Raw genomic sequence first — 70,873 nt, 5'->3', positions numbered from 1 at the left:
TGTTTTGAACTAACTAGTACAATGAAATACCTGCATGTAAACATATCTTCCAATTAGGCTTTGCCTATTGGCAAATTTACCTTTTGCCTATTGGCAAAGTCTATAAAACATGTCAGGTTGCTCATTCTTTCACATACCACTAAGCTCCTATTACATTGAGGCCTGGTTAATAACTTTACAATGGGAACAACTTAGTTCTCCGTAGCAAAACAAATAAATCACATTTTATATTTTCCCACATACTCATTTCTTGCTGCAAGTTGCAAGCAAACAAGTAGTTACTTTCATTTACTTCTGCAGCCAGGGCTTAGGTAGCCCAGCACAGAGTAGAAGAAAAAAATTCTTGCTTAGTTAAAAAAAAATAAAAATACAAGTTCTCAATCTATTTCTAAACAGTCACAAATGCAAACCACCTGTAAGGCCTTAAGGAAGAGCTCTCTGAAGGTTTTCATTGTGCTAAATACATCTTCCAAAGACATTTTTTTTCTGTCTTCACAAAGATAATCAGCAAGTTCTTCCTTCTTCTTTTCAATGGTGGCAAACTCCTTCTGTAGGTCCTTTGAAGCATCAAGACTGCCCTGAGACACAGTTTGCAACACAATTTATGCATATTAAGTAGCAGCATACTCTGAGCTGCCCAGAAGACTCAAGCCAGTTAACAAAGAGCAGTCAGTTTTTAAAAAACTGACAATTAAGATGGTTCATAATGTATGATATTTTCTTCTTAATTGAACTATCTGCATTTTCCCTGGTTTCCTTTGGCCCAAAGCAGCTCATTGTATCTTGCCACTTTCATAAAATCATAGAATGGTTTGGGTTGGAAGGAACCTCAAAGATCATCTAGTTCCAACCCCCCTGCCATGGGCAGGGACACCTTCCACTAGATTATGTTGCCCAAAGCCTCATCCAGCCTGGCCTTGAACATCTCCAGGGATGGGGCACGCACAACTTCTCTGGACAACCTGTTCCAGTGCCTCACCACCCTCAGAGTGAAAAAATTCTTCCTTATATCTAGTCTAAATCTCCCCTCTTTCAGTTTAAAGCCATTGCCCCTTGTCCTGTCACTACACGCCCTTGTAAAAAGTCCCTCTCCAGCTTTCCTGTAGGCCCCCTTTAGGTACTGGAAAGCTGCTATAAGATCACCCTGGAGCCTTCTCTTCTCCAGGCTGAACAGCCCCAACTCTCTCAGCCTGTCTTCATAGGAGAGGTGCTAAGTTATAACTCCTTTCCCATAGAGCTCTTTGTCCATTTGCAACCTGAATTACAGTGCCTTTGAGAGGAGATTTAAAGTGTTTGGGAAGAAGGATGGAAAGTGTGTCACACCCACATTACCTACTTGAACAGATTTTGCATGCTGTGTTTTTAAGTCGTCTGTTGACAAAACTAAACGCTTCTCTGTTTCCAACAGTTTCTTCAGATTGGCACCTGCCTCAGCCCGAAGAACATCTAAGTGGATTCTGAAAGGTCCACAAAAGGGACAATGCATTGAAGGTGTGAGTCTTTTGTTTTCATTAAGTTAAAAGACTATTATAAACAGTGTCATCTCTGCAAATGAATGTAGAATTATTCATCCAACTTGGACCCTGCTTTTGCAGGTAATTGTCCTCTATAGAAATCCTTTTCTATGTGCTCATACCCTCGTCTAAGAAAGAATCTGTGCTTTTGTCCTCACTAGCTCCCTGGACAGATTGTGGAAGGACCTCACTGTTCTAGTATTCAAAAAACTTCTCCAAAATTTCCAACCTATTTTTATTCATAGGCAACACACGCTTATCTCCCTTGTGCCAATACTGTCCTTACTTAGCTGGTTCTTTTTCCTCCTTGCCTTTTCTCCCTCATCTATTTATAGTCCAAAACTGTATCTCTTCTCAGAGTTCGTTTAGGTCACGTGGAGTCCCAAACATATTACAAGGCCGAACCAACATCATCTGTGCTTAAGACCTACTCTCTGTTCCTGGCAAAAATGCTGAATCAGCAACACCTGACGTGATATTTCATGGTGCCTCCAGATGTGAGCAGCATTAGAAGAGTCCCTTGGAGGATTTGCATGGTAAACAGTTCTCCATAGCTTGATTAGCAAAAAAAATATTTTAAGTTTGAGAATTTGACTAAACTGGAGGGCAATTACCTTATAAAAAAGAGGACGTTTATATCATTGACCAGCAAGATTTAGTGTCAGGTAACAAAAGCATATCTATTATGACACAATCCAAAAATAAATTCATGTTTCAAAACAACATCCAACTTAAATTGTGCACATATAGCTCACAAAAGCTATAATATCTGCTGTAGCATTACTGAATAAAAATACTTCAAAAAAATTATTTAGCAGCTAATTAATAAATGTCAGTCCATTTCCATATTTTAAAGTTACCCGTGCTTCTAGTTATAAAGAAATGTAAAACACTGCAAGGTTCCTATGAATTCATAACAAGATTAAAAAAGATGTTAAACCTGGTGCTATAAATGTGGATTCTGATTAGTGTAGTTTAACATATCTCCATGTGATTCTTCTGAGCTAAACGGAAAGAGCTGGTGTTAGACTCTTGAGGCTTTCAGACACATGGAGGAAAGTCTGAAAAAACAGATTTTGTCTTTCTACCCACATATATTAGAAACTTGTGCTTATACTCAACTCAGGGACTCCTGAGGTCCCCCAATTGCCAGTAAATCATCCCAGTCGCTCCCTCCTTACACCAGCTCTGTGTGAGTACCTCCTGATGCCCTTGCACATGAATATGACTGAGAAACTTCAGAGAAGATATGTTTCTACTGCAGTATGTGGAAAAAGAATTTGGTCCTTGAAAACGAGGAAGTTCACTATTTACATAGTTTTACTTCTAAGGTAGCACTGGAGCATCTGAATGAAAAAATCACATTAATCTCCGCATAAAAAATCTTAACCAGGTTGATTTATAAATCTCAACATTGTTTGGTCTTAGAAGGGAACTTCTCTCTCCCACACCAGAGAAGTCCTGTGACCTTATTACACCACTATAAAATGACTCAGCTCCTTGTTGGCTTTAAAGAGGTTGGCAATTCATACATGACAAAAACAAACAATAACGTCCTACCCTGCTGCCTTGGAAACAATGTCAAGATCTCTGGGAAGCTGCAGCAGATCTGTGTGTTTTTTTTCAACCTCCTAGAATTGAAGTGAGAAACGGTTACCTTGCACAGTCAGTCACAGAGTATGAAAGTTTTTCAGCTGGACAACATCAGGACAGGAAAATAACACTTCAGTTTTCATTCTTATAAGCTCAGAGGTAAATGTAGTCTCCTTCCTTCTTTTTCTCATGTTGGCACCCATCAGTAGTTAAAAAGAAAGCAAAAGGCTCTTTTAATGGCTCAGGCTTACATCCCACATGCTGCCACAGTGTGCAAGCTGACCTGAGATTTTGTTTTCATATCACTAAAATTAATTTTGTTTGACAGATACCTTTGGGAGACATGTCAACACAACAGAGCAGTTGGAGAAGAAGAGAAAGAAAACAGCAAGCAGACACGTTAAGAGAACTTGAGAAAGGAAGCCTAGTGCTAACTCTCTAAACATTACTGAGTATGGATTTAATCCTGTCTGCACAGAGAGCAGTGGAAAAATTTTCATCGTATTCAGGCACAGAAGCTCACCCTCCTGATGCCTATGGTGGGGTGCTACTGAGGTCAAAGCTCCTTAGCTTCCGGGAATAAATATTTGAGAATAATGCATGTAGGAATAATTTCACAGTTTTGATGTACCTCCAAAATATGGTGAAGCAGAGTAATGTGGCTTTGGTTTGCTTTTGTTTCTGTTAGTCTGAGCAAGGCACTAATTTTAAAACCTCCAGCATCTCCAGTGTCATGCCCCTAGAAGACATAGAAGAAAGTTCCTTCCTTCAGTTTCCAAGTCTTGCATTTGTATTTTCTGTTATCTTTAGAAATATAGCAATTCAAGACACCAGGTTACTTACATAGTTCAGAAAGTTTCCAACTTTAAGAATCAATTGGCAGAAAACTGGCAGTCGGTGACTGGTAAGAAGTGCTGAAGAATAAAGAGAGAGACATTGTCAATAAATTAAATTAAATGATCTGAAACAGGATTTTCCTTAGGTTTGACAGTGGGGGTAACAAAATTCTCATCCAAGATTGTGTCAAGCCATTGTTATGGATTTGGAAACATACCAGTACAGAAATAAATCAGCTGACTGGGAGGGGAATGAGTAACTTTCTGTTGTGGTCTCTTCTTTACAAAGAGATGGAAAGCTAGTTTTCCCATCAAGGTTGGGGTATAGATGCATCATCTCTGCAGCTGCTTATGAGGGAGAACCACATATGAGGAAGTGTATAATCTTGTGAAACTCTATACCCCCTGTTTCCAGCCCATACTATTCTAGGTTAAGAAAAGCAAAAGGCTTTTTGCCTCGTTATCATCATTCATGAGAGCGATAACCAGAAGCTGTGCATTTTAGCAGGAGAATCTGGGGTAAGAATAAAGTTTTTAGCAGAACTACAACAGAAACACTGACCCACAATGGGATGGAGGGGGAATGGGAACAACAGGGCGGGACTGCAGAGAGCTGTTGATTGCAACACAGGAAAGAGTAACTGTAGTGCTGGCATCAGACAGCCAGGCGTAACCACGGTTTGTATGCAAACGTAAACAAAAATTTTGCAGTTTAACTGTTCAATAGGAGGTCGATGACTCTCAAACTATTGAGCTCAAGCTAGAATCCAAGAGCAACTTCAAGAAAGCAACTTCAGCCTACAAATACTTGAGAAAAGATGGTGGGGAGGTAGGGAAAGGGCTCTTTACATTAGTGATGGGTGACAGAACAAGAGGAAATGGGTATAAGCTTAGTCAGGGGAGGTTCAGGTTGGATGTTAGGAAGTATTTCTTCTCTGAAAGGGTTGTCAGCCACTGGAATAGGCTGCCCAGGGAGGTGGTTTAGTGCTCATCCCTGAATGTGTTTAAGAATAGGGTGGATGAACTACTTAGGGATATGGTTTAATGGGAATTAGGGACGGTTGGACTGGATGATCTCTAAGGTCTTTTCCAACCTAGAAATCTATGAAATCTATGAAATCTATGAATCTATGAAAGAGCTGACTTAAAACTAAAACCAAGGTTAATTTCGTATGGAGGGGGTTCCTGAAACACTGGTGGACATCATCTGGAATGTCTAGTTTGGAAGTCAGACCAGATTCTGATATGTCACTGTGACCTGCTCCACTGCAAAGCTAAGCTGGACTGTAACCAGTGTGCACTAGAGGACAAACTGGAACCAATTCCTTGTTATGGACAAAAGTCTCTGCTGCACATGGAAATTTAACCATATTCAAACAGAATCTGGCATTGACATAAAGGAAATTTCCTTCTTCTCTGCAGAACCACTGGTAAGAGAGGTTTGTGTTAATCCTGTCAACAGAAGCTCCACTTCAGAGAAGGACAGCACAAATTGCAATTCTGCAAAATGAATTCTAGAAGCAGGAATCTGCAGTCATTTTGATGTTCACTATGTATTCAGCATTCAAAGGTTAATTTGGATTAGATTATACCATATGCTACCACTGATGCTATTCAAGCGGAAGAGAGGCTTCCTAAGACTGATCCTGGGCGTAGGCACAGCACCAATGTACTTACTTTCACAGGCTGTCCTGATGGCTTGTGCTTTTGGCCACAGACACTCCAGCAGGGTTTTTGTTTCCTCACAAATCAGCATACATTCAATCCGTAATTGGTAGCTAAAAGAGATCGGTGGAAAAAAACCCAACAAACATCACAAAACCAAAACCCACAGGCCTGATTAATTGACTTGTGTTCAGCGAGAGAATCACCCGTTTTAGGCAAAGCGCAGTACCAGCATTGTTATGTTCTCTTTAATGCTCTGACACAAGAATTGGACTATAAATAAATCAGACACTTAGATATTTCCCAAGATATCCTAGAAACAATTATAATCTCTTCTTTCAGAAAGCAATGTTGCACTGACATCTGGCAGTGACTTCCTAGCATAACGAGGCCATAATTTTCAACAGTTCCTGGGCAGCACTAGCCAGGATTTTTGTTCTTCCTTCTAACTTCCCAAACAGAAATTCAAAATACTTTTGCAGTGATGTCCTTTAATGATATTTATGCCTCACCATGGATTAATGTTGTGGGAAAGCCATGAAAATATTTTCTAAAGTACGTTTAAAGCTGGCTTTAAGTTTGAGAAAATGAAAAGCCACCTTTTCACCACGACATTTTCACAAAAAGTGTCTCCAGCTGTGGTATGGCAACTGATCAGATTTGTTGAGGACTATTCCTCTGAATAGCGACATATCACCATGTTTTTATGAACAGCATAAAGATTTCTCTCCGTGTGTCTCATCTGACTTGGTAAAAACGAGGCAGGTGGTGAAAGCACAGGTGCTACGGTGATTCACTTAGGAGTTTGTGGGGTCTCTTTGGTAGACTGGAATCTCTAAACCAGGGGTGGAGTGAATCAGCAGACTGGTGGTGGGGTTCAGTCTGCAACTTCATGCCATATAGATGATAGTAGCTGTACAACAGTCAAGAGTTTTCTCACTAATTTATTGATACCAAGGTTAATTTAACTGTGGTTTGCCAAAGATGTCTGAAAACCTGTTTGGCATTTGGGAAGGAAAAGTTTCTCAAACCAGCTCTACAAATAGCAGTCAGATGATTTCTCCTGAAGACTGAATGTCAGGAACACCCCTCTAGGACAAGAAACAGAGGCCTTAATTTATGTGGACAAATCTTATAAGAACCACGCTCATGGGTTGAAGATAAGGAAAATTTTGCTTACCTAGGAACTTCCAAGAGATGGAGATAAAACTGATCTGCACTTGCTAGTTCTGACTTTTCTTCTCTGTAAGATTTGAGGCCGTGTATCTAACAGGGAATAAAACAGTAAAATACCTGCACAAAGATTTCTGGTTCTCAATCACTTCACTGGCTTTTCTGAACTTGCTGCCTGCACAGGCAATGGGACTGAGGCAGATGAACAATATATTGTGTAAATGATGTGCTTGCCCTTGCAAACCAGTTAAGTTTTGTTTTGAGTGGAAGGTCATCTGCATTTGTACAGCACCTTGTATGACAAATCCCTGATCCACAGGCAGGGCTTCAGCAAGCTACAATGCATACAAGTCTAGCAACCTCTTTGAAAAGACAGGTCCTTTCTCCTCATTGAAACCTGCTCTGAAAGGCTCTTTATTCACCTAAGTTCACACATGCTAATATACCTCATCCACCTAATTAAAATAACGTGAATAGAGAGCAGCAGTTGGTCTACACTCCTGTTGAGTCTCCCAGTGTGCTGTTGCCTAACCTTTGTCTGGAGAGGCCAGACCGTGTCCTGGGCAGACTTCCCACCACTCTGCCTTGGAAGGTCATAGACTGAGATGCTGCAGGAGGATGTGGGATCTGGTCATAGCTTGTTGCTTTAACAGTGTAAGTGTTTCAGGCTGAGCACAAAACACACTGAACTCCATCAAAATAACACAATAGATACCTCGTGGTGTTCAGGCAGCAGCTTAAGTAGCTGCTTCAATATCTCAGCATCCAACTTGGATCTATCCCCTTTCCGAATCATGGTAACAATCTCTTCATTGGAGCTGTAGGAAAGAGAGGTGCTGTGGAGCAACAGCGCAGGGAGAAGTAACATGACAAACAGAAGACCTCAGTCTCCCAGCTAGCACTGTCAGAGTTAATGAAATAATTCTTACTATAGTTGTCTCCCATTACATTTTAGATCTTAGTCCTCAGAAGCGTAGTGGAGCTATGAAAAAGGAAAGGATTTTTTTAAGCCTAAAGCAATATTCCTCCTAATTTAGACGTGCTTTCTGGGCTTTATTTGTCTTTACCCAACAAGCCCTGAAGGTTCTCCTTTTTCCGTGGGTGTCCAGTGTCACTGAGAAGAGATTTACTTCTGAATTCCTCCACTGCTTGCAGCAAAGCCAAGGCTAAAACCCATGGCTCTTCCCTTGCTGAGAAGTATTTATAAAAATTCCAGAAGATTTTACACCAAATCCTTCCCTGAAACTTTGGCAGACATGTCTTTGAAATGAGTCCAGACTGCTCTGGTTTGGACTCTGTAGAGCTCAGCTCCCTGCAGCCAGCAGAGCAGCCTCGTCCCTCACTAGTGCAAGTGAGGTTCAACTGGTTGATCCCATGGTGAGTAGCTGCTCTCAGGAGAGCTTAACCGCTGCCCAGGGAATCACACAGAGAGGAAATAGCAACTGGGTTAGGTTATGCACAGCTCTTCCCCACTGTGAAGCAGTTTGCAATGGAAAAGAAGAAAATAAAATTTAAAAAAAATCCCTCTGACTGATTTTGATTTATTCTTAACTTCTAGGCTGAGTTTCTTTTAGAAACCCTCATAACAGGCTATTGTACAAAGAGCAGGGAGACAGCAGAAAATCCGTCTTCATCTTGTAATGGTTTCAGGGAACCTAAGAGTAAAGATACTTTAACAAAAACTAGTACAGATTCCTTTCTTTTGCTTCCTCCTCTCCCTGTGAAGACTGTGATGTGACAAATTTCCATTTGTTTAATTACAGAAACTGTTTCCTATTTAGAGAAAAACTGTGAATAAAAACTATATACAATTTTGGATCCGAATTCCTAGAGATACTGCTTTAAAATTAAATAACTTCAAACTTTCAGTCAAGAATCTTCACTAACAAGTGCTGCCAGAAATAGATATTTATGTCAATAATACCAAAGAAAAATATGTTTACATATGATTTTTCTGTTATTGCTGAATATTGTATCTTTAGGAATCAGTAGTGTTCAGTTTTAGGTTTACCAGTTTAAGACTTGATATTAATTGCCTGGAAAGAGACTGCCACATCTCATCAGTTTAAAAAAAAAAAAGAAAAAGTTGACTTCTTACTAAAGAAATATAGTGGTTGTAAAGTATTTCTGCTAAATTTATTTCATGTATTGTCCGAATAAACACATATACACATCAAATAAATAATTCAGATGGTACTCTCAAAATCTTACCATTTAAATTGCTTCAGAAGTATACTCAAAAGGAGGCTTTTCTTTGGACCTATAAATGTGATCTGTCAAAAGAAAAAGAAAAAAAGGATGTAGCTAGAAACACCTTTACCTTGACTTTAACAGAAATTTTAGAGCTTTTTTTTGCTTGTTAGTCCAGATTCATTCTTCTCTAGTAGTAACATTATCAACAATTTTCACTGATCAAACTTAGAGCAAATTACAACAGTACAGGTCATTAGATCAGTTATAGACAGAGGGAGAGGCAAAGGCATAGAGAAGGGAACTGATTTGTCTAAAATATTCCAATGTAGAAGACTTAGTACTGAAATTCCCATGCCCTCTCTCTCGGAGACTAAGACCTGTCCCTCAGCAGCTATTTCCACATGTTTAATTCTAAACCTCTCATATGTTGTGTTTTGTTTTTTTTTTTAAAGGTAGTCTTAGGCAATGGATATAAAAAAAGCCCAAACTTGCTACCTTATTATAAAAGATTGACAACAGTAAAGAGTGGATAAGCTTTTCACTTCCAGTAATTTTGCCAGGCTCTACCAAAAAAAATTAGATTTCCAAGTACCTCTTTTGATTTCTTTGTTTTTGGCCCAGTTTTCTCCTTAGGTGCTGCTGGTGGGACACAGAAAAGTAGCTCTAAGCTTGCATAATCAGGCTCTATGAGCTCCTTGCTGCTGCTTGGCGTCACAGTCCACATGGAGCGGCTTTCTGGAAAAGAATGACACTTCAAGACGGATCACAGAGGTAGAGGAGCACTATCAAGGCAGTGTGATTTCTGGAAGGTAAAACAGAGGATGAATGAAATACAATGCTTGTTAGTCCTGGACAAATGTTAATTATTTAGGAGTGGCAGCTTCCACAGACAACATTCCAAAGGTCTGAAGGCTAATTAAACCTGGAAAACTCCCGCCACATTCAATTCACTGAACTGAACGCAGGAGATGAACTTAACAGGCTACTCCAAATTCTTTTTGCTTTTGCTGACCAGAATTGACAGAATTGTGGTACCCAAACAGCCAATGTTGCCTCCAATTAGGTAAATGTCTCTCTTTGCAAGAGATAAGGATTCCCAAGCCCAGCATTATTATCAGAATCATTAGGAGCCATCCAAATAACACATGGCACTTCACAACATGAACTTGTCTACAACACTGGAATCTAACAAAGAATCTCACCTCCTTTTTCTTTAGGAGAGATTGCAACAGTGGCACTGAAGACATTGGGGCTGAATCTGAATTTGTAACTCTGCCCAAGAAAGCAGACTGTGGCTCAAACTGTTTTTTTTCACTTGCATGTTTATGCATTTTATCATAGCAGCAATTTCTTGCTCCCTGACCGCCTGCCCCTGCTTCTGGGTGATAAGCACAATGGAGAACAAAGAGATCCATGTTGTGTGAACTCAGTATTAAACCTGCAGTATAAATGGAAACATGGTCACAGGCTCCTTGCTCAAGGTTGAACAGCTCTTGTAAATCCCTTTGACAAGCCGCATGTTAACCATAGACCTTAGTGTTATTTTGCCGGGGGGAAACCTGCACAAATCACGTGGCTGTGGTCAGTACGAAATGAAGTTGGAGGCTTCATCCCACTCTGAGGGTACATGTTCCCCAGCCCTATTTACAAGAGTTTTCAGCCTTGGATCTTGGCTGATACATCTTCTGGCTGTGCAATGAAAAAAAAGTAAAAGCTTCAGCTGAGAAGACACTCACCAGTGACGTGCCAGGAGCTCATTAGGAAGAATGGCATAGCATGACTGTTCAACAGATCTTCCCACTCAACACACTCAGAGCATTTTGCAAACCTTAATTAGTGCAGACTCACAACATCATTTTAACAAGTAACAGAGACTGAGAGGTTAAGAGAAGATAATTTTAGCAGCCACAGAGCCTCAGTTCAGTGCTTTTCCCAAACCACTGTTTCCTCCATTTATAAATTAAGGCCTGGCTTTCCATATTTAGTTGTGATTACTAATTTTTTGTAGGACTGAGAGCAAACAATGGCACCACCTGTGTGACCTGACTTATTGAGTCAAGGCCTAGCCCCCCAACATCACTATTTTTGCTTGGATGCAAGGTAAACGAACAAATCAGCCCAGTGTTACAAACAAGCACGTACGTCTCACCACATCGTGGGGGAGCTTCTGCCAGTGAAACATCTTCATTCTCAATGTCGGTGTCTTCTTAGGGTGAGGCTGCTCCCCATATTCACAAGTAAGACAATTGCACCCGAGATTATTGCATGGCTGGGGAGGTGAGAGTGATGAGGTGTTTATGCCAGGCATGGGAAGGGATGAAGGAGGCACCTTATGTCCAGGGGGTAGGGGTGGAGGGGCTGGCAGCAGTGGTAGCAGAGCTGGCATAGCAGACTGTCCTTGGGAGGATGAGGAAACACCTTGCTGGGAAGGCGATGTGTTCCCTGGAGATTGCTGCAGCTTCCTCGCAAGGCCAGTTGTTGGAGAAATGTTCAGGTCTGCACTGGGGCTCTCCTCTTCCAAGTCCATATCAACTTGAATGCATTTGTTCACCTTTTGAACAGATCTTCTAGACACCATTTCATGGTGATTTAGGCACTGCATCCTTGATAGCAGGTTCTCTGTGGCTTGCCCCGGTCTCATTTTGCTGCTCTACAAGACAAGGAGGTGCATGGATTAGCAAAGCTCGCCACAACAGCCAGCTACTCCCACAGAGAAACACAGAAGTAACAGTGACCTTCCCATTAAGGTTAATGGCAGAAACGTTTATATCTGCTTTACAGGTGACATTTCATGGTGGTTTCAGCTGTGTGAGTCAGGAGCAAGGCAGTACTGCTAGCCATAAGCTCCTCTTTGACTTCTCTTGATCTTTCTGCCTTCTTGTTGAAACACATGAAAAAAGGAGAAAAAAAACCAAAACACAACAAAACAATGCTACCAACATTGTAAATCTCTACCTGGTTGCTTTTTTCCCCTTGTTGCTCAGCCATTCTGTGGGATTTTTCTTTTGAAGGGGTAAATGGATGCCTGCTGTGGAAGCTGCTACAACTGCTCTCTACAGAGGGCTTCTCAGATGGGACAGACCATGTTACCACAATTTACCTTGGCTGCAGAAGGGTGGGGATTTTGAGAGAAACTCTCAAATAGCCTAACAAATTAAACAAGTTACAGCTGAGGATGATACCTGAAAAGGAAACTGAACTTTCCAAGACTTGTTTTGGAGTTTTAGAAAGTAGGCATTCTTTATTACAGCACTGGGTTATCTCCTCCTGACATGCGTACCTAGCTTCTGGACAGAAAATGAGTTATACACTACAACCATGCATGATTCATAACATATTCCCTGCCGGAATTACCTTTCCCCCAAGCCACTGCATGTTCACAGTTCAGAAAAACATGCTAACAAAGTTTATACGTTTTCTGGGATGTTCCCTCCAAGGGCAGACAGTTCTTGATAAAGAGTCTCTTTTTCAATCACTCTTAACAGCTTCAAGGATGGTCATCTTGTTAGTTTCTTTAAGTATGCGTAAATCACCTACTACCTACTAAACCCTTCATGAAACTCTTACACAAAACTTTAACCCCTTTATTGTTGGGTAAAAAGGAGGACTGGGCTGAACTGCTTTGTGATCTGTGTCCACACAGGGAAATGACCAGTAAGGATTAAAATGAATAAGATTGTCTGTCTTTGCCCTTTAACCAAATTTTCATCTTGGACAAATCTTTACATTTGCCCTGATACTATAAAGTTTCACTCAGAGCCTGATGCAAGAGACTATGCAAAAGTCCCCATCTTGTCCCTATGCCCAATTTTAAACATGGGAGTGGACCTACCAAAGTCAGCAGAGGACTTGCTGGCTCAGGACTTATTTTTGTTTCCTGGACTGAGTGAAGTTTTCTTCTGCAAACACTTGCATCTCTTGTGAATGAACAGTGTCCTGGGACACTTAATCTCAGTAGCTGTAGTTGCTTTGTGGTTTCTCTCTTTAGCTGACTTCCATAGCTATGTTCATCGACAACAGTAGAAACACCACATGTTGAGAGTTGTAGAACACTGGAACAGGTTGCCCAGAGAGGTGGTGGATGCTCCATCCCTGGAGACATTCAAGGCCAGGTTGGACGAGGCCCTGAGCAACCTGATCTAGTTGGAGATGTCCCTGTTCCTTGCAGGGGGGTTGGACTAGATGACCTTTGAAGGTCCCTTCCAGCCCTAACGATTCTATGATTCTATGTTAACTGAAGAGAGATGAGCAAACTCTCTGTGCTCCGGAAACGACACGGGGACTGCACGTAGACAGAAACAAAGACCCCTGTCATCCCAGCCCTTACACAAGTCTTTAACAAAACGTACATTAGTAGCATCAGCAGTTTTAATGGAGTTAACTGAATGGGTACTTTCATTTTTACATTTAGTGCAGCATCAGAGACTTATTTGGCATACATATACGTCAGGTTTATGTTCTCAAAGGACTAGATTAATACTTACGAATGATCATTTTCCTCCTGACACAGCAATTTTAAGTAATGACTTAGACAAAACTCTTTAAGAGAGCTGCATTAAAACCTACAACTGATGCATCTCTAGTCCATAGTGCTCCTCTAAAGCATCTACTAAAATTTGAAACAGTTTGTCTTTGAAACCTAACAGTTCATACTGCTGATAGCACCCAGCTCTCACAACAGCCTCAGTAAAACTGTGAACCAGTGGATCCAAGGCAAAAGAAAGCAATAAAACTTTCAATTTGTGTTTTTAATCTTAATTTAGTGAGAAATTATTTACATTAAAAACATTAAATGTTAAATCAGCCAGAAAATAACACTTGATTTACATACAAAATGAAAGCAGTTAAAATAGCTAAGCCAAAGGCCTATAGTAGAAAATGAGTATTAACTGAGTTTGCTGTTTACTTGAATTAATTTGTTGTTGGTTTCCATAAATATTTTTTGCACAAATAAGCACTAACACTTTCCCAAAGGTAAAGCAGGCTTACATTTAATTTATGTAAACAACTTCATGTATCTCCTTCAGAACTTGGCGATCTTTGTGCTAAACTTGTACAGATGTCTGTAATTACCGTAGCAGGACAAGTGAGGGATTCAGCACTATGAAAGAGCCTAATAAGAAATAAGCCACTTTCTGTAGAAATATTAGGAGTAAAGTGAGCTGATTAAAAAAATAAATCTTATTAGAAATAATCATGTTAAAATTCTGCTGCTTGTTTATTTTAATTAAACTATTGGAGGAATCAGTAAAAGACTATTAATTAGGAAGCTTTTTTTTTTTAATCAGTGCGCCCTTCTAAATTGCTGCAGGGTTTGTGTAAAGGAAAGTCTTGTTTTTAAAAATCCTAATAAACCAGGAATAATACACAAGAAACAGCTAATATGTTTTGAATGATAAATAGGCTTATAATAATGTACCTCTAAAGATTATACGTTGAGACCATGTAGAGAAATCCATGCCGTTAGGAAGATTAAGGCTTTGGTATAACTTCAAGGCAGCTGTAACTTATGTTTCTGATACTGTTGAGATGAGCTTGTGGGTATAATTAAAAAAAAAAACCTCTGCATGAAATTTCTCCTTAGAAAGTGCAAAAATCCCTCTCTGGCAAACACATACATAGATAAACACACATTTCAATGCAACCAAAGACTAGCATACTGCAGAAAGCTCTGAAAGCTCGGTAATTGACCGGCACCATTTAGGCAGGGCAGGGAACAGCGATTGACTCAACACACCAGCCCAATGCTGATGACCCAGTTGAAATCAATTAACTTGCAATTAACTGTGAAGCTGTTTTCAGTGCTCTGCTACTCTGTCTTTTGTTTTGTTGGGAGAGCTGCTGATGTTTGAGGACTGCCACAATACAGGCTTTGGTTTTCATCTGCTTACTGACATGCTAAAAATAGACACACTTCTCATTAGCCTAGAGAGATAAATTGTATTTAGATGGTACAGGGTTTAGATTTTTAAGTTAAAAAAAAAAAATCATCTTATTTCTGTGTCTTGGGCCATGTAAGCACTCTCATTTTTTCATTTCTAGTGTTGCTGATGGGCTGATAGGGGGCTGTGTTATTTTGTAAAACTTGGGTTTCTTTGTAGCTGGAAGTTCATTTATTGGTCGTTATTATGCTGGAAACAGGGATTTCAACGAATCTTAAGAAAACCTGCAATTTGTCCTTGTGTGCTACTACTAAAGGGGTTTTTCTGAGGAGAGAAGTTGTCTAAAAACTGTGCCCTATATGATTTCAAGGTAACCATTGAAAGTGTAAGCACAAGAGTCAACATTTGCAACACAAGATGGTTTTGAGGGTAAGGTGTATTGCTTACCAAATGGCTGGAAGTGAGCTACACGAAGTATAATCCAACCAGGGAGAGGGTTAGTGGTCCTTAACGGGTACAGAGCTGCCATTGGTTACCTCCCGACAGGCTACACTTGCTATGGTTTGGATTCAGGGTCCTGTTTGCATTAAGAGGCCATCAGTGTGATATTTTCACTGTTGACTTTCTAACAGGTGCAATTTATTCTTGATGTTTATGATTCTTGTAAGTTAAATATAAAAAGTTAGAGATCTTATTCCTTTCTTGCACAAGCAATCTTGTTGCTATAAGGGTCACCCTCTTCCTTTCCGATATATCCCTAAAGGTTTCCAAGGGTTTTCTGCAATCTGGGTTCAAAGAGATGTTAGGGGAACAGCAGTTCGTTGAAAGTTACCCTCTTCTTTCTGTTTTGACTCTAATATGGCTGCAAACGTGTTATGTCAGAAAAGATAAAAAGAGAAGTATGATCTTATTTTTACTTGTTGCTAACAATATTTCTTTTGTGGTGTTTTTCATTACCAATTGTCAAAGTGTTTCAAAGGATACTATTACCCTTATTTTACAGATAGGGAAACTGAGGCACAGAGAAATGACTTGCCCGCAGCCGCTCAGGAATCCAGTGGCAGAAAATGGGTGATCCCAGTAACCCGAGTCCCTGGCATTTCATTTCAATGCTCTGGCAGTCAAAAACCTGTTCAGTCTTTGCAATCTAGCTTTACCCTTCTCTCCCTTATTAAGACCCAGCTACTGCTGTGCCTCCATTTTCTCATATCAAAATGCTGGAAGCAGTGGAAACTAAGTAAAAGTGCTCACTTTTCACCCTGTAACTGCCTCTGCTGCTGGCTGGTTTGTGGCTTTGAAGTCTATGGACTTAATGCCTGCAGGCTCCCTCCTAGTGATGGAGTTAATGAAAAAGCCCTCTTAGGGAACTGGCTGCACTTTTTTGGCAGTTAAGGGGAGACTGTAGGTGGCCACCGCTGTAGGTGGCAGACGTTGGGGGAGACTGCTGCTAAGACCCCTTCGCTGGTCTATGTGCCCTGGGGCAGAGTGGTGAGGCAGTTCAGCCAAGGATCTGCTCAAAGGTGCATATGGAGTGTGGGGATGGGCTGTGAAAGGTAGGAGGCTGGGAGAAGCTGGGTTGTAGGACTAACTGAGGGCTTTGCAGAGAGCAGGGATGAACTAACTCTTCAAAATGGAAAGGAAATCCAGCAGTTACTTTAATCAGGGCTTGTATAGTGGAAGAGGTTAGTGACGGGATGTAATAGCTTTAATCTTTGGACGTTTGCTAGGTTTGAGATAGGTCATGGTTTGGAAGAGATTACCATCTTGGCTGTTGTTTGGTCTATGTGCAGTTATGCTGTGGTCTGCACCTAGACCTCTGCAGGGAGCCGTACACATCACAGAACTTACCTTGTGGAGGTCAGTGTCTCTCCTCTGTCTTCTAGACCTCTACAAGTGAAGTAGAGCAGTTGAAAGTACCTGGAGGGAGAGAAAACCCTTCTGTCCTGTTCTCTCCAACTAAGGAAGTATTTTAGAAAAGCAAATCATTTGTCTGTGATTCAGCATGGGTTTGTAGAGGGCTACTATGGTGAATGTAGTCACTACTCATGGGGCATACTCTTCTGAGAGAGGAGGCTGAGAGAGTTTGGGCTGTTCAGCCTGGAGAAGAGAAGGCTCCGGGGTGATCTTATAGCAGCTTTCCAGTACTTAAAGGGGGCCTACAAGAAAGCTGGAGAGAGACTTTTTACAAGGGCGCATAGTGATAGGACAAGGGGCAATGGCTTTAAACTGAAAGAGGGTAGATTTAGATTAGATATAAGGAACAAATTTTTTACAATGAGGGTAGTGAGGCACTGGAACAGGTTGCCCAGAGAAGTTGTGGATGCCCCATCCCTGGAAGTGTTCAAGGCTAGGTTGGATGAGGCTTTGAGCAACCTGGTGTAGTGGAAGGTGTCCCTGCCCATGGCAGAGGGGTTGGAACTAGATGATCTTTGAGGTCCCTTCCAACCCTAACCATTCTATGATTCAATGATTCTGACTGTATGATCCTGATTTCACCAAAGAAAAATAATGTATAGACCTGAAAGGGCTTCTGAACTCCTACTACTCCTGTCTTTTTGGAACTACTCTACTTCTCTTGTATCTGATTCTTGCCGAACAGAGAATCATAGATACATTGGTTGTGGAGGACCCTGGAAAGGGTCGTGTCCAGGTTCCCATTCAGAGGACTATCACCACCACTGTAGATCAGCTCAGCTATGGTTTTGTCTAGTTGAGCTGTGAAAACCTTGAAGAATGGAGACTACACCACCAAAGTGCACAGAAAAAGTCTGTTGGCCTCAAAGGATCATTCTGTGAAATTATGTGCTATTAGGGGTTTCACTTAGATTAGAAAATTGAGTTGTGGGTTTCAAAGGATCACAGCAGCAGGCATCACAGATCTGTTACGCTTTTTCCCTGTGCTGCCTCTTCTTCTTTGGGCAAAGCCTATCTCTCTCTGGTGACTCTCACTTCCTCCATCTCTTCTGACTGACGGATTTGGTAATTAATTGTCACCAATTCATGACTAAACTCACTGCAGATTATGTTGTATGAAGCTGCTTAAGTACTAAACAAACACATCAGGTTCTGCATGCCCAGAGCAGGGCAAATCAACCATAATCAAAATGTAGGTGACATCAGCAAAGACTGCTGATCCTAGAAAAAACCTACTTTGAGAGGCTGGGAGCGTATCTAAACTGGCTTGATAGGAGCTGACCGTCACAGAATGATTCTTGTCTTTTGACTGACTAATGGTTCTTGTCTTTTGGCTGAGTCTGCTTATAGTCTCCTATGGGGAAGAGCAGAGCTCCTGCTAATTCCTACTGACACCTGGGTCTGTATGAATTGTCACACAGAGTTCTTGAAAAGACTTGTTCATGCCACAGCACAGACAGCGTTAGAGAGTCCCTAATATGAATTAAGTGCTAGCACAGCACAGATGAGTGAGTTACCCTTCCTGTGCTGAATATGCTGATTAACTTGCAGTGATCAAATTCTCCACTGGTATGTAAGGGCTGGTACCCGCTCTACACTAAAGGAGTCGGAAACCTTTTTCTTTACTATGGACCTGCATTGCCACTGCAAATTCTGCAAACAATGCAGTTATTCTGCAAGATTTCACTGTGTAGTAATTGCCAACACCCAACGAGGTCCCATCACCATCACCATTTTTACACCTCCTGTCTTCTAGACAAGACAAAGGTGTTTTTCATATCCTGCCCACAGCTTGACTGTGAGATGACCACACAAAACGAGGTTCGTGATGGAGTTGGTTCATGACTGTATTTGCTTTCAGATACGTTAGGTGAACACAACCCCATGACTAACATGTTCACCCATATTTCATGGCTGTGACTATTACCACATAGATAGATAGAGTGAGCTAGGATTGGTACAGTGCTGACTTTTAGTATTGGTAAACTTGTATGTTGTACTCGACCACTGTGTACAGAAAACCAGAAATACAAAGCTGTAGATCCAAGGTTAATCTTTAGATAGAATGAAAACTTGTTAATTTTGCTGAAATGGGCTCATGCATTTTTCTTTTATTTCGATTTATCCTCTCTCTTTCTAACCAGAACAGAAGGTACTTCTCAGCCCCCTCTGCTCTACTGAATGTAGGAGAGGACCAAACGATACACTCAGACTGAAAGATATTGGCATGACTTTGGACACAGAGATTTCAGCCATGCTCTAAGTACAATGCAACGCTGTGGTGGTGCTTATGTACTAGATATAGCTCCATTTATACATCTCTGTTTCTTTGAGAGAGTACAAGGATAATTATTACTAAGCATATGGAACAGTGATATTCTTAGGTGCTTTATAAACTATGTGGAAAATATAGGACTTTGATGGACAAATTTTGGTGAATCATAGGCGCTCCCCATCCCTACAGAGAAAAGAAACTTGTTAAGTACTTATTTTATTCTAAACTTTAAAATATTTTCAGTATTGTAATAAAAAAACCCAAACCAACCCAACCCAAACCAAAACCCCAAACTGAATATCCATCTCATTAAACATATCTGAATTCTGATGTGAAATACTTGGAAAAGACTTCTGCTGATTTCTTTTGTAGCTTCCTTTTATCATACAGCCAATGTTTAATTAAGGAATATGCAATTATTTGGCAGCTAGAAACTTGTGGTGTTCACAGCCTGGATTACATACTGGACTCCACTTACAGTCACTGTAATATACCACAATGATTCTTTTTTGAGGTCCAAAATCACTGTTGGCTTAAATGACCACAGACCTGTTGAAGTAGCTGCAAGTGACATTGGTTTTACCAGCAATTAATTATTAATTTGGCCTTGCAACCACTGAAATATCTTTAGAATCATGAGCTTTACTTCAAGGTCACGAATGGAGCAAAACTGCACATCCAGTTGAATATCCTCCTTTGACCTGCTCTGATTCTGTCCCCTGTTGTTAAATAATCACTGTCATGGAAGCAGAGCTGCTCTGGAGTAATAGATTATAAATGCTGTGCTTCAGCCTGCTTATTGGGATGTGACTGAATAGATCATGTAAGGCGGTTTTCACAGATGACTATGGAACAAAGAATAGGTAGTGGCTCAGAGTAACCTGTTTCTCTGTAAGCTCTCGAGGGTAGTGGAAAGATAATGTCAAACACCCTCTCCTTGAAGGCCAAGGTAAGAATGCAGAGCAATAAAAACTCTGGCTGTGTGAAAAGAGCTGCTCTCTCGAGATGGAAATAGGGGTAGCTGAAAGACCCAGACGGAGAAGTGGACACTTGCTGCAGCATCTGAGGACAGCAGCCCATGGGGCATTAGCAGGTAGGGTTCCCTAGGTAACACCCAGAAAACCTGTTTGTTCTCTAGTCCTGAATCTCTGAACGGTGTTGTTCCTATTGCTAAAGCAGCGGGGTGGGGTGAGGAGGCTGGCTGCTCGCTGAGAGCCTTACCAGTGCTTGCTGGAAACAGGGAGGTTGTAAAGCTCTTGGGAAAACATGTTTGATACTCAGATTTTTGTAGCCTGGGGTCAAATCTGACAGCAGAGAAGCTGAATTAAAGAGAAAAAGGACTGATGCTTCGGTGATGTGCTCTCAGACTGCAACAGAGGGGAAAAAAAAGGGGAAAACTGTATGTGATAGAGAGAGTCTTGCAAGTCAAACCTGGGGTGGGTTACGGGGTTCTGCAGGAAATGGTGGAGCCCTGCCTGCTTCTGCCAGCCAGGAATGGGATTTCAGCTGCGACGGGGCTGTGCCGCTCCACGGAGTCTCCTGAACGGAAGCTGCCCACGCGTCTGCTCTCAGCTGATCTTTCCTTTTGTTAATCGATTTTCAATATGCTCATAGCAATGCTTTGGTTAAAATAAACCAGTGGTTTAATTCTTGGTTTAACTTCTAGCTTAGTCCAGCAAAGTTTTCAGTATTACAAGGACATTACAAGTCCTGTTAAGCAAAGTCAAATAAGCTTTAGTGGGAACATTAATCTAGCCACAGTGAGTGACCATATAAAGGCATAGTTCTTAAATGCACCCAGTTCTTCCACTTGATTCATGTTTCAGCACAGTATCACACCATAGATTCAACAAACATAGATCATTTTAAATGGACAGCTATGTACAAAACTATGATACAATGTTATTGCAATTAAGAAATAAAGCTCTGAATGTTGAAAACACAATACTGCACGTTCCCAGTTTTAAAGCAAGAGTAACATGGAGCTACACCTTCAACAGCTTGAACACAAAGACTTCTGAGTGCAAGCAACTGACAATGCCATTCAAACCCAGAGATTTACTAAAGGATGAGCTGAAAATGTGTCCAATAGAGCACTCCGAAAAACCTCTTCCTAGCACTTCAATAACAAGAACTGAGGCCCTGGTTCTCCAAGAGTTGGTGGATGCATCTGTGTGTGTGAGAAGACTACTGCAATGCTACTGATGAGCTTCAATTTTATTACACGTAAGCGCCATGTAGGAACCAGACACTGTTATATGGCCATCTCTTTACCAAAATACATAATTTCTTTTTTTTCTTCACTTTTTTCCCCCGTAACCGATTTCCCCTTCTTTAAACGATTGAGAGTAAAAATACATTTGTCTGATCTGAGTCTTGGACCTGGTCTGATATAAATCATCAGCGGGCGATGAGAAGAGGGAGTAACACACTTTCACTTGAGATGGTACAGCCACTGCTTAATTTATACCCTTAATTCAGTTGAGGCACTGCTATTTTTAAAATTTCTCTGAGGGCTAAAAGCTGCGGTCCTTTCTTGGGCCACACTCAGCTGTCGTTTCAAGATGAGTTTGGCCTAAGAGCAGGTTGAAAGACTTGGCTTTGAGGACAGTAGGCAAGAGGTCTGACCCTTTCACGCTGCCACACGCAGAACCAGCCCCCATCCCTGCGGGTGCCCAGCGAAAGGCACGGGCCAAGGGTGCCAAAATCTCCAAGGAGGCTCTTTGGGTCTTGGGGAGGGGAGCGAAAGGCTGTGCAAGGAGAAGCGGTGCGTGCTGGTGGGGCAGAGGTGACCACAGCGGTGTTTCGGCGATGCAGAACCCGGCAGCACTCCAGGGACGTGAGAGCGGTTTGCTGAGGCTCTGTTATTTCTTCTGCCTTGACATGACACCTGCGGGAGGAGAGGGAAATGCAAATTATTTGCAGCTATAAAACAAAAGTGGTATGTTTTTGCATGTGTGTGTATTTAATGGTCAGGGTGCTACTAGAGAAAGCAGTTTCAGATAACCTAAAAACAGGTAGAGCTAAATCTTTATGTACTGAATAAAAACCTAGTGTTTCCAGGACTGATCCCGATGTTCAAGAGTACGGGCAACTTTGCTTTTGAGCTGGGCACTAGTTCAGTCCAACAACATGAGTCTTGTGTTTTGCAAGTAGAATATTGGAATATGCTTCTAGGTGTTAAATTGCTGAACTTACTAAATCTAGAGGATTTAGCTGAACTCCCAGAAGGATGGGTGGCACACTGTCTTTTTCAAGAGCCTGTCCCGCTCAATAACCAAAACAAATACCATTTCTACATTTCTAATAACAGACGTGAAGGCAAAGGCCATACAGGAAGATGAGCATTAGTTTGATTAATTCTTGTGGTCCATTAGAAAACTGCCCACGGGCAACACTGAGTCTGCAGAAGGGGAGGTGAAGCATCTGGTCCTCTAGAACTGAAGGAAAACAATTAAAAAAAAAAAAGAGGAGGAAAACCTTGACTCTTAAACCTTGCTGTCTCTGCAGGGGGAGGCTGATGTGCCCCTGTGCCATGTGTGTGCCATAGCTGCTGGCAGGCAGTGCTGTGTCCCCCTCCAGCCCCTTCCTTTCCTCCTCACCAGGCTGTGGTCTTCTGAGCACTGACCTATGCTCCCAGTTTGGTTTGTTCTTTTATTTTCTAGGGAATAAATCAAGGAGATTTGTGAGCAGGGAAATTGCCAAAGCTTGGTTGCTTACAGTCTTGTGCTTTCAAGACTTGTGTTTCCCCGAACCTGCTCCTGTTTTCTGCTCTTGCTGTAAATCTTCCTTAGGATTTTTAAACCAACAGAGCTACTTCCCTTTCCCACTTGAGTTAATTCTGTGATACGGCATGGAAAGGGCCAAGATGAGGGCAGGAGCAGTCAGGACTGTAACTACTCAATTTATATCCCCTCCTCTTCTCTTGCTAGCAATGATGCTTCAGGTGCAGGAACAATAGCAACCCTGTGTAGAAATCCAGCAGATTCCCCTGTTCTACCACCCAAGGGGCTGGGAAGGGGTCGAGGCTTCTGGCTGGGCTCTCGGCCCTGGGCACTGGGGATGCTGGAGAATAAACACATTCCTTTCAGGAAATACAACAGAGAGAGATTTGACATTATTGATTCAGTTCATAAGAGATGCTCATCAGCATGGAAAGGGCAGCACGTAACTATGCAATTTCAGTACAGCGGGTGTTTTGGTTGTTTGTTTTTCTTGCTTTTCTTTCCACTTGCTGTAAAAACAGGCAAAGTTTTGCAAATGAAAGTCTCATCCTGAAACTCCTTTAGCGTTCTTTTGAGGGGCAGCGGTATGTTGCCAGCATCAGTGAAGGATGCAGGGAAGTTGGTACACAGTTTCACTAGAAATTGGGTTTACTTGTCTTTATTTTTTAGGGGGACAAAAGCCAATTACGCCCCTCCCCCTGCCTCATCCCAGAAAGCTGCACGAATGCACAGAAGAAGTATGCACGGCCTGTTTGCTCCAACGGACTGCTTTGTGTGCAACTCTGGAATTGAATTTGGCTTTGAGTTGGAGCTGGTATCTTGCCCCAACTAGTACTTCTCCCTGGCTCCAGTGTTTTATTCCCTTTTCCAGATATTCATATTTAAACAGTGCTGTAGAAAGTGGCTATCCACAAGCAAATCAAGTATTGTTCTTTGCAGGAGGTAGGTACTGAAATTGCATTTTTACAGTTTTTTAGAAAATAACGGGATCAAAGCAAGGACTTTGTTTGTCACATGAAGCTGGATTCACTTGGTTAGAATACTGACTTTTAATTATCTGCAGGGAAAGGTGGATTGGCTACTGCTGACACAGAGGACAGACATGTGGGTTGCGACCCTGTGTCGAAGGGAGATCAGCACTGACTCCACTCAACACAAAATCAACACTCTGGAGAGTCAAAATCAGAGTAACAAATTTATTTTACACGTATTTGTGATTAGACACAAAGACAAAAAGCTTAGCTGATATGCTGAATACTGATTAGGTCTGTGAAGTCCCAATGCTGTGGTTAGTTCACATAGAAACACCTGTGCGAGTTTACATACCTCATTGTACCACACAACCTTTTTTTGTTTTATTATCTCCAGTATCAGACTCAACTTCTGCTTTTAAACAAAAAAGAGACACTAAATATATCTGATCACAGCAAGGCAAACATAACAACAGGGAATTTTTTACGATTAAAACATTGTCTAGTAGCAGAGAGGTTCCTAAGATGCCATCCCTGGATTCCCAGGGAGTCCTGTGGCTTTTGGGGGGAGTCAACTCTAAGGCAGAAATACTAATTTTGGATGTCAGGAAAGCATCGCCCCAGCTGGGAGTGTGGGGTGCTCCCGTTGCTGCAGCTCCTCCTGCTGCCTCCTGGGAAGCAAGTTTGGGAACTGCTGCTCTGGGAAACCACTTCTGGTTTGTGGCTTGTTTTTTGTCTAGGGGAAGGTGGAAGGTGGCATGTTAAGAAACATAAATAACTACAGCCCCAGGGCATGCTGGCAGTCTAAGGGTAAGTCCCTCTGTGGGAGATGCTCAACCCATGCTGTCTTTCTCAGCAGTGGGTATTCAAACCCTCCTTTAATCCCTCCTCCATTTTCCTTGGAAGGAAAAACATTAAACATTGACAAAAAGAGACTTCCACCACATTCCTGCCCATTCGCTTGACCCCAGGATCTTGCAGAAAACAGGCTTCGGACAGTACATCGCATCTTTCTAAGGGCTGACAGCCCCATGTGTCTTCCCTTTGATTTGGGATTAAAGTACCCACCCAAAGGTGGCTTCAGCTCGGTAGAGTCTGAGGGACTCGGACGCATTTCCCAGGTTTGGGACTGGCTGCGGATGCTCGCCGTCAGGCAGAGAACGAGGTGGCTCCGTGCCTCCGGCAGCCGAGCTCTCTCCTGGCACCAGCGGGGTGACCAATTCGGCCAGCCAAATACAACCCTTCGTACAAGCACTCACACGTTGGCTTTCTCCCCTCACCCTGCAGCGATGGCTCAAGGGTCCGATGTTTGGGAGCCAACTGAAGTACCCCGGGGGCAGGTTTTCAAGTTTGTGCAGGCAAAGTGCTCTGCAAGGAGGCTCAGGAGCTGATGTTGCTGGGTTTATGTGTTTATAAGTAGCTGAGAGGGGGTGATCGCTGATTAAGTACCCAGTATTAACTGCTCTTAATCACTGCTCTGGAGTCTAATGGAGCTCTTGTTTGCATATAACTGTGCCTTGTAGCTGTCTTTAACACACTTGACAGATGTGCTTATTGCCATCTTTACTGCATATGTGTAATGGGCTTTTTAATTATTGATTCATCATTAACCCCTTTATAAAGTACTTATAAATGTCAAGAGAATGAACAATGCCTGTGTTTTTCTTTTTAAAGCACTTTCAGGTTTTAAAAACCAACAGCTCCATGAAACAGCATGGCTGTAGGGGCAGGGAGCATGGGACCTCGAAGTGGGGAGGAACAGATATATACAAGTACACGAGGAAGCTTCCCCAGTTTAACTCAGTCCCCGAGGGCTAGACATGAAATAGGCTACCTGAGTAGCTTTTGCTGTGCCTCTTCTTCTTCCTCCGTTTCCCAGATGACCTCTGCTTTTCCCTGTCGGTATGGGTTTGCCCTGGGGAGAGCGTGGCCGAACAAGAGGAGTCGGTGACTGGCTCCTCCGAGAAGGACTTCTCTTGAGAGGTGTCCAACAGTGAGTCTGTACCAGGGTCTTCATTTTCCTTCACCATCTCTTTCAACTCTGCCCGATGAGCCTCATCACAGGGAGTGGACTGAGAGCTGCCAGGGTCGACTCTGGTCTCACTCGGCTGGGTCTCTGGCTCCTGTGCCAGCCTGTAGCTCTCCGAGCCATCAGCTGGGCATTCATTGTCCTGGCCTTCTGAGATGGATCCATTGAGTTGGGCCCTCAAAGCTGTGCCTGAACTGCTGCTCGCAAACCTTATCCCCGTGCCTATGTTAGCAGGAGAGAAGGCAATGTAGCCACTCTTCGTGCTCGGCTGGAGGCTTGCCCAGCTGTCTACCTGCTCCATCCTGGCACCTGGCATGGGCTGACTGGTCCCATCAGCTTCCACGAAGTTTACTGAGGGGCTTTCCATCTGAGACTCTGGTGGCAAGTTTCCTCCAGCACTGTTTTTAGGTAATGCCTGGTTTGAAGCTGAGGCATTTGTAACATCTCCACTCATCTCCATCAGGGCAGTGGTTGAGGGGGGAGTGCTTTCTGAGGGATGACCATCGTCGTTTTGCTTGTTCTTATCATCGATGTGCTTTCCTGTTGCTTGCCGATCCTTAATGCTCTTTCCTTTAAACAAAAAAACACACAATCAGTCACAACCGCAGAGTTCCACCTGGGATCAACCAAGGTGTTTCTGCCAGTGGGAGAGGTTACAAGCAGGCAGCTGCCTGTGGAGTGTGCACTGACCCTAAAGCTGCTATGCAGAGGCAACACCGGTTTAACCTCCCTATAACTCCCCTCCCCATACCCACCAGTTGTACTCCAAGGCTCCAGCTCAGCAAAGCCCTTGTTCTGTTTTCAGCAGGTGGGTTTTCCAATCTTTTTTTAAGGGCTGCTTTAGACTCCCAAATGTGGACTAAGACAGCAGTCCCCAAGGCAGTGACAAGCTGTGCTACTGGGGCTCGATAGCATGGAGGGGACTTGTGTGGGGATGACACCAGTGCTCCATCAGCACGGTACTGTGGATGACCCATGGGCTGTGCCTCTCAGAGGATTGATCAGCGTGGGTACAAGGCCATGCTGCTCCAAATTACTACTAATTCTGGGGCAGATCTGGATGGTAACAGCTCAGGGCTCTTTGCTCCTCTTCTCCACAGCGCTGGCTGCAGAGCATCCTTAAATAAAACACCCCAAATGCAAACACGAAGGCTTCTTGCTCGTGTGCTTGGCTCAGGCTCAGGGGCAGATGGGAAGGAATAGCTGCAGGTACAGTCGGGTGTGTGTCCTTACCAGGCTGGCTGTCCTCCGGACTCTCCTCGGGTGAGGTTTTAGGGAGCGCATCTGACTCATGTCTGTTCTTGGTCTTTCTCAGTGTGAACCCTTTCCGTATGTCGGCCAGCAGCGCATCGATAATGCACACCTCCTCCTGGTTCACCACCCCCTTCTTAACTGGGATAGAGAGAGACGGGTGTTAAATCTGCTCGTGAGATGGGGCAGAAGGACACTGCAGTGATGCCACTGCTTGGGGCAGGTACTGCTGTCCTGGTACAAGCAACCACCAGGAAAAAGCCCCAATGCCAGGTCTGGGAGCAGCCCACGCTCCATGCCCCAGCGGCGTGTCCTGGCTAAAGCCAAAGGGTCTACCCAAAAGCCTAGGTGCTACAGGCTGGCACCAGTGCCACTAGTTCTGCCTGTCCTTGTGCCTGGTTGTGTCAAGACCTTGAAACACCTCCTGTTTGCTATCTGTGTTGGTGGGGGCCTTTTTTTTGGGGGCGAGGTGGTGGTGGGGGGAAAATGATCTGGATTTTCCTTTCCTCTCAGTATCTTCCAATTGTACTTTTCAGTTGTGCCTTTCATTTTCATCCAGAGAAAGGCAGAATTTAATTTCACATGAGAAACGGGGCCTGCAAGAAAGCTGAAGAGGGAGTTTTTGCAAGGGCATATAGTGACAGGACAAAGAGTGATGGCTTTAAACTGAAAGAGGGGAGATTTCCATTCCATCTAAGGAAGAACTTCTTCACTCTGAGGGTGGTGAGGCACTGGAACAGGTTGCCCAGAGAAGTTGTAGATGCCCCATCCCTGGAAGTGCTCAAGGCCACGTTGGATGAGGCTTTGAGCAACCTGGTGTAGTGGAAGATGTCCCTGCCCATGGCAGAGGGGTTGGAACTAGATGATCTTTGAGGTCCCTTCCAACCCAACCATTCTATGATTCTGTGATTTTTGGGATGTCGGTAGTCTCTGATAAAGAGAGACTATTCAAGTGTACATGGTGATTTTGCAGGGGGAGAAGTCAAATGTTTCTTGTTAGATTTGGGACTCAAAAGTTATGTTTAGAAACTGAAAAAGTTAACTGAATGTTTCAATTTGATTTTTTTTTTTGCTCTACTGTTCAGTCAACAAACCTAAAATTAACATCTCTGCCCAGCTGCAACTGTGAAATGTCAACTCTTAGCTATAGCTGTAAGATACCTAAAAGCCTTTAGTCAGCCAGCACCTGGAAACCCACAAAATAAGTTACCACAACTGGTCCATTAAAGCAGGACCAGCAAAGAGTTCCTGTCAGCTCTCCCAGCCCATTTGGGATTGAGAGTCCACCTTTTTTTTTTTGAAGCCCTTTCAGATACTCACTGACTTTTCCATTTTCTCCTTTCTGTCTCTTCCCCTCTTCCTCTTCCAGCTGTTTCTTCCTCTTCTCTGCTTTGGCAGCTTGCTCCTTTCTGTCCTTGTTTTCCTGCAGTGAGGTAAGAAGGACATAAGAAGGTTGGCTAAATGTCTGCTAGAAAAGTCAATGAAGAGAAAGATGATCTGGAGATGGTTGCAAAGGAGGAAGAGAAATGCTGTCCTTATCCTGTGCAATAAATAAAATAGGCATAGGAAGTAAGGGCTGTCTTGCCAAGAGAGTGAGAGGGAGACCACTGTCTTGGCCAGGACTTGCCGCACCCCAGTAGGAGGGGGCAGCAATGATCTGCCTAACACAGCTACCTACCAGCATGCAGATCTTCTGCCTGACCTTTTGCTGAGGCAAAAGTAGAAGGTACTGAATTTCCTCCAAATTGGCGGCTTTTTTACTATACATCCCCTTTCTCAGCCTGTTTGCTCAGGTTGGAGCAAAGGGTTAAGTTTTACAAGCCCATTCCTTTAAAACTTACACACTTGACTCCAAAGCATCTTTGTGACTCTGCAGCTAAAGCTGCACCGAAATCACAAATCACCGGGGTCTGGGCCAGGCCAGGAGGACCAGCATGGCATAAGGGTGCAGTGGAGCAGAGACCTCTTCACCAGGTGACCTCAAGCCAATGTCTGAAAGGAGGAGGTCATAAGCAGATTTGGGTGCCCATCCCACCCTGTCTGTCAGAGCAGCAGCATGCACCAGTACTAGGGATGCTCAGCATCATGTGTGCAGATGCCAACCTTCAGGGCTCGGATGAAGAGGTCTCTGAAGGTCTTCATGGTGCTAAATATGTCCTCTAAGGACAACTTGCTTGGGTCTTCACAGAGATAATTTGCAAGTTCTTCTCTCTTTCTTTCAATGGTTTCAAATTCTTCTTCCAGCTTTCTGGAGGCATCAATGCTATCCTGAAATGCATTTGATACACACAGTAAAACACTGTTCAGAGGATGATAAGTGAAGTGCACTTAAAGAAAAAAGGATGTCAATGCAAGAGCTTGGAGCAGGACACTGGACCCTGGCTTTTAACTGCAGCAGAGCTTATAAGGTGGGAAGAGACTGGGATTTGCAGATGATCTTTGCTCCTGGTGACTGTGCTGTGCCAGTTTACAGAGGTGGCTTGAGCCAGACATGGAAAGCTCAACGCAAAGCTTAATCCCAAGAGAAGGGCTTTACTCTGGTGATCCACACAGAGGGTGAACGTCTTCACTCAAAGTGAAGAGTCACACAACAGAGTGGAGAGAGCAGACGGGGCAAGGGCCTGAAGAAATGGCCTCACCAAAGGTATCTAGGTTTGGGGTAGAGCTGGCAAATAAACACGGATGGGTTGGGTGGCATCACAGCCTATTTCCAAATCTGACAGCATGTCTTATGGTAATATTTTCTACTCTTTCATGAGCGTCCTCGGCTGTACATGTACTGCACACTGCCTCTCTGTGTGTAATGGGAGAGATATGAGGGAGGTCCATTACTGACCTGGATAGGTTTCTCATACTGTTGTTTCACATCATCGTTTGATGAGAAGACTTTTCGCTGAAGCTCCAGCAACTTCTTTAAATTGGTGCTGGACTCCGTGCGTATAACATCAAGATTAATTCTGAAATCACACAGAAACGCCCCATTAGTTGACACTCCAGCATCCTACACTGACCAAAGAGAGGACAAACCTGAGCTGGTGGTTTTGTTGTCTCTCTGCTTCCCACCACTTCACTGAACTGAAACCTGAGCTGGTGGTTTTGTTGTCTCTCTGCTTCCCACCACTTCACTGAACTGAAACCTGAGCTCTGAACTCTCTACTCAGTTGAGCTCATGAAAAACAGCCTTCCTCTACAGCACTTATGAAAAAGCAGCCAGGTCTATCTACAACTTTTTGTGTTGAATAGATGAATTCCCCCCAAAAAAGTCCGCCCATTCAAAGGGCTGTTCTCCATCCTCAGAACTCAGCATTAGCTCACTTTCCCTGGTAGGGAAGGCACTTCAGAAATGCTTCTCGATAGCTGGTCTTCAGAAGCTCCTGCTACCACAAAGACAGTGGAGATTTTGGAAGGACCTGGGAAGCAGCATTAACTGAACGCTCTGCAAATTCCAGCCCTAAGTGTTTCCAGCTGTAGTAGAACTATTATATACTAAAGGAATTTCAACATTCATCAACCAAATCTTTCCGTTAAAACTAAGTAAGATGCCATCTTGTTAATGGGCTCTACCAGCTGTAGAGTGTGTGTGTCCTAATTTCTGGTACATTGTTGATGTGTATGGGATTTATTTTTGGTTTTAATTCAAAGGAAGTGACACATGATTTTACCCTGCTGCTTTTGAAACATATTCAAGATCCTTTGGCAGTTCCAGTAGGTCTGTGTGGCTGTTTTCTACCTCCTAAAGCAGAAGAGAGAAAGAAGTGTTATTTTCCGTGTGGCAGAAGCCGAGAGGAAGCTGTGGGAAAGAGACATGGGCAGAAGGGCTTGGGAAGGACGGCTACACCTTTCTGCAGTTTGCTTTGCCTCGCAGAGCTGAGCCACCTTCAAAAGAGGATGGCACGTTCAGAGAGCAAAGGCATTGTTCCCAGGCTATGAAAACATACAAGAGGGCTGAATGTTGAGAACTACTCACAAAGCAAAACTGACCTTCTGCTGAGCTCTGCTTCTGCCCTCTTTTGAGACACCTACTCTTGGCCATGGGAGGAGGAGGAGGAGGCAGGACTGTGGTTTGATTCAGTCTGACACTTCCTATGGTCCCAGGAGGGAATCAAAAGGGCTTGAATCTTATTTGCACAATTTACTTTCATGGCTGTGCTTGCTGAAGCTACTGCCTGCTAACGTGGAGCTTGAACATGCATAACTGGAATGGAGGGACCTTGATGAATGAAGGTGGCAGAGCAGAGCATGGAGAAAAAAGAAAAAAACAGCATTGCAGGGAATAAGAGAGCCATGGGGGTTTGGAGAGGAGGAGGAAAAGCTTGAGCATAGTCTAGTGGAAAACAGAGAGGCTGTGGAAAGGCAGAAGGGCTGAATGGGTACAGACCATCCAGGACAGCTTTGGCAGCCATGTGCTCTGTGGTTTGCAGCTGATGATGTGCAGATTGCACAAATATGAAAAAGGAAGTTCCAGTCACTGGGGAGAGAAAGATGCTGGAGGAAAGCAGAACAAATCTTAATAAAGAGCTCCCCGAATAGTGCCCACAGGCAGCCTCCACCAGCCTAAGTGACTCGAACGCTCCCAAGTTGCAACACTCTGCGGCTAGCCAGGAAGGACAAAAATACGTGTGGTATTAACTGAAAGTAGAGTGGGAGGAATGGTTCATCCGTGATAAAACCCTCCCCCTTCCCTATCGCTCAGGACTTGGCAGTGGTACCTCCAGAATATGGTGGAGCAGTGTAATGCGGGTTTGGTTTGCTTTGGTTTCTGTTAGTTTGAGTAAAGTGCTGATTTTGAACCCATCGGCGTCGCCCGTGTGACTTCCCTACAAGATAGAAAGAAAGCAGATGTAACTCCTGTGCCCATCCAAATTACAATCCTAAAGGAAATCATGCACATGCTGTAATGGGGGAAGGATAAGGCAAAAGAAGTCCTTACATAGTTCAGAAAGTTTCCAACTTTGAGAATCAGCTGACAAAAGAGCGGCAGGCGATGACTGTTCAGAAGATCTGAAAAACATAAAGGACTTTTAAACAGAAGCCTCTGTTACACCAGAACATTCTCTAAACTGCATTGAAATTGGGATTCTGAATTTCACCAAATTTGCTACTTCAGTTTTGTAGCCCAATGGCCCAACCTGCAGAGAAACCGATTCTATATAGATTCAATGCCATGAGTCTGGCGTCATAAAAATTTTTGTGACTTATGCTTCTTTCTTTCTTTCTTTACATGTGGTCTCTCATTCCTAATGGAAAGTAACCCGGAGTTGGACCCTCCTCACTAACAGCCCCCAACTTGCTGCCTTCCTTGGAAGTACCTCCATTAACCCCGGTGTGCATGAGGGTAACTTGGCTGTAATTTTCATCTTGCAGACTCCGTTCCACTGTGCAGCAAAGCCGTTTCTGACAGCCCTGCAATTATCTGCCAGCTGCTAAACCCAGACACACTCGCCCTGTTCTTGGTCTCGCATGGTGGAGGCGACTATCAGGGCATGAAGGGTACAGTCCCTGTCTTCGCTGGGTGCTGCACGGGGTGCCTTCTGAAGCACTGAGCTTTCAGGCAGGAACAGTACCAAAAGGACAACTGGGCTGCTGGGAAGACACTTATTTGGGGAAGCTTCAATTTATCCCTGCAGGCGTCTGCAATGCCAGCTGGAGAAACCCCCGGCAGGAGTTGGGGGAACCATCTCTGTAGGACAGGCAGCACTTGACAGTGCCAAGAAGAGAACCTTGCTCTCAGCAGAGTGGGACCTAAGGTTTGTGCCACAGGAAGCCATAACCTATTGCATAATCTCTCCACCTACTCACAAAATTGGAGCATCTGCAATTTATAGTCCCAAATAACAAACTTTTTCTTCTGTTCCATTTGTAGGCAGGGAAAAACTAAAGCATCACTTCTTTCTGGGTGAAGTTTGAGGTGTGTTTTTCTGGCAGCAGAGGAAACGCTGTGTGAAGGTCCTAACGTGGCAGATAATGCTGGATGAATTAGCTGTAACGGGTCCAGCTTGTGCTGTCTAAATTCAGCTCCTTTGAAAGGACTGATGAGCTTCCAACTCTTCTTCACTGTTGAAAGCATTTCAGAGGAACACATCTGCTGCAGAACAAGAGGGCTGAGTGTGAGGGAGAATGATTTCCAGTTTTATTGAGGGCTTTGACCATCACTGGAGATACCTAAAGCTGCATCCTGTATTCTGCAGCGAACCAGTGAACGGATGGCAGGGGAATTTTTGGCAGGTTGGGTTGTATCATTGCAGAGCTCCAGGGGAGTTTCGGGGGCTTGAAAGCTTCCTGTCATACATAAGATCCAGAAATAAGGTCGGATCACTTACCTTCGCAGGCTCTCCGGATGGCTTCAGCTTTCGGCTGAATCATGTCCAGCACAACGGTGGTCTCTTCACAGATCAGCATACATTCAATGCGCAGCTGGTAGCTAAGGATGGAGGTTGATTCAAAGCTTAAGGGCACTGTGACCTTGGCCAGCACAGTGGCCCTCTTCCTGCACCACCAGTAAGTCCGGCAACCTCACAGCATGGCTGTCAACCACACTCGCATCAAAACAGTGCCTGTAGCTTGTGGATGGAGGTGAGGGGCCGCTTGCCTTGGGGACTAGTGGGAATGTAGTTTCTGCTGATGCACTGTGATCAGCAAAGAGAAGACTGACCACCATGTGAGATATGGGTTCCCTCTTCTTGGCATTGCATTTGGAACTGCCTTTCAGTAAGTTATGGGGACTTTCTTGGGCAGACCCTCCTGGATCCGGGCTAGCTTCTGCTACTTCAGAGGGAAAGGAGGTGCTGGAGCAGCAACAGCCATCATCTAAAGATAAGGGGGAATGGATGGCTCTAGGACGGCAGAGGGAAGCCACCAACTATACCCATCAGTGTCTGTCTGTGAGACTCCTGTAAAGAAATTTGAACTTCTGAGGGGTAACCCCAGAAAAGATTGGTCTGAAGCTCATGACTGACACTCTTACCTGGCAATCTGAAGGAGGAGAAGATAAAACTGATCTGCATTTGCAAGCTTTGATTTCTCTTCTTTGAATGTCTTCAAGTTTTCTATCTAATGAGACATAAAGAATCAAGACTGCAGGACTGCACTGCATGTTCAGCTCTGTGAACTAAGGGTACCACTTTTGCTCCTGACCTCATGCTTTTCAGGCAGTAGCTTCAGCAACTGCTTCAGAACCTCAACGTCGAACTTGGTCCGGTCTCCATTCTGGACCATGGCAGCCACCTCTTCGTTGGAGCTGCAGAGAGGAGGAGAAGAGTCAGCCATCACCCTTCCACAATCACATGCTACCGAGACACATATCTGTGCAAGTGCTCTGTGCCTTCCCTAATGAGAGCCACAACAATCCAAATGGAAAGATATGTCCCCGTAATTAACTCAGAATCGGGACCTGGATCCCTGCCGTGCCCCAAATTTTGTTTCTGGCCCTGGTCAAATGACTCAAGGCCGGAGATCAATCCTGCAACTCAGACTGTGTCTGGGCATCTGATTAACTTAAAAAAATATTTAATTCTTAACTTCTCCATTGGCCCTGTTTTGAGGAGCAGTTTGACCTTCAGAGGTGTCTCACAGCCTAAGTCATCCTAAGAGTTTATGCAACAACTTCATCTGTAACAAAGAGACGGAACGTCTTTTTCAATTTCCAAGGGTGTTGTAGGTAAAAATGCACTAAAACTCCCAAACCCAGTATTTTAAAGGCAGTATAGGAGAAATTGGGAAATGCTCAGATGTTTCAGTAACATAGACGACCAAAGCACATTGGCTAGAATAGATTTCTTGAGGATCTTCCAGATACTACGCAAAACTTGCTCAGTTTTGTCAACTGTCACGAAAATTGGCTGTATCTTACCATTTAAATTGCTTCAAAAATATGTTCAAATTGAGACTTTTCTTGGAGTCCAAAAATGTGATCTTCATTAAAGAAAAAGAAGACATCTTGTATTAGATGAGCTGTCTGTAGTGATCTTTATGTGAAAGAACGAGAGGGATCTCCTCACCTCCTTCGGTTCTGCTTTCACTGGTGCAGCTGTCTTCTCCTTGGGGGTTGGTTGTGGAAAGCAAAACAGCTGCTCTATGCTTGTGTAATTGGGTTCTATCGTTTCCTCGCTGCTGCTGCTCACCGAAGCCCACATTGAGTGACTTTCTGAAAAAAGACGAGATGTTCAGACTGGCTACAGGGACAGCTGAAAGCTCTTGGCTTTCGATGCAATGCAAGTTGCTAGAAAGGACACTTCTCAGAAGATGAATGAAGTAAGAAAAAACATATTAGTCCTGAACAAATGCTATTATTTAGGAGGAACAAGTCGCACAGGCAGGATCCAAAGGGCCTGAAGGGTAATTGAACCTGGTGCTTTACCCTGAGATGTGCTGGTAAGGGGATGCAGCACTGGGCACACAGAGGCCAGCCGTACAGCCCCATCCCTCCCTATACAACTGCATTCTCCTCTGCGGAAGGCAAACTGGATCAGCATGAGGACCTCAGCCATTTCTTTTCTAGTCCCATGGCTGATGTAATTTTTGTTTCCTTGCATGCTAGCTGAGGGACTGACTACAACCTGGACATTTTCTGACTGTGGCCTTCCTCCATTTTTCATTTTATAATCGAGCCTCCTGGTACAATGCTGGCTATAGGACTGCTTGAATTAAATCCACTGCACTTTCTTACACATCTTTTTGAAAACAAAAAATAATCACTCAAACATGCCTGTAGAAGTCTCCACTGAAATAATCCCAACAATTAACTGCTCCTGTGATTGAAAACACGCCTTATTTAAACTTCACTGGAGACGTTAAACTTAAACTGGAGACGTTCAAGGCCAGGTTGGACGAGGCCCTGAGCAACCTGATCTAGTTGGAGATGTCCCTGTTCCTTGCAGGGGGGTTGGACTAGATGACCTTTGAAGGTCCCTTCCAGCCCTAACCATTCTATGATTCTATGATTCACCTATGTCAACTTCCATGCAGTGGATGCCTTGCTCGTCTAGGACAAAGCTGACGTTGCCTGTCCTGGCTTCTTCTCACATTTCATGGTGCTCTTTGGATTCACTAGGACAGGGAAACGTGACCCAAAAATCAAGATCATAGAATCATAGAATCATAGAATCGTTAGGGCTGGAAGGGACCTTCAAAGGTCATCTAGTCCAACCCCCCTGCAAGGAACAGGGATATCTCCAACTAGATCAGGTTGCTCAGGGCCTCATCCAACCGGGCCTTGAACGTCTCCAGGGATGGAGCATCCACCACCTCTCTGGGCAACCTGTTCCAGTGTTCTACAACTCTCACGGTAAAAAATTTTTTCCTAATATCCAACCTGAATCTACCTCCCTCTATTTTAAAACCATTACCCCTTGTCCTATCACAACTGGCCCTCCTGAACAGCCTCTCCCCATCTTTCTTGTAGGCCCCCTTGAGGTACTGGAAGACCGCTATAAGGTCACCCCGGAGCCTCCTCTTCTCCAGGCTGAACAGCCCCAACTCTTTCAGCCTGTCCTCATAGGAAAGGTGCTCCAGCCCTCTTATCATCTTCGTGGCCCTCCTCTGGACCCTCTCCAACTGGTCCATGTCCTTCTTGTGTTGGGGGCTCCAGAACTGGACGCAATACTCCAAGTGAGGTCTCACGAGGGCAGAGTAGAGGGGGAGAATCACCTCCCTTGACCTGCTGGCCACGCTCCTCTTGATGCAGCCCAGGATGCGGTTGGCCTTCTGGGCCGCAAGAGCACATTGCCGGCTCATATTGAGCTTCTCGTCCACCAGTACTCCCAAGATACAAGTCAATGATTCTCACAGCTCTCCAATTCTTTCTGTGTCCTCTTGAACTGTGATGTGATCCTTACCTGCACTCTTAGTCATGACTTTAATATATCCAGATGCAAGTATAGATGAACTGGAGAATGAAAATCTGGGGAACCCAGATCAGAGCCTGTTGAGAACTCAAGCCTAATGCATGTCATGGTGGATTAGGGAAATACTCTCATCTTTCCCCTTTCTTTTAATTTCAAAGTGTTTTAGTTATAAAAAAGCTATTCCAAACTACTGATTTAGTTGGAATGGTTATTATATTATAATAGTAGTTTCATGCCACTTTTATTTATTTAAGCTCTGCAAGTCAGATATAATGGAAATCAGGGAAGTTCTGTATCTAAATGGAGTCAACTGCATTTGACAAACTCAAAGATAGCGTTTTCTCCCGTGGGTCACCCCTAAAGCAGCAATGACTCTATGCCAGAAGCACCCACCTCTCACCACGTTGGAGGGCAGCTTCTGCCAGTTCAGCTTCTTCATTCTCAATGTTGGTGTCTTCGCTGTCTTGCGGGGAGGCCTGGCCAAGCCTAGAGGGCAGCTGAATTGGGAGGCCACCACAGATTCTATTTGATCTCCTGCCATGCCAGGCAATGGAGGTGGAGGGGAAGGGATGCCACCCATGCCGGGTAATGGGGGTGGAGGGGGAGGGATGCCACCCATGCTGGGCAATGGGGGTGGAGGAGGGATGCCCACCATGCCGGGCAATGGGGGTGGAGGGGGTGGGATGCCTCCCATGCCAGGTAATGGAGGTGGAGGGGGAGGAATGCCCCCCATGCTGGGCAATGGGGGTGGAGGCGGAGGGACACCCACCATTCCAGGCAATGGGGGTGGAGGCGGAGGGACACCCCCCATTCCGGGCAATGGGGGTGGAGGTGAGGGGATGCTAGGGGGTGGAGGGGCTGGAGGTGCATTCAACATGGGGGACATGGGGGTCATGGCTGCTGTCTCAGAGGGAGGGAGTGGAGGTGGTGGGGGTGGAGGTGGCAGGGCAGGAGCAGTGTTGGGTGAAGGGTTAGATGTCTCCGGTGAAGCAGAGTAGGCTGTAAGCTGGGAGGATGAGATCTTCTTTTCATTGATGGGTGGCCCTGAGAGAGATGCTGGTGCCTTGGAGGGGTTTGATGATCCCACTGAGCTCTGAGTTGCACGTGCACATGGCTCTAGCTCAGCCTGGATGCCTCCATTCGCATTCCCGGACGGCTGATTTTCAGCTCGCTTTTGCTTGTTTGGATGTTTCTTGATAGACAGCAGCCTCTCGATGACTTCCTCAACTGTGTTCCCTTGGACTAGAGAAATGAGTCGAAGTCAGAGAAGGGTATGGGGCCCAAAGGTTGGTTCATGCTATTCAACCCCCGCCAAGCAGCAGATCTGGAGCCACAGAGCCCACTCGCTGATGTCACTTTACACAACTGCACTTTTAGCTTCCAGGCAATTTCCTTGCCATGGTCCTGGCCCATAAACACTGTTTTGAGCATGCCTGCCAGTAAGACTAGACAGCACCAGTGGCAGGATGCCAACAAGGACAGACTCCCATTGACTCCCATGACCCAAAGCTCAGGACTTAACCATTAAAGCAAGACCGTGACTCCAGAGCCCGCTGCTGAATGTGGCCAGCTCTCACTGGCATCCGTATGGCTGGGGCTTGGCATCAAGACTTGACCTTGTGCAGCAGGTGTGGCTTTGTCCCAGCTACTGTTCAGCTCTTAGCAAGTCCCAAAGATTAATTCTTGTGCATGTGGGAAGGACTTTTGTCGGCACTGGGTGGGACGAGGGAAAACAAGAGGAGAGTGCAAGGCTGGATGGATATGCCATTCTTACTGTCATTCGCGAGCAAAAGGGCTCTGTTCACTACTGCATCCAAGGACTCCCACAGCAGGAGGCTGGAGTGATGAGATGGTTCCAAGTGCAGCAGGCTCTGAAGGATGGACAGCAGCTGGATGGAGACTGGAGAGCGGCTCACCTGGAACACAGGGCAGCTTTCTGTCACAGCAAGGCTGGTTCCAAGCAAAGTGTGTTAATTTTGCCATTGCATGACTTTGCGCCCCACGTGAGGGCCTACTTACTTTATTGAAGAGAGATGAAAAGACCTCATGATGATCATTCATGTTTATCCCATCACATATCTTCAATAATTCCTCATCATCTTCTATCTTGAACTCCTCAAATGTATCACACTGGATAAGCAGATCTTCCTCCTCTATGTCTCTGCAATATTACAGCATTCATTTTCACCGGAGAGCCCTTCACTGATTTTCAGATGATTGTTTAAATGGCTTTTTACCTCTTTGCCTCTCAGACTCAGCCAGTTGGTGTTGAAAGTACCCAACTCTACCTTATTTATAAAGGATCAAATGCAATTAGTGTGTCCTTTCTTGAACTGAACATATCTCTTTCTACAGTTGACACATACAAATGAATGGGACTTTTCAAGGCATAACCTGGCCCAGTGTATGCTTGGTATGGACTTCTTGGAGCTGTAATAACAGAGTAGCACTTCCACCTCTTTGGAAACTGGGCCACCTTCTTCTTTTTTATTTTAGAATCAAGACAAACTGAAAATATTCCAGTGATATTTCTGTTTGAAAAACTTTCTTCTTTGTTACTCAAAATTGGATTAAAAAACACCCAAACACTCTAAACCCAACATTTTCAGCACTCTTGAGACCACTTAGTGCAGGAACTCTACCCTTGCTAGTTGGCAGTATTGAAAGATCTTCTCTTCCCTAAATTTTATGGGGTTGAACGGAGCAATTCCAATTACTGGATAACTGACAGAACATAATTTTTAAATTAAGAAACTGCGAAGACAGGGATGTCCAGATATGCACTAGTAAAGTGTCTCAGCTGGATGCTTCTGGGACCAACACCAGCAGTGAAGGGGTCTGGATACAGCAAGCTGCTCAGTGAGCCCCCAGCATCACTTCAGGTTTGGTCTGAAACGCAGCCTTAATGAGGACATCACTGAGCCTTGCTCCATCTGTGCCCAGAGCCTCTGTCAATGCCATCTGCGCCAACAGCTGTCCCCATGACACTGTGGTTGGCGAGAGCATCTTAATGCTCGCCTAATGCTTCCAATTCCCGTGTAACGGGTGCACACTGTGAATCTCATTTCTAAAAGAAAATTTAAAGAGTGATCCTTACCTTAGCTTGTCTAAAATATCCAACAGCTGAAGCCCTGGGAGAACAAAAAAGTGAGAGATATTGGCATTATGACCCACTGGGCACTGATCTACTATGATCTTTATATAATGTTATGTTCATAAACACTTTTTGCGGAGAGAAAAAGTGAAAATATCTTCAGATGGATCTGTCAAAGTGGGTAGAGTCCTCTGATAAATGAAAAGACCCACGGTACATGTGTCTGCAGCTGCGTGAACCACTGCAGCATCCCCCTGGAGGTACTGAGGGACACAGGCACTTCTGGGGCACGAGTTATCTCATTCCAACTCAGACACTTACAATCAGTCAGATGAATGGTGCAGCCAAATGTTCCTTTCTCTCCACAGAGAGAAACAGAGCCCAGGCTCACCAACTCGGATGCGCATGTTATGTGAGGTGAATACTAAGAATGGCACCTAGACCCCTGGTATTCAAGCAGTTCCAAAGTATTTCTGAATCACAGGGCAGCTTCTGTGGCTCAGCTGAGTAGATACAGGGCAACAAAACCTTATCTACTCTTATGAGGCGCTGCAACATACGGAGATATGTCTACATAAGATGGCTGGTTACAGAAATTTATTGAAGAAGCTCAAGGGATACAGTGCTCCTGGGCTTCCAGAAAAGATCAAAGCTATGGGAAAACAGCAAAGTTAAAAAAAAACCTGGTTACAGAAAGGTTGTTGAAAAGAATAGAGACCAAAAGAAAAAAAAAAGGAGTCTGCTTTTAATATTCGCAGTTCTGCTCCCCAGCCCTCTTTAGTCACCTCAAGGACACATCTGAAAATAAAACTGCTTGGCAGCTAATTTTTTCCAGAGAAAGTTAGGTGCAACAAACATCCTTACCTATGAACTCGTTTCTGATTTGTGTCCTTGTTCTTAGCTCTTCTTTCCCCAGTATGATGGCATTGATAGCACTCAGCAGTGTCACCATGTACGGCACATTATCCGTGCTGGAGAGCTCGTTCATTATGATGCTGAATCGATACTGCTGGTTCTTTACACTCTGTTAACAACACAAGTGATATTTCTAGACAGGTCAGAAACATCTATCACTTTGGTGCAGGATCTTACATGAAATTAGCATCTTAAAACTTCTCAGTTTATACCACTGTGCACAAGATACGAAGAATCATAGAATGGTTTGGGTTGGAAGGGACCTTAAAGATCATCTGTTTCCAACCCTCCTGCCATGGGCAGGGACATCTTCCACTAGATCAGGTTGCTCAAGCCTCATCCAATCTGGCCTTGAACACTTCCAGGGGTAAGGCCTCCACTACTTCTCTGCACAACCTGTTCCAGTGCCTCACCACCCTCAGAGTGAAGAAGTTCTTCCTTAGATGAATGGAAATCTCCCCTCTTTCAGTTTAAAGCCATTGCCCCTTGTCCTATCACTACACGTCCTTGTAAAAAGTCCCTCTCCAGCTTTCTTGTAGGTCCCTTTAGGTACTGGAAGGCTGCTAGAAGGTCTTCCTGGAGCTTTCTCTTCTCCAGGCTGAACAACCTCAACTCTCAGCCTGTCTTCATAGGACAGGTGCTCCAGCCCTCGGATCAGCTTCATAGCCCTCCTATGGACACGTTCCAACAGCTCCATGTTCTTCTTATGTGAGGGACCTCACAGCTGAACACAGTGGTGGAGTCTCACAAGAGCAGAGTAGAGGGGCAGAATCACCTCCCTTGACCTGCTGATCACATTTCTTTTGATGCAGCCCAGGATACGGTTGGCTTTCTGGACTGCAAGTGCACATTGCCAGCTCATGTTGAGCTTCTCATCGACCAGCACTCCCAAGTCCTTTTCCTCAGGACTGCTCTCAATCCATTTTCCACCCAGCCTGTACTTGTGCTTGGGATTGCCCCAACCCACGTGCAGGACCTTGCACTTGGCCTTGTTGAACTTCATAAGGTTTGCACAGGTCCACCTCTCAAGCCTGTCGAGGTCCATCTGGATGGCATCCCTTTCCTCCAGCGTTGTCAACTACACAGCTTGGTGTCAGCAAACTTGCTGAGGGTGCAACTCCATCCCACTGTCCATGTCGCTGACAAAGATGTTAAACAGCACCAGCCCCAATACAAACCCCTGAGTAATGCAACTCGTCACTGGCCTCCATTGGACGTCGAGCCGTTGACCAACTCTCTGAGTGCGACCATCCAGCCAATTCCTTATCCACCGAGTGGTCCATCTGTCAAACCCATGTCTCTCCAATTTAGAGACAAGGATGTCATGCGGGACAGTGTCAAATGCTTTGCAGAAGTCCAGGTAGGTGATGTCAGTTGCTCTTCCCTTATCCACAAATGCTGTAACCCCACTGCAGAAGGCCACCAAATTTGTCAGGCACGATCTGCCCTTAGTGAAGACATGTTGGCTGTCACCAATCACCTCCTTTTTTTCCCATATGCCTTAGAATGGTTTTCAGGAGGATCTACTCCATGATCTTGCCAGGCACAGAGGTGAGACTGACTGGCCTGTAGTTCCTCAAGTCTTCCTTTTTTCTCTTTATAAAGATGGGGGCTATATTTCCACTTTTCCAGTTGGTGGGAACTTCACTGAAGTGCCACAATTTCTCAAATATGATGGATAGTGGCTTAGCAACTTCATCTGCCAGTTCCCTCAGGACCTGTGGATGGATCTCATCAGGTCCCATGGACTTGTCCACCTTCAGGTTCTTTAGATGGTCTCGAACCTGATCTTCTCCTACAGTGGGTGGTTCGTTATTCTCCCAGTCCCTGCCTTTGCCCTCTGTGACTTGGGCAGTGCGGCTGGAGCTCTTGCCAGTGAAGACTGAGACAAAGAAGTCATTGAGTACCTCAGACTTCTCCATATCCCGGGTAACCAGGTCTTCCATTTCCTTCTGGAGAGGGCCCAGATTTTCTCTAGTCTTCCTTTTATCACTGACATATCTATAGAAGTTTTTCTTGTTGCCCTTGATGTCCCTGGCCAGATTTAATTCTATCAGGGCTTTAGCTTTCCTAACCTGATCTCTGGCTGCTCGGACAATTTCTCTGTATTCCTCCCAGGCTACTTGTCCTTGTTTCCACCCTCTATAGGGTGGTAAGATATAAGTATAAGCAGCACTCCTCCATTACAGAGCAGGGCTTGTTTGGCCGAGAAAGTCAGTGAAACTCCTCTTGGATCTCTTGATGCTTTCTGATAACTGATGCACCTGAGTTTGTGGCCAGTGAAACCCATGGATGTGGCACCACCTATTTTGCTAATCTGGTAGTGCTTTTCCTGCCAGAAAGGACCTTGTGGTTGGTCTGTCCAGACAGCACCGTGGACTTAGGCTGACCAGGCCAAATTTCCTACAATTTTCACCTTGTAAATCCCTGCCTCTCTTATCAAAATGATGCAAAATGACCTTCATTCCCAGCCCTTTTTTTGTGGTACATGGATCTACCTGCATGGATCAGAGCAGAGCTGTACCTCCTGCTGCAGCCCAACACTTGCCTTGTAATGGTCCAGGGCATCCAAAGCCAAAGCATGACCAGCTGATGAATATATGCACAGTGCAGCCAGGAGCTCAAATACTTGCTTTTTGACCATGACATTAGTTGTGTCAAGTGCTAGAGGAAAAACAAAACAAAACAAACCAGAATTTATAATGACATTAATGTTCTGAATCTCAGTGTCTTCTGCTACATGGCTTATGACGAGTGGTAGAAAAAAGACTGAAGGAGTAGAGCAACTACATGGAAGATGGGAAGAGAAATATCCCAATGTACAGATATCCTATCCCAATAGCATTACGTCATAGTAACTTCTAGTGAGAACAGTAAATGCTACAGGTACCCTACTGGCATTTTGGTGCGGCTTGTAGTTGTTCATCTCTTCCATGTACCAGTGGCAAGCTGCAACAGCAGCCAAGATCTCAGCATTCACAGTCACACATTTTATTTCCCATTTTCACATACGGGTACTTCCTAGAACAGCAAATGCACCATTTTCCTCAATTAATGAGTCTTATTTTTAGCGCAGAAACACCCAATATGCGTATCATGTAAGCCAATTGTTCTAACCAGTCCCCATGCACTCCCTTTTTTCCGCTACTCTTTCTCTGTGAGCCCTGGGAGCTGGGAGGGAGTGGATTAGACTATCTTATTTTCACTTTATTAGCGCACAAAGAAGCTCAACTGCTGAAAAGCCCAGACTACCCCCTTGTTTTTCACAGCACAAAAACACCACCTCTGCATTTCACACTGGTTAAGAAAATACAGAGTGGAAAGGAAGGAAGAGAACTTCCAAACTGAAGAGGGAAGCAAGCTAGCTTTGAGACTAAATGCATTTTAAAGAGCTATTACTAAGGGTTTCTGGGCACAGCTGTGATCCCAGCTCTGTGGAGCAGCACAGAGGTTATCCTCCCAGCAACACCATCATTAAGTGCTGTACAGTAAGTCCTAGGAGATGTCTTGATAAGTTTCATACCTAACGACAAGCCAAGTGAATGGCAGGAGAAAGTGAGTGGTATTACCTAGCACCTTCCAGAAAGAACAGACTAAGGAGCACAGAGAACGGGCTCTTATGAGTCTAAACCATGCCACCTTCCCTCTTCTGTACATGCTATCAGTCTCCAAGCCCTTTCAATTCCTCTCCCTCTGCCCTTGGGGCTTAGAAAGACTAAATAGCAAATATCTGCTGACAGCTGAAGGGTGGAGGACTTCTCATGCCTGCGTACAGCTAAGGCTGGGTTTACCTCTAGCTTCTCTGTGAACTGTGAAGACATTTGTGTGGAAATGAGCCCATCTAAATAGCACTGAGTGGCAAAGGCAGCGCCATTTCCAAGCAATATTATTTTAAAGAAGAAAACGATCTCTTTCATTAATCAGTTGCGATTGATAGCTTGCAAGAAGCCTGGTGCTGGGCAGGAGGATAAGCAACAGAAAAGTCCCCCCCCATGCCCCATGTGATGGGTGAAGCAGGAAGATGTCTTCTCACCTTGGAAGAGTTTTCTGATGTAGCCCTCGTTGCTCACAATGTATTCGATGCCTTTGCGGGAGTTCATGACCGCTCGCACACAGTTGATACAGGTGAGCTGAAGCAAAGCATCAGAAATCCTGGCCACTCCTCGCCCGGACAGCCTGTCCAGGGCCTCCAGGAGGAGGTCCAGCCCACACAGCTCCAGGAACTGGACCATCCAGGCACCATCGCTGCTGTCCAGCCGCTTCTTCAGCCCAGAGTAGTTCACCACTGATGGCATTTGCAAGAGACGGATGCACAGCTCCGGCTCTGCATTTTCCAGGTTGGCCTCTGACTGGTCAGTCTCCTGAGGTCCGAGTTTCTCCTTCAGGACAGCCCACTTCTTGTGGGCACTTTCCTTTTTGATTGACATCGTGAACGGTTTGTCCTGAAAGAAAAAGAAAAGACAAAGTGAGAAGTTTGTCTGGACTGACCACCAACCCTCCGGCAGCCCTGGTTTGCCTCCTAGCAGTTGGGACGTGGAGCTCAACTGCAGCAGGTCCTGGGTCCTAGGCCAGCCCTCCAGCATGCAGGGCACACACTGAAACTAGTCCTCTGTTGAAGAAACTCAATATATCCCCTCCGTAATCACACACATTACATTCAGGCCCTGAAAACTCTGTAAAGAGACTCTTAGCACATCTAAGCCAGCAAATACATAGCTTTCAAAGTAGCCAATTTACACCAGTCAATAGCCACTGCTTTTCATGCAACGAAAGCATGAAGTTGAAAGCAGCATTACCAGCTCTGAACTCCTTATGTCCATTAAACTACTTTAAAATCTCGCTGCGCTGGAGAGGCTCTGCAGTTTCTAAGGATTTGTAATGGGATGGAGGAGTAATTTTGAGCATATCCTGCTCATAAGAGCATCTGATTACCCTGTCATTTTTTTGCTTTTGTTTCTTTTGACTGCTGTGGAGGTTAGTTTTATAGTACTCACACAATCTCTTCCTGTCTGCTGTAATAGTAAACATTTTTGCAAAATGTGGTGCTCATGCGTGATAATGTGAGAGCCCAACAGGTTGCAAGCAGAGGGACAGCAGCGGGAGGCTAGGAAAACAGCAGCATGTCTTTTCGGAGATGGGGAGCATCTCTTCAGGGCCCATGTCCCCAGAGGACATGGCCTGTCTCAGCCATACTGTTAGCAGCAAGGAGGGCGAGGAGCTGATTCAGCACAGAGAAACAGCAAAGCCAAGTCTAATTAACCCTTGGTGCCAAATTTTATGGGTTTAGGTAAGATCCTCATTTTTCAGACCTGCAGTGATGAAGTTAATACAACACAAGTCCTTTCCAAATGCAATCGTTTCAAGGCTGAATTGTTCCCAGAGAGGACAGTTGTCCCACAGAGTGGGGACAAACCTGGGGCTGGCTGCTGGACCCAAAGCCAGCTGCTAATGCTACCTCCCCTCCCAGCTGTGCCACCAGGACCCCTGTTTCCCTGGGCTGGTGAGGCTCAAAATAATCTGGGGGCCAGCTGGCCACCAAAACCCAGCACTTGGGAGACTGAAGGGATTATAGGAGAGTCTTACTTTCCCTTAGCAGCTCCAGCACAAGAGTCTCTAGCTCCGCAGCGTGTAGGGAAAAGGCTTGAAAAATCTAAACTGAAAGTCTCTGAAAGGTTTTATTTGCCAGAATCAAAGACAAAGGACAATGATTGAAAATAATCTCATCATTTTAAAACCTGCCTTGTGATTTTTTTCTGGGGATTGCACTGTTGAGAAAGGTCCTGACTGCTTTGCCGCAGCAGAGCCCCATGGCTTCTGGTTTACCCGAAAGTCTTGTTTTGGCAGTCTCCCCTTTAGCAAACACAAAGCCAAAAAGTTTGCTCACTAATTTGTGGTAGGCGTTTAGGGCATGATATTACAGGTCTGAAGTGCCTCTTGGAAAGACAGAAAGTGCAGTGGGATGGCCTATTTGAGAGAGCTCAAACAAACACCCTGGGGCAAGGTGATGGTGGGACTCTCTGGCAGGGGCACTCAGCTCAGCACCAAAGGTGGTGCCAGGTAAGAGTCAAAGGGGTAGTGGAGTTTGGGGATATGGCCACAGAAAATCCTTTTAGAGAGCTTCGGAGACACCCTCTTGCAGAGTTTCCTTTTGCTTCAAAGGCTAAAGAACTGGCCAAGTGCCCAGTTGTTCACTGTTCTGTTATCTGAAAAAATGATGGTCACGATCAAAAAACGTGAAGTTGTGAATATACCATCTGAGAACACAGAGTACAGCTGAAAAGTAATTAAAAGGACCATATAAAAAAGGAAACCAAAACAATAAACCCTCTTGCCAAAGTACAGGCTTGAATTTCTAAGATTTGTCATCACTGTCTGCAGCCCAGAGCCCTTACTCACTCCTGGTAAAATTCCTGGTGGACTTAGTCACCCCCAGTCACTTCTCTGGTCTCAAACCCAGGAATCTGGGTTAGGCTCAATGTGAAGGAGATGAGAAATCCTCCCTCCCTGAAGGGAGAGAAGCAAAAGTGTCCTGCCCCAGGGTCACAGGTGCTGGGGCAGCATCCTACACCTCTCACCAGAGTGAATTTACAGTCATGGGGCTGGAGAGGTGCTCCTAAGGAGTTGCGGTCAAATCCTGCCCCGTGCTGTGCATCGAGCCCAGGGGTCCTCTTCCAGTGCCAGGGGTCAAGGCCAGACCTTCAGGGCAGAACACTGCTGAGGACCATCTGACTAGGGTGGAGCACAGCTCATCCGGTCCAGCTCTGTTCTGTGGTGGTTTCTGGCTTCCCTGAAGACCCAAGACCCCTCAGCCTCCTGCCTGGGAGGAGGAATCAACTGTCCCGGATTTTTCACTCCTGCACATGGGATGGGCACAAAGCCAAGCGCTGGCGGCGGGGGCCGAGCCCTGGCTCACCGGGTGGGAGTCATCCCTCCCCTTGGCTCTTGGCTGTAACCCAGACTCTTTCCCAAAGTGAAAGCGTGCACCAAGGAAAGAATCTGGTTTTGGGCTCTGTGTGTGCACAGAAGAGCCCTGTGGTCCGGCCGGGGAAGCCTGCAGGAGCGGCCGCTGGAGGAATACTGTCCCCCTGGCTCATGCCCAGGCTCTGCCCTGCCTGGAGCTGTGCCAGGGCTCGAGCCATTCAGCCGAGGGGCTGCAGAAGTGGCTGCCGACCGCAAGCTCCTTCTCTCTCAGTGTGACTTCTTTTTATACTCAGGAAATCACTTTTTTTTATTTGCATATGACTAAACGTTTCTTATCAAACCAGATAACAAAGCAGGCTGGCTTTTTACTCCCAATTGTATAAATACTTCATGTTGTATCATATCAGCTACAGAAAGTTCGAGAGATTATAACAGCATTATTGACCTTAGACTTAGCAGATTTCTGAAAATTAAGCTCAACCGGTGCAACAGGAGATAGGAAATTCCGACAAGGCATCCTGTTTACTGGCAGATTTGCTCAGAATTATCCTTTCCTCCCCACCTGCTCTGGACAGATGTGACGAGATGAGAAACAATCCCAGGCAGGTACCTCCCCAAACAGTACTGGCATCTGTTTTTATGCACTCAGATGAACAAATTGGATTGATTAAATATTCTTTCCTGCAGAGAGCGCACTCTTTTTGAGGGAAGGAAAAAAGATGGCTAATGTATCTAATCGTAATAAGAGAATAAAATAAATAGGAGCCATGCTATATAAATGGAAAATAAATAAATATGGAGGAGACTGCAGTACGATTCTGCAGATGGTGTGATCAATCTGTTTACAAACACAGATCTGAGCGATATATTATGAATGCAACATCTTTCCATATTTTCCATGAAGCGCAGTGTTGCAAAGCCGCTCAGATACATCCTTAAAGGGCTGGTAGTTTCGCCTTTTCTCTCTGACCGCAGGAGCTTATTTAGCAGGTAAATAATCTCAGCAGAGCGAGACAGATAAGGGATTAAAACGGAACGCGTCCATCTGGCTGTCCCACAGAGGCCAGTTACACTACTCTGGCTGAGGAAAGGAAAGTCCCCTGACAAAAAGACACAAGGTGTGAGACTTATAAGGCTGAATACATCTTGCCTCCTGACAGTAGAAGGGCATGGGGAGCTTTGCTTTTTTCTGCCCAAGCCATAGAGGAGGATGCAATGACGGAAGCATTGTCCCCAGCCTCTGCGTCTCACCGTGCTTGCAGCACCCTTCGTCTGCCCTCCCCAGGCAGGGGCTCAGCATCAGTGCTGGGTGCTGCTCCCCAGGGCACATCCTGACGGCACATCTGTGCGCCCTGCTGTGGGGACACCTACAGCCCACACACGACGTTCACTGATAAAGGAAACCCTCTCCTCATCTTGCTTCACACCCTCAGAGGCTGGTTAGGTCTGATGGGGAATGACAACTAAAGAAGCATCAATGTAAAAACACTCTTAATCTGAAGTGATTCCCTTGGGAAACATCGAGGCATCATAAAAGCTCGTCCTCTTGCACACAGTCACAGCAACAACGCGGTTCACGGCGCTTTTTGGATCATTGGGTTTGCAAAGCTGTGATGTTCCCTGCATCCGTCCAACCCAGTTCATAAAACTTCCTCCTCCTTTCAAACTGAATCAGGCACTTCCCTGATTCAGTTTTCAGTGCCCCTCTGTCCTTCAAGCCAGTTCCTAGGGAGATGACATCTGTGGGAGATAAATCAGGGCACGTCGATACTTTCTCCATCCTGTGAAGCTGTGGAGAACAGAGCTGCACAGCACAGCCTTCAGTCAAAATTATCACACGCCTCCAGGATGACATGGATCACAGCAAGGACCTGGGAGGACACGTGAAAAGGGATTTCTCAGGGCAGCTAAGTATAACTGGGTGAAAACAAAAGGGAGAAAAATTACAGGCCAAAACCATTCTGATATTTTGGGAGCAGACCCACTGCCTATGCTGCAGGACAGGGAGGCGGGAGGGGGAACAGCAGCTCCTTGTTGCCTTTTGAAGAAGGCTGAGAGCATCCCGACCCCACGTGCTGCCTTCGCTTCTCTCCGCAAGGCTGCCGGGCACCCACTGCCTGCCCCTAAGAAAAGCTGTTTTTTTGCTGCTCAGCCCCTCCTCATCCATCCTCCCTTCCGTGTCTGTTCCTGGCACTCGGGAGCCCGTTCTGCCTGGCTGGCTGCTAATGATAGGTTTTCCTTCTGGGTAGTTCCAGTTTTCACTCTGCCGCTGGGAATACGCCGAGCCTTTGTATTTTGCAACATGTCAGACTACTCAAGTCACTAAAAAGAAACAACATCCTGGCTTTGTGCTTTGCAAAACCACTTCAAGCAGTGTGATGAGTTTGTTCCTCCTCTCCTCTTGCTTTCATTTGTACTATTGTGTTTTCCCGTGCAGCGTCTGAACAGCTCGCGTACATACAGGCTAATGAAATCATCCTTCCACGCACCGAAAGAAGGGGGGGGGACACACCACAAATCTCTATTTGAGAAACTGACCAGACCCCTTGGTGTAGGTCCATTAGCGTTGGTAGGAATTGGCAGCATACTCAGTCTCCCAGGGGAACTGCTGGTAAGGGTACAGTACAGCGGGAAACTGAGGCGTGTGAACAAAAGGCATGGTTTGTCCCACAGACTACAGCAAAATTAGCTGCGACTCAGGCTCAGCATGCAAATCAACTGTGGCTCCATCCTTTTTCCGCCACAGCCAGCAGCTTCAGTTGCCTTCAGATCTAGTTATTCTCGATCCTCAGCTGTATCAGAGGCTTCTTCTGGCAGCACATTCCCAGAAAAGGACTTCAGTGCATAGGCAAAAAGGACTATGTCCATATCGATATAAACAAATAAATAAATTACATAGATATATATATTTATAGATATATAATGCCACTGTAGCTTATTCTTTTACAAAGAAAGGAAAAACACATGGCCCTGATTCAGTCCCAGGCACCACTGTTAGGATACTGTGTGCCAGCACAGCTTCCCTCTCCTGGGCAAATCTAAGCTATAAGATATCGAGTGATGTCTTACACAAAGGGTAAATGTGTCCATTCAATACATATTGGTAGTGATGGGAGTACACCAGGATTAACTACATCGGTGAAAATAATCACTGGTGCCTTCTTCCTTGCCAGTAAATAAACAAGTAAATAAATCATCAAGCTGCTACAGGTACCACATACAAATCAAGCTCAAGTGAGACGCTCAAGGATGTTTATGCTGAGATCTCCAGTGGCATCTAAAGCCTTATTTATATGTCAAAGTCTCGCTAGCTCAGCTTCAAATGGGTTTAAAACCCCAACAGTTGACACTGTCTGAAGATGCTCAATAACCAATTTACCTTAACTCGGTAAGCCAGGTCTACATCAGCCTGGTGCAGCTGTCAGACTTTCGCTTCCGAAACGGCCGCTGCCACCAGGGAGACCTGCCCAGAAGCAAGGCGCGGGCTTTCCCTACCTGTCTGAGCGCCAACCCAATTCCAAAAGCCTGCCACAGTGGGTATCAGCCCTGCAGCATCCCCGCATGCTACAGAGGCCTTCGAAGGCGCGGTGGATTTCAGGCAGGACAGATGCCGGGCGGCAGCCAGCACTGACCCTGCGCAGGTGCCAGCTCCCAGGTACGCTGCAGCTAACGGGGCTGCGAACACTTCACCTCGGTCTCACCAGGGCTTTGTCCCTTCTGTTGAGAGCAGGTCCATGGGAGCTAGCGAGACATCCTGATCCCAGTCAGAAAGGAATGGGACTTGGGTCCGGATCCTATGGAAATCCTGACGGGGCATAAGGCGGGTCTGGAGGCTCTCCCCGCTCCCTGCTCCAGCACCCACACGCTCTGGCAGAAGCAGCACCTCCATCCATCCCGCACCAGCAATTCCAGCACCATTCAGTATTTTGGGATGCAATTTATTATTATGATTTGGGGGCCACATGAGAAGAAGAAACCGTTACCCAGCAACACGGACAGTGCGGTGGTAACTTTCTAAGACTCTCTTGCTTCCTGTTCAGTGGGAAGCTGTCACATAAACAGATATGATGAGAGCCAAAACCTTTTATTACTTTTTTTTCATTTGTTTTTAAACACCTCCACAGGATGCCTCGAGGACAGAGAAAACAGGCAGAGGAAAGAATTCCTATCTCGGAGCTGAAGCCAAATTATTCCCATGTCTCTCTCGCACGGAAGGATCCTTCTCGACCGGCTGCATGAGCTTTCACTTCCCCAGCCAGCTCATCTTCTCCTTCTCTGCCAAGCAACCTTCAGTCAATAAAGTCTAAATCCCTGCGTGTCTGCAAATTGCACGCTCTAAGAAAGTTCAAGAGGATGTCAGTGTCTAATAGTATGCAAATACCAGTCTTCAGGAAAGGTGCAAGCAAGTGACTTTTCTGTAGCCTCCAGCGAAGGCATTTGCATGTCATTTGTTGGTCACTAGGAGGGTGACACTTCTCCATGGGCTGGGAAGGTGGGAGGCTTGGACCACACTGCACAGTCATGAGCCAGCACGAGAATGCAATCCTGGCCCGGCGTGACTCAGAGCAGGGAAATGATCAAAGCAGGGAAATGATCTGGCAAAGGAAAGGGGGGAAAAAAAAAGAGCAAAGAAAAGAAAAAAAGAGGAAGAAGGCTGGCTGGGGCGGGTGGGATGGAGAGCGTGGGGGCGGCAGGCGCTGGGGACAGCCCCTTGCACCGTGCATCAGCCACGCGGGGTCTTCTGGCTTTGTGGCACTTGGGCTTTAAGCACTGCAAGATCGCAGAGGTCTTTGAAAGGCTGAGAAAGTCAGGACAGCTTAAAATAAGGAGGATGTCTGACCCAAGGCTGCTCACCCCAAATTCAACAGCTAGGAGAGGGACGGCACAGCAAAGGTTGGAGGCAGTGTCCCCTGGACAGGGGCTTGATGATGGGAATCCTGCTCTCAACAAGACACTCCAAAAGTCCCACTGCGCTTCGCTCCAGTCCAGCTTTTATGGACTAAGCAGGTTCTGAAGACTTCAAAAGCTCTTTTTAACAGAAAACGTCTCTGTGCCTTTCTGGTCAAGATTTCACAGGAAAACTGGTTTGTGAGCCACAGCTGTAAAATGCATCCATTCAGCCTCTCAGGAGGTGTCAACTGAAAGCCAGTTATTATTAAATTCTGAATATTTCAACACAGCCCATTTTAGCAGAGTCTTTGTGTCTGGGTAGCTTCAAACACTGCTTTTTTCTTACTCCATGAGGCCTCTACCCTGAATTGAATCTCCTACATCAAAAATTGGAGCCCATAGCAAGAGTTTTCCTGCCTTAGTCGGGAGATTCAACATGAGCACAGCTCCATCAATATTAGAAATACACTGATCTGTCTGCCCTTTGGTCCAAATTCAGCTAGCATTTAGGAGACAAACTTGCCCACGTGCTTTCTAATTAAGGCAGCTTCACCATAACAATTCAACGTCCAGGGAAATGACTCTGCAGCTCCCCATCCTGTAGGAAGCACTCTGAGAGAGTGTTTGCATAATCCAAGACAAACATTAATTCATGATGGGTTTTACAACAGCTAATGAAATTCACTTTACATTACTCCTCAAGTGTAATCTCCAAGTCCTCAGAAGATTAGTTGCTAATGTGGTTCTTGGGAGCAGGATGGGGCTCATGGTAGGTTTAGGGGAAAAAAGAAAAAGTTAAGAGAAAAAAATTCCCGCAAAGAAACGATTGTTGATGTTGTAATTCCTGTCCTCGCAACCACAGAAGAAATTAAAAGGGTTATCAGGTCCCATCAGGTTTCATCTGAAGCCTGGACCCGAGAGATACGCCAGAAACATTTGTGTTCTTAGAAAGGCTGCATTGTCTCCCATGTGAAAAATAAACAGAAGCTGGGAAATTGGGTGAAAAAGCAGAAAAAAACAGCTCTGGGGCTGCAGTGTCCCTCTGCAGCACATGAAAAACAGCGGCAACGGGCAGTAACTGAGAAAAACGCAGCGGTTTGGATCCTACCTCCTGCTCCCAGCTTGTGCATCGCTAGTGCTGCTCCCAGGTGTTCGTAGCCCTGCCTGGCTGCTGCAGGCACCTGCCTGTGCCCTCGCCACGCTCTGACACCAGTCTGGGCAGGAGCAGCTCACGGATGGACGGATGCTCCTGCACCCTGCCAAGCTCAGCCCCCAGACGAGGTCCATTGACCTGCGTATCCATAACTTGCCCCAGCTGAGGCTTTTGCTTTTCACGGCACGACCAGAAAGAGTCCACGCATGGGGCTGCGAGGGTTTGTGCAGCAGTCCTGGTCTCTTCTTCCTCTGGAGGAAGCAGCAGCAGCCCATGCCGATGTGCTTGGAGAGGAGTGCCAGTGGACAGTCCGAAGGTTTACCTCCCAGGAGAGCCGAGTGCTGTCACATAAAAGGCAAAGATTTGCCCCCAAACCACAAGGATGTAGGATGTTAAGGGTGTTAAACGCTTCTAGGGATCCATCCCTTCACATCTGAGCTTCTGTCTCAGCAACTTTGCCTTCAGGCTGCTCAGAAAGGGCTAATGGTTTTCCCTCAGCAAATCAGCCCAGTTTTACCCTGATTTTCTAGCAGGTGATTCCACAGTAACAGTGATTACATCAAAGTGTCAGGCAGATTAAACCAAGAACTGAAAGTTTAGTCTCACATCAAGCAAAGAATTGCTGAGACCTTCTACAGCTCCAGTACTGCTCTGCTGCCTCCGGATTGCAGCGCGGTGGCTGCCCTGCCCGCACAGCAGGTCCATGAAATGCGGGAATCTAATTAAATAGAAATAAATACACCCCATTTGCCTTAGGAATTAGATTATTCCTAATTACAACAATCAGTCTCGCTGCTCTAAGTTTATGTGACAAATCAGCTTCTGGTGCCAGTGGCTTTTCTTGTAAGTTGTGTCAAGGATTTTGGAAAGGAGACACCCAGCTCATGTCTGGCTGGCAGGGAGTGATGCCAGCCAGAGGTCTGCTGCGATGGCTCTTTTTAGGTAGTCCTGCCTAAAATGCCTAGTATCATCCGCTACTAAATTACTAAACATCAGCACAGCCAGTATTCAAGAACTACAGGTCTAATACTCGCCTCCAGATCTCTGTGACCGGCTTGTTGGGTACCGTGGCTCCTATAGAGCCAGTGAAGGCAACCATGTCTTTATAGGGGAAAAAAATAAGGTAACAGGAAGAAATCTGGACCATTCCACAATACGCCTGAGTTCTGAGGACTGAAACCTGCATTAAGCAGTCAGAAGGACCAGTGTCAAAGCAAGTGCTGAAAGGGCACCGAAAAGGGGTCTGGTCAGATGAAGACATACAAATTTTGGGGGAAAAGCCCAATTCTCCCCCGGCCCACAAGGAAGGGAAGGCGTCTGGGTTTGCAGCATATCCTGGGCCACGAGGTTAGCAGGATATGCCAGAAGAGCCGCCGGGGAGCAGATGGGGTGGGCCAGCGATGACCTTCCCAGGCACCGGGAGAGCACAGTGAAAGCAGCCGGTTTGCTCTTTCTTTGGGGAGCAGAGACATCTGAGCATCCTCAGGGAGTTGCGAGAGGAAGACGGTGAGCTACAAAGCTGACTACGTGCTCTTCTGCGTACTGAATTTCTCTACCCTCCTTGAAGACTGACCCTCCCCTCCAGCCTTCTTGTCACAGACCAGCTCTGACTGCTTTTCTGCTGAATATGTTCACTTTAGACGATGCTATAGGAGGAAAAAAAAGAAGCCTTCTGAAGTAGTCTTTATCTGATGGATACTTCAGATAATGACAATAAAGGATTCTGCTACTGCCAGCACATGCATATTTCCGGCAACTTTGTATTTAACAGGGTCAATCTGCTTTAATCATCCAAAACACTCACTCCTCAGCTCTTTTGGTAGGAAGCTTCTGCAACAAAAAAACATCCTGTTTTGGGAAGGGGAGATTAAATCATTAACCGTGGGGAACTCAGTGTTTTCTCTGGACAGATGACGACAAACTTTTCTGCTAAAACCCCAAACTTCACCAGCAGTTCTACCCAGAGCAAAGGGCACAGACCCATGCCCGGGTTTCTAAAGGACATATGGGCTGATAAGGCCAGGTTGAGTAAAAAGACTGATATTTATTCAGTTTATTTATCCTGCATACATCTATTTCACCCATGCTAAGGTTGCAGGGGAACTGCTTAGGAATTGCCAGGACGAGGGCTGCCCAGGCAGCTGAACTCTGCTCCCTCGCACATACACACACTGGTGCTGCAGTAACAAGGAGATTTAATTACAGAAAAAAAGACCTTCCGAGCCCTGCCCCAGAGGGAGAGCAGGCAGGTCCTGTGCAGGTTTTAGCCATATTCCTCCCGCACAGGCACAAAGTCTCCTCGCTTGCACCGGGATGAAGATCTTTGGGCAGGGAATAGCTCTTCCCTGAAAACCAGTGTGACACAGGAGGTCCGCAGAGGAAAGGGTTGTAGGTACCACTAAGCCAAAGAGCTGCTCAGATCCATATCAACTTTTATGGATGTCCCTGCTGAAAAAAAGCTGCGGAGACACCAGAACAGTGCACAAAGAAGCAGCTTTTTCCTGCTGTTCTCCAAGCAGGCTGCTGATGCGACTCCCTCCTATCAAGATCAGCTTTTCCATTCAACAGCTGATGAATCATGGTGGCTGGTATCTCAGTCGGTCAACAGCTCAAGAGCAAACATCCTGACCGTTTTTGGGTCAGATAAGGCTGAGCATAGCCAGGATTCCTAATGGCACAGGCAAAGTACATATTGCACCCGCTAAGGAGAACAGACCCAGATATTGCCAGGTACTTTCCTGCAAGCTTGTCTGAATATGAACACTTTATTAAGAGTAACCGGAGAACATGCTCAGCTGCTAATTCAAAAAGTCAAGCATTTGAGCTGTTGAAAATAAATTCTTGCATAGAGCAGAAGAGTGGCTTAGCATGATTTCAAAACCAATGCACTCCAAAGATGCCTTCAGACTATGTTCTCTACTGCTGGGTGAAGAAGTTTGAAGCCTCTATTTTATAATGCAGCAATCCTAGAGCATTGACTGGGTTAACCCTTCACTTTGCTACAGTACTTGGCTCAGCTGTTTCGAGACCACCTAAAGCCGTCAGTCCTAAAAAAAAATCTCTTCCCAGTTCTAACCCACAGTCTCGGAATTAATGTGAAAGGATTTCAATATGGCCCAACCAGCTGGAGGGTTATGATGAGATATTCTCATGCTGGGGGCAAAATGGCCTTACTATACATAGGTCTAACTTACATGCAGGGTATCTTATACCAACACTTTCACCTCTTTTAGTTTTTCCTATGTAATATTTTAAATCACCTTAGAAACAAGTAGCTGATACTATGTTTTTCTCTGCAAAGAAATCAGTTGTTCAGTCGTATCCTCACGTCTGCACAGTCCGAAGTACTGCAGTGCTTTATGGCAGCTGAGCATGTGGCTGTCATTGATCTTCAGGAGGAAAATCACTATATTTATCTGATAAATAAATATACAGCTAATATTAGGATATCATTTTATAAGTGATTCATCTCTACACATATGGCTTGCTCCAACACTTGCTTACAAGTGTTATTAGAACAGAGTTTTGAGAATTACAGGCTCGTAAAACAATTTAGCTTTGCGATAGTCCTTTCCGTTACCTTTCTTTTAGACAAATAGAGGCCATATTTAGGGCTTGGTAATGGTGGTGTAGGTCCAGTGCGTTTCCAGTAATGGAATAACAAACCACAGAATTTATCCTTAGGTTTATAAAAGAAGCCTCAGGACTGGGTAAATACAAATTAACTCATGAATATTGGACAGTTTGTTCTGAAATGTGGAACTACAGCCCATCAGTGCATAAACAAGTGAGCAGAGCCAAGCAGGCTGGAAAGCAGCCTTCCGAGGAAGAAATGGAGCAGCTCAGCCAGGCTTTGGATGCAAGCTACTCGGAGAGCCGGGTGCCACATCAGCATGATGTAAACCAGAAGGGAAACAAGTTATAAAATGTATCAGGGAATAAAAATACTTGTTCCCCAGTTCACCTTCATGGCAGGCTCAAATTTGCACCACTTGTCATATAAGTCAAGAATGAGACATGTTCACAAATACTTCCTAAATTTCAGAGCCCATTGCTGAAGTGCCAGGTAAATACCGCAACCCACAGCTTCTTTTTCCATGCAAACTTTTTTGCTGTGCCTCAGAGTACATCTGTTTTACTGCATTGTACAGGCAGCTCAGCTGAAAGTTAAGCCGACCAACTCTAAAGGATTTCTTCTTTTTTTTTTTTTTCAAAACAGCAGAAGTAATTAATCTGCTTCAGAGAATGAATCAGCCTTTTCTGAGCTAGGAACACACAAAGGAGGAGATTGTGGCTGTTTCTGGGGCGGGAGGGAGGCTTACTCAGACAACCAACCCAGCGCAGGGTCCACAGCTGTGGGCAGCAAAAAAACCCCAAAGCTGATGGAAAGAGCTGATTTGCCACCACTCGCTTTCTCAGCAGGTTGTGCGGTGGGAAGAAAACCATCGCTCACAAAAAGCTGCTACCTTGTACTACGGGAACTTCAGTTTCCACCTGGGGCCTCCATCAGAAAATAACGCAAACGCTGAGCTTGCTGCTGTCAGCGAACGACGCGCGATGACTTAACACAAAAAGCAGGATGGACGAGAAGTAGACAGTTTCCAGATAGGGGAAACCAGCACGACAGAAGCAGCACGGAGATAGCTGCCTTATTAAAAATAATGCAATTTAACTGACAGAGCGGAGGGTAACACAGTTATTCCTTAGCTACACCGACACAAACAGAGCCGCTCACCAAAGTTATAAATAAATAAATAGAAACGATGCTCATTCATTGACTCGGAGAGAGGAAAGGGGCTCTGCTGCAGCCCAGGGCTGCTGCTGCTTCCCTCCCTTTGTCCCCTCTGCCTACCAGGGCAGGTTGGAGAGGGGCTGTGTCTCCAGCAAGGGACTGGCATAGCAAGGCATCTAGGGGGATCAGGCAGCCCCGAGTCCCCATGGAGAGGCTCGCTGCAGAGCGGACAGGAGTGGAGCAGACCCACGGGTCCCCAAACTCATCTGACCTCCACAAGGGCAAAATTACCAACATTTTCCATTTTAAACTAGAACTAAATGTAGAGGTTTTACGGTTGCAGGATGCCTCCTTTCCCACACTTTCCTGGAGCGATCTCCAAATTCCTCTGCTGTCCTTGCTCGTTAAAACCTGACTCAGCTCTCCCAGCTGGAAAACTGGAGACCAACACAGTCCCGAGGTGGCCCACTGCCATCAGCCATGTCCTGCTTCGGCATTAACCACCAGCGGCAACAGAGGCTTTTCAAATTGGATCTGGACAGAAACCAGTGTTACTGAACCTGTGAGTACTCTGTGAGCAGCTACACAACCATCACCTGGAGTTTCTCTCATGTCCCTTTTGGGAAAGTTCTCCTAGCACCAAGGGCTGACTGAGGACACCTGCACAACAGGCTCTAATGGAGCCACAACGCAAATAGCAAATTCCTCCTCTTCCCCTAAACATTCCCCAAATTGATACCATATACATCTCAGCAAAGGCAAAATAATGGTTCTGGTAAGAAAAACAAATGGGAAGTCGATGCAAAATACCTCCTGGTGACACCTACTACAAACATGCCAAGTTGAACACTGCACCCTACCAACTACAAAATTTGGCACCTCTTCATTTGCCTTTACTTTTTTTATCGGACATACTTTAAGATACTAAACTTCTTTGGAATTGGCTGAGTGACTCCAATGTTGGGATGAGGATTTCATCCACTGGTTCTCAGCCCTCCTTCTGCCTTTGCCCAACCTCTTTATCAGCTCAGTAGGTTTCCCAGAGCACCTTAAAGTACACCATCACGTGCTACAGAGCTTTTTGCAAACACTATTGCTTGCTTAAGATTCTCATTGATCTGTGGCTTCAGCATTCCCAACACTTTGAAATGTCAGCTCAGGTATCAAACTCAGAGAAACAGCTGAACCTGTGAACAATATCTGTTCATTACATCAAACAGAAAAACTATCACACTGTTAGACCCTCTCCTGATGCTTTCTGCAGATGTGAAAGGCTAGGTTGACAAAACAGCAACAAACGTTCCCTGCCACATTGTACAACCACTTACTTTTGACTGCAGCCACTCTTGTAGACGCCAAGCTATGACTCAGGGGCTCATGAGCTCCACACACCCTCTTCCTATTTGTTTCCACATTCCGTTCCATAAAATTGGCTCTTCATTTACCACTGACGACATCTGGTAGCAAACATAAGGCTTGGCCGTTGCTCACTAGTTACTTCTCCCTAAGAAAAAGGAACCAGACGATACTTGCCCTTGAGGAGGATCCTGAGTGGCACTGAGAAGTCGTACAAACGTAGCGAACCCTTTTTTGAAGCATTGCTGTCTTGTGCTTCATTCCAGCATGCCTGCAGAACTGGAACAACTGGAATGCTGTGACAATAGACCTACCAGCACAAAGCCACCCACCGTTAGAAGAAGAAAGCTCAGGCTCAAAATTTGATGTAACTTTTTTTCCTTCTCCCAATTTGGCCTTAGCACCTCAGTTGACAGCACAGGACCCAAGAGGTCTCTGTATAATTAAAATACAGATTGTTTGCCCGCTCTGTCATAGCACTTGGTGCTCTTAGAGCTTTTTCTGGCCGCCGGGAGATGAAGGCAGCCCCTGCAACGCAACGCTCACGAGCACTGTATGATAAACTGCTGCACAGGCAATGCTGAGAAACACTGGAATAAACCTGAGCTTGGTGGATAATACCGAAGGGATTATAATGTATTAGGTCGGAAGCGTGCAGTCATTCTCGAGCGTCCCTCCTGCACTGAGCACCAGGGCTATCATGCTGCAGGGCTGCATCTAGCTTCTGCAAAATATTTAGCCATTTTTCACGATGTTAACAAATGGAACAGAGATAACTCCTTGTGATGTGTTTGTTTGCACCTACCGACTGCAGTATTTTGCACCAAGCAGAGCTGGATTTGTTCAGTGCCACTGTGCAATCCTATGAGTTGACTTTGTTGATTCAGTGGGTGGTATTTCCTCTGAATCATTAGTGATAGACTTTATTGCAAATATTAAGAGCAAGGATATTCAACTGGGAGTTAAATCTGAGCTCAGATATCAGCAGAGTGTGTCTGAAGTTCCCCCAACTGTTTCAGCTCTACAAACACTGTTCACTGCCTCATCTATGGCACTGCGTTGCTATCCACTGCCAAATTACTCCCATCTTCTACTCATGGCTGGTTATGGTACAATGATGGGATTAAAAATCACTCATCAACAGAATAATCATTGCAGAAAAAAAGATAAGCAATTGAAGACATGGAAGTAAATGAAGGGAGGAGGGACAAAATGCAACTTAGTTTGCCTTGATAATAACTATTTTTGACTCAGTTGCTCTGGGAAACCTCTCCGGCATATCCGGCACACAAGAAAGGGGCAGAGTTCAGCTTCCAACACATTTGAAGTGCGGCCACTTGCTACACAGCTCACAGTGAAACCGGGAGTTAAGCCACGAAAGATTAAAATTTGTAATAAATAGAGGACAGACCTAAAAGGATCAGACAGCCAGTCCCACAGAAGGGGTCTGTGCAGGGTTCACTACTGAAAGCGAGGGAGACCTCGTCCTACTGAACATCTCCCTTCACAGCACAGCGAGTGGGAGAAAGCTGAGAGAACATCGCACCAGGACAGAGCACGCGGATATGCAATAAATGGAGGATTAATAACAGAACTGGAATAAGATCAGATCCGACAGCAGAAAAAAAAAGTCAGATGGACAACTGGGGATGAAAATCCCAATTTCACACCCTCACCATAGGATAAGAGGAGCCCAAGGAGGAGGTGAATTGCAATACCTACCATGTGAGGTATTTATTTCTAGGTGAGGCGTCCAAGTATGAGAGGCACTGGATGGACCTCTGAGCCCTGCAGCTCTGCTCATCCACAGGGAAGTCAGAGCGTGAGAAGCCCAGTGCAGGACTGCTGGGGATCAGCAGGAGCTGGAGTCTGCTTGAGGAAAGCAGATGGCAAGTTCTAGCTTGTTTGGCATTGCACAGCAAAGAGAAAAGCAAGCAACTCCTATTTCTAGGCTGATAAGAGAGAAAAGCATTAGACTGGGAGAACTAAGCAATCATAGCACAAATATGAAGTAAGAGAAAGCCATATATTGGGGGGAAAAAAAAAGTAATATCAGTTCAGTAAACTTCTGAAACTTCCCCTTCCTGGGAGACCGGGAACAAATGAATTACAGTGGTGTGCAATAAGGCGTAATATCATTCAGTGCTTAGATTTGCTGACCTGCCAGGTCCCTTCCTGTCCTACATTTAGATTATCTTTTACACAATGGGTCTTGTACACTGCTTGCATTTTTGAAGTAAAATTCTTGGACAACAGCCTAGAATGGGATTATTAACTTATAACAGGACAAAAAAAAAATCACATATGCTCATAGGTTCCTGCAATCCCCTCCCCGCCCGCAATTTTGGCAGCCACTGCTCCTCCGCGTAGTGGAAAAACAAGCTTAAGTGGGTGGAAGAGAAATGGGATTAGTGGCCAGACAGTCCAAATTCTGAGCAAGTTCAGTAGGACAACTGCAATCTTACTGTAACTCTGCTGACTCTAACTTTCCTTCTTAATTGTCTTAGGCCAGAAGTTTCCTCGCAGTCTACCAGGGAGCCTGACGTGTTTCACAGCCTGCAGAGCGTTTACTCAGAGAAACTCCCCAGTCTTAGGAATTCGAGAAAAATGATATACAGTTCACAATGCCAGTCTGGTATGGGGATGGAGAACCATGAACACTGTTTTGGGATATTTCTCCTAAGATCAGTGCATCCGAGCACTCCTTCCCCACCCCCAACCTCTGGAATTTAGCTCCGGGTGCTGCTGTTGCAAGCAGTCATTTCATCCTTGCAGAACTATTGAGCAAAAGGGAGGATGAAGCCCGAGAGAAGTATGTAAATAAAGCCAGGCAGGACGTGGCAGACCTTGTCCGATAACCACTGGATAACAGAATATCTCAAAATAAGAGCCTAAAACTGGCGCAGCCCCGGGAGCAGACACAGCAGCCGTGCACTATATGCCAGTAGATCCACCGTCACACCCAGCCACAGCAGGACCACATCCCACCTGCACATCCCACCATCACACCTGCAAACCGGACCACGTTGCACCTAGATATCAACTGCAACTGCAGCCGGGACTATGTCGCACCTATACATTGTGTAGTTGCACCTGCGATCCGAACCGCATCCAAGCCCATACACAGCATCTTCGCAACTGCAATCGGGACCAACTCCCACCTGTATGCTGCACTATCATACATGCCATCCGGACCTCATCCCACCTATACATTGCATGCTGTTGCATCCACAATCTGGACCGACTCCCACCTATCCCACGTACTGTCAGACGGGCACTGGGGACCACGTCCCAGCCATGCTCTGTACTGTCACACCTGCGGCTCAGACCGGGTCCCACCTACACTTCCCTGTCGCACCTGCAATCCCCCCAGCCGCTCAGCCAGCACCTCTCCGCCGCGCCGAGCAACACCTCCGAGCAGCCCGCGGAGCCGCGGGCTGCGATCCTGCGGGGGTCTTTCCTCCCTTGACCCGACCCCGTCTCACCGGCTGGGACCGGGGGAACAGCCGGGAGGAGGATGCCCAGCCGGGCTGCAACCCCGGGAAGTGTAGGGGGGGGGGATTCCGCCCAACTTCTCCCAGCCAAGAGGACCCCGCGCCCGCGATCGCCCCCGGCGGGGCCCGGCCTTACCGCGGCGGCCTCCTGCGGGCGGGGGGAGGCGAATCGCGGCAGCGCGGCGGGCACGGACCCTCCGCCGGCGCCCGCAGCCGCCGGGGTTTGCCCGCCCGCGGGAGCCGCGCCCGGTTCCGGGGCGGAGCGCGGGCGGTGCGACGGGGCGGGGGGTCCGGGCCGGCCCCGCTGGGGAAGTTTCTCCCCGTCTGGCGAGGGGTCCTGCCGTGCTGCCCCCGCCCCAGCGCCCTGCTGGGAGGATCCTCGGCGGCAGCCTCGGCCCCCTTCCCCGGGCTCGCCCCGGGAGAGGTCCGGGCAGAGCCTCCGCGGAGGAAGGGCCCGCTCCGGGGGCAACATGCTGCGTCTCCCTGGCCGCGGAGAGGTCTTGGCCCCCTGGCAGGGATTCCCCTTCTTCCTGTTGCCATGGGCATCCTGGAGGCGAGCGCTGCCTCCCGCCCCGGCAAGAGGCGTTTGACAGCTCATGGCCTCGGCGGGGGCACCCCGAGCCCGGCCTGGGGACCCCGCTGGCCACGGCCCGGGGCTGGGAGCTGAGGGGGGAATCCCGAAAGCTGGAGACAGGCTGCGCAGGTGGGCAGAGATTCAAAGCAACTGCACCCTCCCCCCCGCGCCCTGGTCTCTGCAGTTTAAGCGCTTCGCTTTCTGCATCTGGGAAAAGAGGCGAGGGCGGGTGCCTTTACCAAAACATGTCAGCTCTAAGGTGAAATGGTGGAGCTAAGCCTACATATTGTCAGCTAACTGGGGAGAGTTTGGTGGAAAAGTTTGTTTCCCTTCGTGGGTCAGGAGTGCTGTCTCCTATAGGCATTAGGGGCCAGGCTCGGTTCTGGTTTCAGACAGAGCCACTCAGCTTCGCTATCCACAGAGAACACCTGACAGGGAAAATCACAGGTGGGGGAGAGGGGGATAGCTGACGTAGAAATTGTGATAAAGTCTTTTCCAAAGGGTTGCTGCAAGCTGGTGAGAGCCAAGCTTAAACCACCGAGTGTGATTACTGGAGATTGGGAGATAGTTACAGGGTAAGAACACAGCGCTGAGCATCTCTGAGATTTCAAATTGGAAAATGAGAGCTGAGGTTTTACCATTTGCTCATAAAACACTCCTCTTTTTTCAGTGGGAGAGGAGAGAAATGGAAGAAGACTGCATCTCTCAGGGATGGCAGTTAACCAGCGTGGCTCATCAGTTATTCTTTTACTCAAAATAAGTGTTTCTAATTGTTATCTTAAGTAATACTCAGCTGGGTACGTAATCTGTTTTACGAATCCACACAGCAGGAAAAAGGGATGTGTTGCCTGGAATCTTTCTCTGAGGGTGTAAACCTGATTTTGAAAGAGCTATTTGATATTTAGAAAATAGTAATTGCCCTTTGCTGCTTCTGCTGTTTTTACTTTAGCCTTTTGCCCTTCTCTGCATGTTTTTGTAACTTTGGTGTGTGAAGAGGAACAGGGAACCCAAATCTTTCCTACTCGAGTCTGTTTTCCTTCTCCTTTGCCTTTATCTGTTCCCTTTTCATCTTGGGGCAGCCCTGGCACATGAGCAGGGTTGGTTTATGGAAGGTAGGTTGTAACTGCTGGGCTGTGAAGGCTCTCACCATCATGTAGGAGTGAGGGGCAGAGCTCAGCAAAGACAAAGCAAAAAGAGAAAATGAAATTCTGTGTAAATGCCCCTCGTTTTCACCAAAATCCCTTTTGACCGGAGCAGATATGTGTGCGGGGGTGAACAGTGAGCACACAAATGCTCCTTTGTTGAGATAAAGCCACATTGTGCATGTGTGTCCAGAGCCAGATGCATGCATGATGTGGCTGAGGGAATGCGGGAGCTGATTTGCTTCCCTGGACCTGTATCTGGCACCTTGAAACCTCACATCCTTGAAGAGCAGGCTGAACTCTCCCTGGGATCTTCATCTGCCTGCCTGGAGCGGGTGTGATCACTGAAGGTGCTGTTGAACATCTGTCTGCATTGCCATATCTGTTGGGTGCTGTCACTGTCAATTATGTCAGAAATGTGTAAATAGAAGTCTGCCACATGGACCAAATTCTCCTCTGGTTACACCATGAGCCACCTTTTCTAATCTACAGCTGGCCATTATTTTTTGCTTCGGTTGAGGCAAAAGAATTGATGGGAAGTCTGTTTTTGTTCAACAGCACCCTTGTGCTCGTCCTCGATTGCTCCGTCCCACAGCAAAAGGGATAGAAAGAAATACCACTGCAGCTGGAAGATGGAGCTTTGAAGCTCAGGGAGATTGTTGCCCTGACTGGATTAAGCTCTTAAAAAGCAACTTTTTCAGTGGAACAAGCTACAGTCAAATCACTCGTAGCCTGTATTTCTCTGTGTTCCCAGTGCTTACACTAATATAGAATAGAATAGAATAATTTCAGTTGGAAGGGACCTACAATGATCATCCAAATATTTGGATCAAACTTTTTTTTTTCTTCTGGTCTCTTTTTTTCTTGCTCTCCTGGGATCCATGTCAGGTTCCTGATATTTTACCTAAGGTTGTGCTCTGCCTCTCAGGAGGACTGAAACATTTCTTTGGGGCTTAAGACGTGAAGGCAGGGCTGCAGTAGAGCACAGGAATGTCTGAGACATGAATTTTTGTGCAGACATTCCTCTTCCTAACAATTAGCTGGGTTTTAGATAGAGATCTGCCATGCCGAGAATGTCATTACTGCACAGCTGCTGGAATTGTTGTCCCAAGGTCTGATGACGAGAGCTGGTTTTGTGTTTATCCCTGCTTGGATTAAAGCAGGACTTGTTTCCAGCAGTGGTGGAGGTTAAGAGCATGTACTGCACAGAAGGATTCCTGATCTTTTGTTTCTTCACTTCAGCCCTTCGCAATGCTTACAGCAAAGGTCAGAACACAGAAGAAAAGTGCTTTTTGGTTTTGAGTCGCAAAGCGGTGGCAGCAGTTGAATTTTCCTGAGGGAGGGGCCCCAGGAGAGTTAAGAGCCTCAAAGACGAAGGTATTATCTGTGATATCAAGCGCACAATAATCTTTGTGTTTTAGTCTTCCCCAAACCACAGGAGATTAAGTAAGAACACTGGGAAGCAATCTAGTATTTGTAAGTCAATAACGATGCATGCATACATGAGGCTTTAGATAGACGTTTTCAGTTGTTATAATGGGAGGAAGATAAAAAACTCCACCATTTATGAAGCCTAGAGACGTAGAATGGGTGAAATGCCTCAGATTGTGTAATTTAGATAAAGACTCACTGATGTCCTATTATATAATGTAGCTAAGCACAGTCAATTTTTCTAAGATGTTTTCAGTTGCTCTGCCTCATATTTTGTTTTGTTAGAGACGACACTTGGAGAGCGAGAGAGTCCTTTGTTTCGTAAGGGCTCATCTGCTCCTCTTGCCTACTCCCCACTTGAGAGCGTTTTTTTTTTTTTTCATGTGCCATCATGTTTATTTCCCCAGCAACAGTGATTGCATCTCAAACATGATTTCAAAGAGGTTAAAAGCTTCCAGAACAAACATCCATTGCAACTAAAGAAGAGGCTAAAGTCTCCATCCCCTCACCCCCCGGATTTCTACCTAATACATTCAATTTAGGATTAATGGCTGTGTTTCCCATGTAATGGATTTTTAAAGCACTGTAGTTCTGTATTCAGGCACACTCAAAGCATGGACTAACGGGACATAATTTTGTACTGATTCAGTGCTCTGACTTCCCTATAAATCTCTTACTCCTCCGTCTGCCTGGTACTCTTCCAGGTACACTGCAAAGCCAAGCTTGCCATCACTTGCCATGGGTAAGGGAACTGATTACAAACTCAGGAGAGAATGTTCATCTAGGTATCTTGTTCACTGGTGAGATACACATCTGTGAGCCAAACTGTGGGTACAGGTGATGCGTGGCTCCCTACCCCTGTCTCGTATCCAGATGGCGTAAGGATTTCTAAGTCTGCCAGAGCTTGGAAATGTTTCCAGCTCTGGCAGGAAAGCCTTCTGCTTTAATGTCCGGCTTGCTGGAGTTCAGGTCCCCACTGCTAATAACTCAGCTAGGAGCATCCTTTGAAATGCTGTGTGTAATTCTCAATAATTCCCAGAATGGTGAATTTAAAGTGGAACAGATGCTGAGAAGGGGAATGGTAGTGGTGGCTTACAGCATGAGATTAAAAGATTTTGGCTGATACAGCATAAAAAAAAAAAGAGGGTTGAGAGGGGATGTGATCATCTCTGAGTATTTCAGGAAAGGTGTCAGTGCCATGCAGGAGCAAAATCCCCCAGCTATTCACGTGTGTGAGCTATACCAGCACAAGAACAAATGGATGTTAATGAGAAATGAACACATTTACACTGGCGATGGGAACAGGTTTTTTAACGGGCAGGAAAGTGGTATCTCTGTCAGGAGATGAAAGGCCAGAGATGCTAGGCTGAGTTAAAGGGAGCTTTATGGCTTTATGAAAAGTGATTGAGGAGGGGTTTGCCTGCAATAGCAGAAGCCAGTTTCAGTGACCACAAAGGAGTTTGGTCCTAAATTCTTTCCTTTTACTTAAAAATCTTTTGGTAGGCTAAAGGAATGAGGAAAGGCTGCGATATCCAGTTTTGTCCTCCCATTTTGGGTAGTGACCGAGGACAGCCGCTCCCGCAATATGATGTGAGCTGCTTTTGGATAGATCCCCCCTCCTTAGGTTCCCTCCTCGTTCCTCGGATGCTCACATGTCAGTCTCAGCCTACATCTCATGCCTTGGTTGTGGTTCACTGGTGGTTTCCTTTCTCCCTTCACATCCTGTGTGCACGGTGTGTTTCATACACTCTATGACAGAAGATGAAAGTTCATGGGTGATGCAGGTTTCACTGTCCCTTGTAATGGAAACTCCCTCCATCAACTTTTGGATGACCAATCTACAGCCATAGGAAAAAAGACCAACCAGCTTAAGACGTGCTACAGGGAGTAATTATAGCCAAATTACTACATTAATGACACAACCTCTATCTCTTTGCCCTCCTCAGATTACTGCAGATACAGATATGGCAAAAATAACGTTATATTTCTGGGAAAGGATTTTTACAAATGCTTGGGCCCTGCAAGTTGTTGGGCACTGTGGTTGGATCTAGCAAAATACAATACAACTATTTAGTGTCTTCTCCAGCAAAAGAATTAGAACCTCAGAAAAAAACGGTAGAATAAAATTTCAAGGCAAGTAACAAGAGATGATTCCTCACACAACATGACATAAGTTGTGAAACTCCCTGCTCCAGGATGTTGTGGACATTAAAAATGATTGAAGACAAATTCATGGAAGAAAAATAGACTGAAGGCTATTAAGATAATACTTCTGGCTCTGGAAGTCCCTAAGATGCAAAATGCTGGAGGCTGAGGAGGTGTAATGGATGGGTATCATTATATCCGGTACTTAGACAGGACTAGCAACTGCGAGGTGTCTGATTTGGTCACTTACAGAAACTACATGTGGGGCTAGTTGGATGGAGACTTTGGTGTGGCCTAGTACAGCTGGTCTTATGTTTGTGGGCTTTCTTCCAGGCTGCTCCTCATAGGTGGTGGTAGCCCTCCGCCATCTGCAGAGCCTGGTTCACTATCCGTTCTTTGAGACAATGTCTGCAAAAGCCTTAGCTAAGTTACTTAGGAAAAGACTGATTAAAAACATACAATATCTGCAAAAGGCTGTCTCACTTCTTCCCCAGAAGGTCTTTGTTCTGGTTTTGAGTAAGGCATGGGATTTTTTGTTTCCAGAGACAGTTTGGTGCTACACTGGCACTGACTTAGCCAGATTGACTAAGCTTATGGAAGGATGGAAGTACCATGGCAGGGCAAGGCATGGTTCCTTCTTCTTTAGAATCATCACTATTCCCACCATCCTAGCTTGCTGAGAAGCAGCATGTTCTGCATGTTAAGTATCAACATGGCAACAAATTTCATGCGCAGTTTTGATAAATAAAATCTGTGTTCTAAACAAAGGCACCCAGACAGAGTCCCTTTGTGAGAGTGAGACTTAGACCTAGTGTGTGTCTTTGGGAGAAATGCAGAATTCATTTGTAGAGGGAAACTGATACAAACAGCAGACCATTTTCCTTTATAAAGGCTCTCTTTCAAAGCCGTTGCATGCAGCAGAACAAAGGTTGACCCCCATAATCTGTACTCAACAATAGCTTGGAATATTTGATAATTTGGCTTGTACATGAACAGATCATGCTTGGCCATAAGTAAATAGGGCCGTGGTTAGATGCACTGTGAGGATATAGTCAGTCTGTTTCCCATTACCATTCTGGCTTCAAGGAAATGCTTATTTTGTGTCTCTGCCTTCTCCTGGCCAAACAAAGTCCATCTAGCCACCAAGGCCAAAGGGTCTCAATTTCAAGCCCAATAGCAAAGACACAAAAGATTTTGCCACCTTTTAGAAGAAAAGTCTTTACTGATGCCAAACTGGTTCATCACTTCTCTCTCCTAACCCTCTAACTTCTGTTTCTGCTAAGGACCTTTCCTTGACTGAATTCCTAGCCAGCAAACAAGCAGCCCAAAATGAACTTGGGTCTTACGGGTAACTTGAGGTCCATGCTATGGTAAATGTACAGACTAACTCTCTGCAGTTCTGTTCCTCATGTGTAAAAGGAGGAAGCTACAACTTCTGTGCTTGAGACACTCCAACAATAGAACGGTGGCATTTACTGAACTATGCAAAGCAGTGGTAGTCTGCAGATTAATGACAGCTTTTTATAAGTTGACTGCAAAGTTCTGTGGGGATGTAACATTTGCTCAGTTTGTTTTGTGGTTACGCTCTTAATGCAACAAAAATTTGGGTTGCTGTACTGGAAACATAGAAAATCACTGGCTTAAGACACACTGTGTTTGCAATGTAAACATTTGAGCCTTTGTTAACATAATTGGCTGCAACTGAAGAACAAAGCAACCAGAGGTGAGACTCTTACAAAATCATCAGTTGTTTTACTAGGTGAAACAATTTTTACTTGGACATTTTGATCACATTCAGTTCATTGATTAGCATTAGGTAAGAGATTTTGCAATGACAGTTGTCAGAGCTTGGCATGAGTGACTGTCCCTATGTACATGACATGGCATAACAACACATAACCATTTTGTAATAATGTCAAGATCTTTGTATATGTTTCAGCATTCAGGCAAAGAACACAGAGATCTGTTCCAGCAGGAGAGCTGATGACATATATGACTTAGTACATGGCATTGCCTCTAAATACCTAAACGCTTGGCTACTACCAGCATTTACTCTGAGGTTTTGTGACATTCCTATAAATTGACTTTTTTTTTCTAGTTCTTTTTTTTTTTCTATAGTATTTGCATTCCTGAAATATTGTGAAGACACGTGGTGATGAAGGG

The 70,873-nt window shown here is 45.4% G+C and overlaps 2 protein-coding genes across 3 annotated transcripts in view; both read right to left on the bottom strand.

Annotated features, from left to right (window-relative positions):
• The window catches only part of LOC147528636 (inverted formin-2-like), a 16,114-nt gene extending 4,152 nt beyond the window's left edge, over window positions 1–11,962 (bottom strand). Inside the window, exons 1-12 of the mRNA XM_086614037.1 lie at window positions 11,930–11,962; window positions 11,117–11,624; window positions 9,567–9,709; window positions 8,993–9,054; window positions 7,497–7,599; window positions 6,789–6,874; window positions 5,621–5,721; window positions 3,951–4,021; window positions 3,739–3,846; window positions 3,075–3,145; window positions 1,337–1,457; window positions 414–578 (exon numbers count right to left, since the gene is read on the bottom strand). Of these exons, the coding sequence (XP_086470163.1) occupies window positions 414–578; window positions 1,337–1,457; window positions 3,075–3,145; window positions 3,739–3,846; window positions 3,951–4,021; window positions 5,621–5,721; window positions 6,789–6,874; window positions 7,497–7,599; window positions 8,993–9,054; window positions 9,567–9,709; window positions 11,117–11,624; window positions 11,930–11,962 (1,572 nt within the window). The remainder of the gene's footprint in view (window positions 1–413; window positions 579–1,336; window positions 1,458–3,074; window positions 3,146–3,738; window positions 3,847–3,950; window positions 4,022–5,620; window positions 5,722–6,788; window positions 6,875–7,496; window positions 7,600–8,992; window positions 9,055–9,566; window positions 9,710–11,116; window positions 11,625–11,929) is intronic.
• An 8,704-nt stretch (window positions 11,963–20,666) lies between these two features.
• INF2 (inverted formin 2) lies at window positions 20,667–63,587 on the bottom strand. 2 transcript variants are annotated; one of them, XM_086613144.1, is made up of 23 exons: window positions 63,555–63,587; window positions 44,906–45,314; window positions 43,421–43,536; window positions 40,822–40,981; window positions 39,961–39,994; window positions 38,883–39,024; window positions 38,638–38,779; window positions 37,257–38,105; window positions 35,019–35,164; window positions 34,871–34,932; window positions 34,156–34,258; window positions 33,986–34,071; window positions 33,342–33,442; window positions 31,952–32,022; window positions 31,731–31,838; window positions 30,684–30,754; window positions 29,858–29,978; window positions 29,125–29,289; window positions 28,342–28,444; window positions 27,004–27,162; window positions 25,576–26,340; window positions 24,097–24,156; window positions 20,667–21,935 (listed from the first exon to the last, which is right to left on the bottom strand). In XM_086613144.1, the coding sequence occupies exons 2-22, from the start codon at window positions 45,297–45,299 to the stop codon at window positions 24,098–24,100; spliced, it is 3,957 nt and encodes a 1,318-aa protein (XP_086469270.1). In that variant the 5' UTR covers window positions 45,300–45,314; window positions 63,555–63,587; the 3' UTR covers window positions 20,667–21,935; window position 24,097. The 2 variants fall into 2 exon arrangements, with proteins under 2 accessions (XP_086469270.1, XP_086469269.1); XM_086613143.1 differs by having other exon boundaries at window positions 24,097–24,153.
• Window positions 63,588–70,873: the final 7,286 nt, after the last annotated feature.

This window comes from Tauraco erythrolophus, chromosome 6 (genome assembly GCF_009769465.1).
Source record: "Tauraco erythrolophus isolate bTauEry1 chromosome 6, bTauEry1.pri, whole genome shotgun sequence".
Taxonomy (NCBI): Eukaryota; Metazoa; Chordata; class Aves; order Musophagiformes; family Musophagidae; genus Tauraco; species Tauraco erythrolophus.
The sequence above is the reverse complement of the archived record's forward strand: the minus strand, read 5'-3'. Positions and strand labels throughout refer to the sequence as shown.

Coding starts and splice junctions, on each gene's coding strand:
- INF2 (XM_086613144.1), bottom strand. CDS start 45,299: ATGTCAATCAAAAAGGAAAGTGCCCACAAGAAGTGGGCTGTCCTGAAG. Junction 34,933..35,018: donor TGAAAGCAGAACCGAAGGAG/GTGAGGAGATCC, acceptor TCTTTAATGAAG/ATCACATTTTTGGACTCCAA. Junction 30,755..31,730: donor TGCTCCACCATATTCTGGAG/GTACCACTGCCA, acceptor CTTCTGCTTTAG/GAGGTAGAAAACAGCCACAC.